This window comes from Aethalodelphis obliquidens, unplaced genomic scaffold (genome assembly GCF_003676395.1).
Source record: "Aethalodelphis obliquidens isolate GAN/ISIS:26980383/991018 unplaced genomic scaffold, ASM367639v1 scaffold11, whole genome shotgun sequence".
NCBI classification, from domain to species: domain Eukaryota; kingdom Metazoa; phylum Chordata; class Mammalia; order Artiodactyla; family Delphinidae; genus Aethalodelphis; species Aethalodelphis obliquidens.
This window is the reverse complement of record NW_020837955.1, coordinates 10,250,655-10,322,743: the sequence shown is the minus strand read 5'-3', so window position 1 is coordinate 10,322,743 and position 72,089 is coordinate 10,250,655. Positions and strand designations below refer to the sequence as shown.

The window sequence follows — 72,089 nt, the reverse complement described above, 5'->3', positions numbered from 1 at the left end:
TGTGCGGGCCCCTCACTGTGATGGCTTCTCTTGCTGCGGAGCACAGGCTCTAGGCGCGTGGGCTTCAGTAATTGTGGCTCGCAGGCTTAGTTGCTCCACGGCCTGTGGGATCTTCCCAGACCAGGACCAGGGCTCAAACCTGTGACTCCTGCCTTAGCAGGTGGATTTTTAACCACTGCGCCACCAGGGAAGTCCCTACGGTCCCTTTTTGTGTCTTGTTCTGTTGTTTTAACATCTCATCTTTGAGCCTCTACTGTAGTGATAACATATACTTGTTAAGCTCCTTCACAGTGAAAAGTATTTGTAGGAAAACGGCTTCTCTTCTGAGGGTTGTGTTTTCTTTTTGAACTTTGTTTTTCAACAGTCTTATGCATATTCAGTTGCTTCTTCCACCAGGGTTATTTTTGTAGCATGTTGGTATAGTTACTATATCATTTTTCCCCATCTTGCTCACTCATGGGTTATATAAAGCTTAATGTTTGTTCTGACATAGTGTGGTTGACTTCTTCTTGATATTCAGCCCTATTTGATATCAGTTCATTTTATTCTTTAGACTACCGTTTATTGTATCTACTTCTCCATAGCCTGAAGGTGCAGGGCTGGAGGAAGGGAAGGGAGTAGACGTCACTGCAGCTGAGTGTAGCCTTTAATGGAGGGCTGTTCTTTTTTCTGAATTCTCATTCAATGTCCTGTACCGGAGTACTTTCCACTGAGCTGAGGGTTACCCCTTGTGGACCTTGGTGTATCCCAGTTCAGCCCAGGGTCCTAAAAGAGAACAAATTCTGGTGGCCCTTCTTACCTTTGCTGAAATGGTATGTTGGGGCTTCTGTTCACCATGGTTTTTCATTACTTTTTTTCAGGCTGGCTTCTTACCACCTCAGTTTGCTTCTCTCCAAATAAGAGGGTACTAGTCCGAATTTTAAGGATTTTATTCACTTACCTTCTTTCTTCAGTACTGCTCCTGGGGGTGAGGTGGGATTAGAAGCCCCTTAGTACAATCATACAACAAAAATATATATATATAAAATATTTTTTTTTTTTTCCCTTCCTGTAATCTTTGAACTTTTTAGCTAAGCTTTTATGCCATTCCTTTGTGGGGTTTTTTTGCGGTACGCGGGCCTCTCACTGTTGTGGCCTCTCCCGTTGCGGAGCACAGGCTCCGGAAGCGCAGGCCCAGCAGCCATGGCTCACGGGCCCAGCCGTTCCGCGGCATGTGGGATCTTCCCGGACCCGGGCACGAACCCATGTCCCCTGCATCGGCAGGCGGACTCTCAACCACTGCGCCACCAGGGAAGCCCCATTCCTTTGTTTTATTGTTGTTGGTAAGTTTGGGGCTTACTCTTTGCCTTGCCATTTCTCTGTTTCTCTGAGTGGAAAAATTCTGTGGTGGGAAAATTCAGGGTCTGTTGTAAGTTCAGATACAACTGCAGTGATTAACACCAGGCATAATGTAGGGGTCACTAGTGATCTCCTATATTGTTCATTTTCATGACTTTCTGTAATTACCTAAAAACACTGCTTTGGTAGTTTTTAATAGACATAAAGAGTTTTACGTAATAGGTGACTAAAAACCAAATGGACAGTAAAAGGACCCTTATGTTTTTGCATTAAATGACAGAAAAATTCAGCAGAAAAACCATTGCTTTATGATAGAGTGTAGACAACATTAGTCTCACTGGAAGGCTTGTCTCAACTTGAGTAGGTAGCAAATAGGTCTTTGCTGAGCTCCCTTGGTGGGATATTTTCTGTCTCCTTAGCTTCTCTTATGACCAAGTGTCTGTGGTAGACAGAGTTCTAAGATGGCCCCGAGATTCCCCTTCCCAAGTATGCATGCTCTGTATACTTCCTTCCCCTTGAATGTCAGTGGGCCTGATCTAATCAGGTGAGTGCTTTTCAAAGAGGGTTTAAAGATCAGAGAGGTTGAGAACTGCAGCCGATGCTTGAAGGTGGTAACCTCTGTGAGTTCTGTAGCTACAGGAAAATGAATTCTGCCAACAAACACATGTGCTTGGAAGAGTACTCTGAACCTCATGTGACACCTCAGCCCTGGCCAACACCTTGATTTCAGCCTGGTGAGACCCTGAGTAGAGAACTCAGTTGTGCTGTGTCCAGACTTTTGACCTACAGAACTGTGAGGACACCTACAGGATTGGTGTCAAGTCACTAAATTGTGGTCATTAATTAGGTAGCAACAATATATGAATATTTTAAAAGCGATTTGCTTTATTTTAATTAATTCTGATTCTCTCCCTAAAGGGAAAAGCTCATTTCTTGTTTCATAATTTACTTTTTCAAAGAGGAAGCTTTTGTTCTGCTTTCCAAATTTTGTTGAATTTTGTTACTTTTTTGTCCCCGCTCCTCTGCCCACTTGTCTTCCTCAATACTGAGGTCAGAATAGGGATTTTAGATTGTTTACTGGTTTTAACTATAATTACAGCTTGGACACACTGATGAAAATGGTTTAAAAGTATAGTGGAACCCCATTTTGAAAATAGTTTTATGCCACTCGATCATGTTGTATGATCCTTTTAATGTGTTGTTGGGTTCCGTTTGCTAGCACTTTGTTGAGGATTTTTGCTTCAATGTTCATCAGTGATATTGACCTGTAATTTTCTTTTTTTGTGGTATCTTTGTCTGTTTTTGGTATCCGAGTGATGAAATAGATAACTTATAAGGACCTACTGTATAGCACGGGGAACTCTACTCAATACTCTGTAATGACCTATATGGAAAAATAATCTAAAAAAGAGTGGATATATGTATATGCATAACTGATTCACTTTACTGTGCAACTGAAACTAACACAACACTGTAAATCAGCTATACTCCAATAAAAATAAAAAGTTGTAGAGAACAGGTCAACATCCGGTTCAATGGCATATGTTAAGTCCATGGTGTTTTTTATTTTAAAAATTAACTTTACTTATATATATTCTGAACACTACATAAGTCCTAACTGCACAGCTCACTTAACTTCTACAAAGTGAACATACCTATGTACACACCCAGATAAAGAAATAGAACATTTCCAGAACATGCCCCCTCCCCTCAAGGCAACGACTCTTCTGGCTTCTATCACCATAGGTTAGTTTTGCCTGTTTGGGGACATTGAGTTCTCTTTTGGCTTTGGCTTCTTTAGCTCAGTGTTATGTTTGCGAGAGTCATCCATGATGATGCAGTAGTTGGTTCATTCTTGTTATTTTATAGAATTTGCTGTGTAAACGTACCACAATTTATGTACCCATTCAACCGTGGCAGAATTGTACTTATTTTATTCTTGTAGAATGGGTTGGTTTTATTTGGGGTTATTACCATTAGCACTGCTGTGAACATTCTTATACATGTATTCTGATGAATGTTCGTTGTATACGTAGAAGAATTGCTGGGTCACAGAAAAAAATATATATGTATTGTTGTTTTTTTTTTCAGCTTTAGTAGGTGTTAAGAAATGGTTTCCCAAAGTTACATCGGGTTACACTCCCACCAGCAGTGCATGACAATGACAGTTGCTACGTATCTTCACAAAACACTTGGCATTATAATTTATTATTCTTACTATTATTGTCACCATCATCATTATTTAAAATTTTAACCAGTCTGTTGTATGTTGGTATTATCTCAGTGTGTTTTTAATTTGCATTTCCCTCATGACTCACGATGTTTAATACCTTTCCATGTGTTTATTGAAGCCCAGTAATTTTCAAACTTTGGGTCATGCTCCATTATTGGGTCATGAAATCAAATTAGTGCATTAAGACCAGCATTTATAAAATCTGAAGTAGAATAGCAGGCAGTAGAAGAGAGTGAATTGCAAGTTGTCATGGTAAGTATGGTATATATTTATACATATGAAACTTTGTTTCAGTTTCATATGTATAAATATATGCGTCTGTATCTATATACCTTCATAGATGTACACCCATATGTATATCAATTTCTTATTTGTATACATAAATATGTATATTGCAACTGTGGGAATTGTATTTCTTGTTGTAAACATATTCTTATTTCTTATTGTCAGAAAGGTTTATGAAACCCTACTGTGTATTACACATTTAAACAAATCTACAACTTGATGAAGACAAAAACCATGCTTACCTCATTTGCATTTAGCACAGTTCTGAAAGATAGAACTCATAACTGAGATATTGGAAATACGATTTGTGACAATTTTTTAGGCCAAACTGGTAGCACACCATTAAGATGAAATATGAAAAGTAAAAGTAAAGTCCTTCATACAATAAGTGTAAAGTCTTTGTAATTGAATGAAGGAAAGTTACCCTAAAAGTGCATGGGGTAAAGAACCAGAATCATCAGTCCTAAATACAGAACCCTGAGTCCCCAGACCTCGAAAGAGAATCTGTGGATGGTGGCCCCAGAGCCTGTATGTTTCAGAAGATTCTTGGTGAGTCTGATAATCTGATAATTTCGGGAACCACTGATGTAGGCTGGAGCTTGCAGTGAATTTCACCTGCTGTAAGGGAGGAGGTCTCATGGAAGAGAGATTCTAAGTGTGCAAACCTTTTTTAAGCCTAACATTCCCCAAAACACTGTATTACAGAGTAATTCTACCCAGTTTCCTTTACCCTATAAAGTATTATTCTATAGCAACAAAACTCAGGAGAAGCCATTTAATTAAAGAACCATTATCTATAATTTCTATACAGTTAGGATAGAAGACAGGCAGCGAGTTAATCTGCTTTCCAATCCCTCTCCATGTGTATTTTAACTCCCTAATCCTCTTTTTCTCTAAACCCCCACCATAATGGAACCCCTAATGTGAGCTGCATACATTTTTCAATTATATAATACTTTGGTGCCTTTGTCTCTGAGATTTACTGTACTTTCACATTTGTATGCATTTTAAAGTAAAATTCTGAAGGCTTTATAAGCACAGCACTTTCTAATTAACAGTGAGCATAAAATGCTAGTGTGACAAATGTTAACCATGTATATTAGGGAATATTTAGAATCAATCTAGGTTGCTTCCCCCCACCCCGCCCCGAAAGGTCAGGTTTATACTATCCAAGATTAGGGAGAATGAATTTGTAATTTGGACAAACACTTCCCTGAATACCAATATTACTTTATGTAGTAATTATGGGATTTTAAATGCCAGTGAGTTCTGTTTTCTTTGTGTGAACTTGTGAATGTAATAAAACACTTTTGAAAAGCTAATCAAATAAAACTATCTAAGATTAATTATCAGCTTCTTACAGATTTTATGCACCAGATCATCTGTGTTGCCAAAATCACTTATGTGACTTAGGACTTAAGAATTCTCTTAAACCTTTCATTTTGTTCTTAGAATTCTTTTTAAAAATTATATAGTTAAAAAAATATGCATAAAAAAGCAAAGAGAAAAAATTTTAAACTAATCAAATCTCTACAACTCAGATAAAATTGCTATTAATATTTTGGTGGATATTTTCCAAGACATCTCAGTATATATACATGCACACACACCCATACAAACACCTAGTTTTACATAAACAGGTTAATAGAATATATGATACTCTGTTTCTTGTCCTTTAGGGCTAGTCATTGTTTTCTGTCTACTTTTGGTTGGGTTGTTTTCATATAAGTAAATAGATATATACGTCATAATTTTTAATGGTTACATGATATATACACACACACACTATACTTTAATCTGCTGATAGATATCTAGCTTGCATCTCTTTTCTCCTCTATTATATGTTTAGTTAACATCCTTCCTTGCACGTTAATCATTTTGCACCTGTACAATTATATTCCCAGGACAAATTCCTAGAAACCTGACTGAGCCAAAAAGCAAATGTTAATGTATATTAATTACCAAACTGCCCTCCAAAACTGTTATTTCAGTTGAAACTCCTGTCAGCAAAATGATAGAGCACTTGTCCTTATTTTAAAATTTGTATATGTTTAATTATTAATGAAGTTGTACATATTTCCGAGTGCTTACTGGATATTCTTATTTCTTTTTTGTTTAATTGCTTCACTATTTTTGTTGAGATGGTTGCCTTTTCTTACTGACTTGTAAGAGATCAGTGAATGTTGAGATATTGTTATTTGGACTGCAAGTTTGTCATTTGACTTAATTCTGTATGTAGTGATTTTTTAAAAATTAAACTAAATGTCATTTATTTATTTATTTATTTAATACAATTTTTGTCAAAAATTTATCGATGCATCATTTGATAGTTTCAAGCTTCTGTATCATGGTTAACAATGACCTTTGGCCGGATTGCAGAAATACCTATATTTCCTCATAGTAGTCTTAGGGTTTAATTTTTTTACATGATCATCTTTGATCCATCTGGGATTTATTTTTGAATAAGGAGAAAGATAATTCAGATTTATTTTTACCCCAATTGCTAGCCAGTTGTCAGACTTCATGAATATCTAATCTTTTACTCTGATTTAAAATGACTTGCTTTCTGATATTAAAATTCCCTTATATATTTGAATATACTTCTGGGATCTCTTTTGTTCTATTGATCTGTCTATTTTTGAATAATTATTATTGAATTTTTATTTCTGTGGCTTTATACTTTTTTTTATAAGCATCCCTTCATTTTTCATCTCTTTCAGATTTTGTCTGTTTTTGCTTATTTACTTGATGAACTTAAAAATCATTAGGTCGGACTAACAAAAGAAATGCTAAGATTTTCAGCTAGAGTTATATATTTTTATATTAATTAAGGGAAAATTGGCACTTTTGTAATACTAGATTTTCTTATTAAAAGTTTTTTTTTCTCATGGATTCAGGCATTCCCTTAGGTCTCTCGGTATCATTTTATGTTTTCTTCGTATAGGCCCTGGTCATTTAAAAAGATTTTTCTAGATATTTTAATTTTTTGATTGTTGCTGTGAATGAAATTATTTTCTTCCATGATATTTTCTGATTGTTAATCCTTTTTCAGAAAGTTGTTGACTTTTGTTTATTTATTTTATTTCCAGACACTTTAATGAGCACTCATTTTTTTTCTGATCATCTTTTGGTTGGTTTTAGCCTTTAAAAGTCCCAGGTGGTATCCAGGAGACTAAAGAAGAAAATATAATTCCCTTTACTGTAAGACATTACTTGAGGCTGTTAGAGAATGGAGCCTAAAATAGGGAAGTTTATGGAATATAATTTGTATATCCAGGAAAGACTGAGTCCTCATCACTGAAATGTAATGTAAGTCAGACTAAATATATTAGGATGAATAAGTATGTCATTCTTATGAGATTATTTAATACTCTGAGATGTCATTTGATACTCAATTAATTAATCTCTCAGGATTAATCTTTGTAGATTTGATATTACTTATGTGAGCAGGAGAGAGGCTAGATTTAAGTAAGCCTGAAGATATAAGTCCCTATTTAAGTAATGAAAATGTGAAGGATGGAAGGGAAAACGGAACTGACTTCCTCAAGAATTGGAGTTTACCAGGTTGTGAGTTCCAGGCTTGCTAATTTTTTGTATGACCCCCCCAAATACAATATAATTTATTTTCTTGTCATGAGTAATCCTCCTTCTTCCTCCTTCCAGCAAACACCTACAGTATTGCTCTACCTACCTACCATCCCAACCCCCCAGTAAGTAGATGTAAGATGGTCTGACAGTGCCATCTGGTGGCCACCTAGGAAACTATATGAACTAATCGCTGTCATTGGACCTCCAACCCGGGTTGGTACAATATCCTGGAAGCCAGGTCCAGGCTTGGGAACAAGCAGTTTATGCCTGTGACTACAGGCAAAGGGAGAAAATAATCAAAGTCCAAGCCCTGGCAAAGGCTGCCTGGGGAATCTGGGAAGGAGCCCAAAGGCTCCATTCACAGGAGTTGATAGAGAGTAAGGATTAGGTCCAAAAAGGGAGGTTTGCAAAGGAGTTCCAGCAGGAAAAACTTGGAGAGAGCTCCTGAACCAAAGCAAAGAAGGGGAGGTTTTGTTTTTTGTGTTTTTTTTGGTGGAAACTCTGCATTCAGCCTCAGGGCAGGGATGAGCTTAATTGTGAGCGTGCAATCAGTTCTAACACCTTTCTTCAGGGCTTTCCTCATCTACCTTTTTTTTTCTTTTCTTTTCCTTAAATTTTTTTTTTTCCCCATAGCTTAAAACTCAGATAATTTGGCAATTCCACATAAGGTCGAGGCTACTTCACACTTCCCTTCTCTCTATCTTTCCCCTCTTCTTCCCTTGCTCCCTCCTTCCCACTTCCTTTTCTCTTTTCCCTTCCTTTTCAGCTCTTATTTTTGAGTTCTCAGTAGAACCTTCCTCTTTCTCGTCCTTCATTCTATCCAGGAACCAAAACATAATCCTAGTTACAGCTGAAAAACCTAGAGATAGTGCTTGTGAGTCAGCTTTATCAAGGACAAGGGAAGGCAGAGGTGAAATGAAGAACTGGTACCACTAACCCCTGCATCCTTGGGAGAAGGGATCAGAAGTCCCTTCAACGTTACCACGAGGCTCAGTCCTCCCATTCACCCCCTGCATGATCTCCCCATGTGCCTGCATTCACGATTCTTGTTTCTTTTGTTCACTGCCATATTCCCAACATTTAAAATGGCATCTGGGCATATAGAAGGAACTCTATTGATACTTGTTGAAGGATGGAATGAATACTCGCACTGTATAAGCAAATCTGGCTTATTCATTTTTTACTGTATTTCAATTTTGCCTTGTAAGTGTTGCATTGATGCTAATTTTCATCGTGAAAGCATGATTTGCGACTTTTGTGAAATAATTCAAACGTAACATGTGAGGCTATTTCTATCACAAAAATAATTATTTTTTAAATTCCAAACCACCAAGTGACCTACTTTCAGAAAATAACTTTTCGTGTTTCACGTGTTTCTTTTATGTACATAAATGAAGTAGAAAACCAACAAAATGGCCAGCTTTTACCTATCTTAGCTTCTCACGTGCTCTGAATCCTCCCTCAAATAGAAGCTAAGACTATTAAATACAGAGGAGAAAACAAATTTGGAAAGCAGAAAAGTACCAAGCATTTGACAGAACATCTTGCCGACTGTGTTTTCTCTGTTTGCTGAGTCTCTTTTGCATTATAAATCCTTGATAACAGAGACAGAGAAATATCTATTCTCTATACAGAACTAAGCACAGAATTTGCCTAATATTTTTCAGAATTATGCCCTTCCTTGTGATCCTCCTTAGAACTGGAGAGACGAGGCAGGCTGCTTTCGTTTCATAGACTGTTCCTTGGACATAACTCTTGCGTGAGAATTTTCTGGGGATAAAAAAATGATCACTTGCTACTTTCCATTCCAAAACCCTAGGATTTCCTAAATATCTCACAGCTCTCTCTGATCTTAAAGAAGTGCTTTCATTTCAGTGCAAAGGGGAACTGAAAATGAATTCAGAGCTGGCCTGAATTAAGACAACAGAGGAGATCAGTGGGTGTGTAATATCCGAGTGTGGTAGAGCTTGGCTAACTCACGAGGATGCGTCACAACATCCCATCAGGCCTGACATTTTGTTCCTGGCTGATTTCAGTGGCAGTGATCATGGTGGGGGGGGAAGGCATATGTTGAATCTATAGTTCATTGACTGCACAGTCTGTGAGAAGCTACAAGGTATGAAAAGAGCATGGACATGCTGGCAGTGCCTTTGGCTGACTGTGTGACCTGGAAAAAAATAGGTAACCTCTCAGAGTCTTAGTTTACCTTTCTATGAAATGGGAATAATGATGCCTATCTGGAAGGGCTGTGTGAAGAAGAGAGCTACTAGGTACCCAGCCTAGTCCCTGGCTGGTGGTACTCCCCAGTGGATCTGCTGTGATCACGGCAGTCACGTGTTCTCTTTCCATTTCTCTCCCAGGTACCTTGGGATCACGAGGCCGCTGACGTACCCCGTGAGACAGAACGGGAAGTGCATGGCCAAGATGATCCTCTCTGTCTGGCTTCTGTCCGCCTCCATCACTTTACCACCGCTCTTCGGCTGGGCTCAGAACGTAAATGATGACAAGGTGTGCTTGATCAGCCAGGATTTTGGCTACACGATCTACTCCACCGCAGTGGCGTTTTACATCCCCATGTCCGTCATGCTTTTCATGTACTACCAGATTTACAAGGCCGCCAGGAAGAGCGCCGCCAAACACAAGTTCCCCGGCTTCCCGCGTCCCGTGGAGCCCGACAGCGTCGTCTCCCTGAACGGCATGGTGAAGCTCCAGAAGGAGGTGGAGGAGTGTGCAAACCTTTCGAGACTCCTCAAACATGAACGGAAAAACATCTCCATCTTTAAGAGGGAACAGAAAGCGGCCACCACCTTGGGGATCATCGTCGGGGCCTTCACTGTGTGCTGGCTGCCGTTTTTCCTCCTCTCGACGGCCAGACCCTTCATCTGTGGCACCGCGTGCAGTTGCATCCCGCTGTGGGTGGAGAGGACATTTCTGTGGCTGGGCTATGCAAACTCTCTCATTAACCCCTTTATATATGCCTTCTTCAACCGGGACCTGAGGACCACCTACCGCAGCCTGCTCCAGTGCCAGTACCGGAATATTAACCGGAAGCTCTCGGCTGCAGGCATGCACGAGGCCCTGAAGCTTGCCGAGAGGCCTGAGAGACCTGAGCTTGTGCTGTAAGGTCATTTATCACTGTTTTCCTTCTATCCCCCCAACCTTTATATGGGACTCCTTTTGGAAGCACATCGTAGAAAGCTTCCAGAATCAGTAGCAAGCTTATTTTCTACTAAGCGTATCAGATTTGAATTTAGAATACTGTAGACTCCAGTCTTCCACCCAGTAGAATTCCAAAAGCCAAAGATAGGTTTTTAGTTGGATTGGAAGAAGAGACTGATTCGCTGATGAATTGCAATTGATGTCAGTGCTGACAAGGAAGGTGATGTTTTTTATCCTTTCTCCGTAAATTGGATGTTATTTAGGTCCTTATAGCTCTGATTCTTGTAACATTATCATTTTAGTTGCTATTACTCTTAGATCCAGTAAAACTGTTTTGATGACCTCGTCCTTCACTGGTGGAAATCATGAAGGAGGTGATATTTGGGGTGGGTCTTGAATAGAGAGTAGGATTAAGGGATGGATGGCAGGAGTGGAGGTGGGTTTGGGGCTGCTCAAAGCAGAGGGGACAGCATGAACAGAGGGACACAAAAATGGATGGAGGTGCATAAAGAATCTGGGGTGTGTCTTCAGCAGGACCTAGAAGCTGGGTAGATTGGGGTCAGCTTGGAGGGCAGGTAGGCAAAGTGGGTGTGGGGAGAGCTGAAGGTTTTTGAACTGGAGTGAGACAAGGTATGCCGTGTAAGTAGAAGGGAAGTGGGTAGGAGACCAATGTAAAAGAGAGGTCTCCTGTCAGGAGGGCCTGCACGAGGAGGGTGGGAGAAGGGCCCGAGTAGTCTGGGGCAGTATGGAATGGTTCGTGTGGGGAGATGCCAGGATGGAGCAAAGTCTTGAAAACTACAGAGCTTTTAGAAAGTACTACCCATCTTTAGGAGTTGGGAATTGATAGAGAGTTGCTGAGTTTGTCTGGGAAGCACTAGTAGCTTTCCAAGAAGCAATTACAGTGGGCATTGGGATCCAAAAAAGGACCACAAAGGGCCAGTGGTGATAAGGAAATGGGTTTTACATGTAACACACATATGACTGAATTTGGCACTGTAAAGAAGGAAGGAGACAATATAGCAAAGTTGGCAGGTCCAGTGAAGACCTTGTTTTAAATTTGAGGTAGAGGAGATATCTTCATGTTTGAAAGCTGAGGGGAAGAAACTGGATTGTGGAAATAGAAGGTGCTGGTGAGAGAGAGAGCAGATCAGTGTTGAATGTGAGAGAAGAGTTATCCCTCTTCACTGAACATGGTTCTCTGGAATAGACCAGAGAACCATGGACGGTGGTAGCTTAGAGGGACCTCCTCAGTCATCTTGCCCAATCCCTTCATTTGACAGAAGAGGTAACTGAGTCCTGGCAAGTGAGATATCCCACAGTGATTAGCGTTACCACTGGGTCTACATCCCACAACATGTGAGTCTTGCCTCTATATACTCTCCATATACTAGCCTGCCTTTATCTGTGATCAAGATGGCCAGGGAGACCTCTGTGCTCTCAGCTGTCTCAGGGGAACAGGGTCCCAAAGTGCCCTCATGGATTACAGTAGACTCTAGGGGCTCCCAACCTAGGATACACCCCAAATGACTCTGAAAACCTCAAGGAACTCAGCTTGTTCTCTAACTCATCACCAGGATGAAGGAGGCAGAAACATCTCCTTAATATGGATAAGGGAAACCAGAGATCATCATTTCCTGTCCTAGGAACTCAAAGTTGTAAGACTACAGATATGCTAATTCTTGAGCTGTGAAATAGCTTCACAGGTATTTATTTTTACTTCTATTATATACACTCTTTGGTACATATGAAATTGTTCGCAGTAAAAAATTAGAGTTTTTTTTTTTTAAGAAAGAATACAATCTTAGGTTTCAGAATATATGCAATGAGCAACCTATATCCCCAGGGATATTTCCAGGCCTATAAGAGTCTTACTGAATTGACCACTAGTGTTTGTTCACCGGGACCAGATTCTAAATTCCTTCAGGGAAGGAGCTATGTCTTAGTCAAATTTCTGTTTGCAGAATCTAGTACAGTGCCTGACACTGTACTAGATAATAAAAGTAATAATTTCTAACAATTATTGAACACCTACTACATGCTCTCATGGTGTACGTCGTTCTACCTGTAAAGTAGGTGCTTCTGGCATCCCCAATTTTCAGAAGAATAACTGAGGCTCAGGGACGTAAAGTAACTTACCTCAGATCACATAGCCCCTAAGTGGTAGGTATGGTATGAATCACTCCAATGCATGTGCTCTTAGCTATTATGCAACACTACTTGTCAAATGACTTGAGTCTGTAGGAGTGAAGAGCTATGGAATGTTTTGAGCTGGGGATTTTAGCCATCAGCTCTCTAAGAAGACATTTAGAAAAAACTTGTTAGTAGAAGTAAGTTAAGTTTATTAGACTTACTGTAGCTTAGGAGGACACCTCCTTGACAGAGACTTGATAGCTTCTCAGATGGAGGGAATAAGCAAAGATATTGATAGAGTTTTAGAGCTTGGGCTGGGTCATGTTAAGGTAGGGAACTAGTAAGGACTGGGCAGAGGTTATGACATGATAGCTTTGGATTGGTGGGTGTAACTAAGTGAGGGCCTTTTTTTTTTTAAATTTTTTATTTTATATTGGAGTATAGCCGATTCACAATGCTGTGATAGTTTTGGGTGCACAGCAAAGGGACTCAGCCATACATATACATGTATCCATTCTCCCCCCAAACTCCCCTCCCATCCAGGCACCTCGATGCCAGTATTAATGAGCAAACTATCAGTAAGTCTAATAGTCTTACTATTGACGAGTAAGCTTGTTTGGTTGGTGCACAGTCTTATCTTTTGGAAACAACTATTTCCTGGAACAAGTACTGGGTGATTTTGCCTGGCCCCAGAGTTGTTTAGCACAGGAGCTGAAAAGCATGTTGGTTTCAGTTCCCAGGAGTAACATGCTGAAAGATGCGTTTGAAGAGAGTCTCCCCGGCAGCAGTGGGAAGGGTGGATAAAATAGAAAGACTGGTGGCCGGGGGTCCAGTTAAGTAGCCAATATAGAAACTAGGAAAGAACCATTGAAATCCTCAACTAGGAAACACCACTCTGTTAGTTTTCCTCCTGTACAGTCAAAGAACTTGAGAATAATTTTATTGATTATTTTAGCTAATAATTCACACATAATTCAGATAGTTTACAAAATGCTAATTTTCAGATGTCACACAAACAGGCTTTCCAGTTTGAAATAATAGTCACCCACATATATTGATGATTCACCCTCACGTATTACGCTGAGCACTCCATGTGAATTAGGTCACTTAATCCTTATGACTTTATGAGAGGTGGGTTCCTTCATCTCCATTCTGTTGGGGAGGTCAAATAATTTTTTCAGCCATCCATGTGGAGCTGAATTTGAGCACAGGACTGTGTTTAAATCTGTGTTTAAATGTACTTTTAACTTCCACACTACTGTGACTTTTATAAAAGTAAATCAGCCAACATAACATCCAAGGATATTTGCCTCTGTGTCTTTAGCTAATGCGGAGTCTTGGGTATTACTTTCCTGTTCATCTAAGACAGGGCTCAGCAAACTTTTACTGTGAAGGGCCAGATGGTAAATATTTTAGGCTTTGCTAGCCATACGTTCTCCACTGAAACTACTTATTTCTGGCTTTGTAGTGAGCAAGCAGTCCCAGACACAAGTAACCAAATGAGTATGGTGGTGTACCAATAAAACTTTATTTACAAAAACAAGTAGCCAGCTGGGTTTGGCCCACGGGTCATAGTTTGCTCTCCCCTGGCCTCAGAAAATGACTGTGTCCTCATTACATCTCTCTGTTTGAATTTATAATTATTGATCTTATTTATAATTATGGAATGTTAAAATCATTTGGGATGAATGGCCTAAATATTTATTAACTCTAGGAAGTTTCTAATTAGAGAGTTGGAATAGCTGCTATTTAAAAAATTCTATACCAGGCTGCTTTCTTTTCAGTTCCAATGTGGGGGGACTCCTTTTTAAATTCTTGTTTATAACTGTGTCAGGCATTGAGGAGGATACAGAAAACACATGATGTCTTTCCTGCCTTAGTGCATGTATTTCTATTGCACAGACTGCACATAAACACGCACATGCTCCTTCACTCTTTTTGTGTTGAGAACACAGGAAAAGTGGAGACAGGAAAAGCTATAGGATTCAAAAGAGAGGAAGGTAACTCAGTGATTTCCCTAACTGATCAGAGAAGACTTCCGGAAGGATATGGGCTCGAGTACATCTGTGAAAGTTAAAGCATTTATAACTAAAGGAGACTAGAGATGGCATTCCACATGAAGGAGACATTTGCTATAGAGGCGTCAGTGTGGGACCTTACGCAAAGGACGGGCTGCCCAAAGCTAAGCATTGTTGTAGGGGAGATTTAGAGATCATAATGGAAAGGTCGAATAAATTAAATTATGAAGGATCTTCCATTCCAGCCCCAGAAATTTGGGATTTTTAGTGTAGATAAGTGGTTCTCAACCTGGGGTGATTTTGCCCGCAGGGGACATTTGACAATGTCTGGAGACATTTTGGTTGTCACAACCGGGGGAGGGGAAGACCTCCTGGCATCTGGTGGGTAGAGGCTGAGGACGTTCCTAAACATCCTGGCTTACACAGGCAGCCCCCAGAGCAAAGAATCACCCAGCCCCAAACGTCCATAGTGCTAAGGTTGAGAAGCCCTAGTGTGGGCAGAAGGAAGCCATCAACTGAATCTCTGCAAGTAGGAAAATGGACTCACCAAAGCCATGGAGACTGATTTAGTGGCATCATGTGGAATGAATTAGAAGCTAGAGGCTGGAAGTAAGGCATCTCTTCATTGGCTTGTTTTCTCCAGAAACATTTGAGGGCTTGTTGTGTACAAGGCATGGCGCCAGGAATGTCTGGGATATAAGGATGAATAAGCGACAGTCCTTGCCTCTGGAAGCTCACAGTCCAGTGGGCTGGGTGGCTGTAGATGCGGTGGTAGCTGGTAAAAGACTAGTAACCAGAACTCCCACCATGGTCCATGCTCTGCACAGCTGCATTCAGGTAAACACCAGTTGGATAACCCCAAGCAGTCCTAACTCTACTGGAGTCTCTGGAAGAATAATGTGGCATCCAGTCCATAGCTCACAGCAAACCTTAGAACCCTTTGTCCCCCCACCCTCTCTCTCTAGCGCTCACACTTCTTGGCCAACCTGGAGACTCCGGGCTGCTCCCTCCAATCTCTCTAGCTCTTTTCTTCCCCTCTGGCTGCTTGGGTTCTAGTCTCTTTTACTTTTGTCCCTAATTCCACCTTCTTGGCTCTATTTTTTCTCCTATATAATAGTTGTCTTTCTTTCCTGTAAAAACAATCTACTGGATTGTGTATTGCTACTTCCAAATATTTCCCCATTTTCTTGATCAACGTAGTGAGAGGCTCAGGAGTCTGGCAGGCACTCAGGAGTCTTCCTTGGGTAGCGAGTGAATACAGGGAAAAGGCTATAAATACTTCACTGGTAATTGTAATTCACTAGTCTAAATTACAGTCTTTGTCACCTTTTCACAAGTATTCAAATACTGGTAATATAAAACCAAATGTGATCATGTGATAGAAGCAGGGATTTTTTTTTTAATTTGATGGCTTTATTTATGGATTTGCTTTGAATCACCATAAATGGCTTTTAAGTGTCACATTTAGATGACTTTTGTTCTTTGACACCATTACTGTGAACAATATTGAATAGCAGTTTCTAAAATACTTCCATATAAAAGAATTTCATGAAATGGTTTTGAAGTAGCTCTGCCTTCCCTTCTCCCTTCTTTTCGTCAATGAGCCTCTTATAATCCCTGTCAATTGCAATTCTAGTGGAATAACCTTGAGTTCCTGCCATGAATTCTGTCAATATGCTGCTCCCTGGTTTGTACTGAAGCTTTGAAGCTCAGGGTGATTCTACCTTTTCTTTACAGAAACCAGTGATTAAAAAAAAAAAGATGAAACGGGTCCCAGTGGAAATTAGGAAGAAGCTTCAAGCACCTGGATATCTGTGGTGGGATGTTGTCTTAAAGACAGAAACAAACAAAAATGTGGCTGTTTCATAGATTTTCTTTCCCCAGAGTAGTATTTTCCTCATCATTAACTAGCTGGAATTCAGCTCTTTATTTTTATTAAATCATCAATTAGTACTAATAATAGCTTGTTCGCTTCATGCTTTGTAGTTGCCTACGTTTTAACTTCGCAGTCTCTTTCAAGTAGGAAATGCAGGCAATTGACCTCTCTTGATTTTTCTAATATTTTTGTTTGTTTGTTTTCTTAGTAGACAGTAAATACACATAGCACAAAATAAGATGAAGCAATACAAACATACCTACAAGAAAAATAAGCCTCGGGGGCCTGTCTTAGAAAGAAGATATCCATGGTGGAAATCATGAAGGAGGTGATATTTGGGGTGGGTCTTCAATAAAGAGTAGGATTAAGGGATGGCAGGGGTGGAGGTGGGTTTGGGACTACTCAAAGCAGAGGGGACAGTAGGGACAGAGGGACACAGAAATGGATGGAGGTACATAAAGAACCTGGGGTGTGTCTTCAGCAGGACCTGGAAACTGAGTAAATTGGGGTCAGCTTGGAGGGCAGGTAGGCAAAGTGGGTGTGGGGAGAGAGGAAGGTTTTTGAGCTGGAGTGAGACAAGGTATGCAGTGTAAATAGGGGTTCACAGCAGGAGAAAGGAAATGGGTTGGAGACCAATGTAAAAGTGAGGTCTCCTGTTGGGAGGGCCTGCACGAGGAGGGTGGCATTGAGACTAGGAAAGAGGCCAAGGATGTCTGGACGTTTGGAAGTTGACTAGCAGGTGGGTGGTGAGGAAAGGGGGACTTCAGAGATGGTGCTGGAGCCGGGAGAGATTCAGTAAAGTTCAGGAGCCGTTGTGAGCTGCAGAGGAAGTGCAGCCTCCTCTATGGGAGAAGAGGCAGAGGCCCCAGGCTAAGAATAAGTGTGGAGCCCCACTGGGGACACAGCCTTTTTCCAGTGCCTGCACCTACACACCCAGCAGCCTGGAGCCACGGGTCCGAGCTGAAGCGCGGTGCTTCTCCTCAGGCACCATCACGTGGGGTAAGGCACAAAGCGAGAGATGGTGTCTTATGGAGGAACTGATCCTGTCACCAGGGAAACCCATCCGACAAGTCTTGACAGCCAAGTGAGAGGGGCACTTTCAATGGGATGGGAAGGCAGAGGCCCTGGACCCTCTAAGACCTGGCTCTCATGCACATGGATATGGTTCGGTAAGTTGAGTCCTGTGATGGTACAGAGGTAGGAGAGTGTGTATCTAGAGGGACTGTGGCTCTGCACTAAGGAGAGAGAGACTTCCTCAGCTGTTGGCCAAAACTTCTCCATGACTCATGGTACTTCTGTGAATCTAGGGAGGAAGGAAGTCAGGGAAGTGGGGTTTCCCGGTCTCTGCACACAGGGTTTACTATAGTGCCCCCTCCTAGGTTTGAGGGGGAGAATACTCGCACTGTAGTCAACATTATTATCTTCAAGTATGGCAAGTAGTATTTTGCAAGGATTATTGAGAGTAGAGCCATTTTGGCCTAAAGCTATATTATAAAAGTGAATTTCTAAAGGGTTATCTGGAGCTGATTTGCAAATATATTAAGGCCCTGGCAACTTACAGAAGCTATGAAATGTATGAAAAGAGCCATAGCACTGTTTCTTTCCCCTTAGATGCTCATAACCCCTTAGAAACCACAAATAATTCAAATGACTGAATGCAGTAAATATTAAATCCACCCACCACAAAATGAAAACTCACATTTACAGTTCTGCTAAATCATTTTCTTGCCTCCTTTCTCTCTCTCTCTCTCTCTCTCTTTCTCTTTATAGACAAAACTCTGACTACTGTAGAAAAAAAAGTCATGATTCATGATCAAAAACAGAATAATGGAGATGAAATAAACAAGGCAAGACAGAGGTGGAAACAGAACGAAATCAGTTGCTGAGACTTCGGAACGGAATGAGGCTTCTGTCCTTTCTTGGGATGGCTAAAATGTGACCAGCAAAGTATACCTGCTGTTCAAAGTATATTATGAGGGGGATGGTGACCTCTCCTTTCTTTCCTGTGGATCACTGCTATTGTGTGCAGATGAAAACAGCCCAATCAGCTCGGCAGTGAGCACTCGCACAGAACTGAGTTCCAGAAAGGAAACAGTTTCTGGTGCTTTGCTTCTGTCCAAGTCCGTGCAAGTGAAGAAAGTTCCCATGCACGCTTCCCATGCTTCTGAGTCTAGGCGTTGTGGTGAATATTCAGGAATCATGTATAAGACAGATGTGTTTTTGTTTCTGTTTTTGAGACAGATGTATTTTGTTGTGGGACAGAAGGGTGTTTTCCCCAGCAAACTGCGGTAAGCATAGTGATGAATACGTTGCATGTCCACGTTAGAAAACAGAACCCCGTCATCAGCTACCACAAATGATCTCCCAGAGCAGTGTCTGTTCCGCTTCTGTCAAACAGTTTGGCTTTTTTGCAGGGTCCCTGTGACGTCCCCACCAGTGTACTTTCTTTGTTAACTCGCTTCTCTCATTATGGTGTTAACTCAGGAACATCTCAGGATGGAGAGAATAGTGAAACCTGGATAAAGCTTTTTCTCACACTTGCTCTTCTTCTGGGGGATCCTGAGAGGTGAGGGCGGTTCCTCCTGTGAGGAGTTTTCCCTGGATGAAGAGCGGGGGCTACCTCACCACACCATATAGTAACATGATGGTTGGCACAGAACTTGTGACTGTTGTTTACACCTGGGTGCAGTGGGCCCACAGGCTGGTCCCTAACTGTGAGGATTGGGGGAGGAAGTATGGGAATAATGTGGTTTCCATGGAAGACTGTGACGCTTCTGGAGATGGAACATCCACATGTTAATTCTCATTGAGCAGCGTTTTATTAAACTGTGTGCATCGGAGGTCACCTGGGCCAGTGTTAGGAGCCCTCCAGAGTACCATTCTGCTCCTTCTGGAGGATTGGTTTTTGTGTTCTCTGTATCTTAAATCAAATGTGCACCTGGGCAATTCTGTTCTTCTCCTCTCCCTCTCCCCAAAGTGGTAGACATTCAGGGCAGGTCAGGAAACAGAAAAGATCCCTTTGTAGATAGTATATATTTTTAAAATGGTTCTGTGTAATATGTATGAGCTAGGGAGACAGAAAGACAGTAGATCAGAGAAGAGTACCTCCAAGGGGACAAAATGAATACCAACCTTCATTTGACAAAAGAGAACTGAAAGAGAATATTATTTTCCTATAATATATATAGCTGTTCTCTCACAGGATAATGTGGAATTCCAACGTGGATGGTGGATTTCTTCCAACTTTCACTGACATTGCTTCTTACAACACACGGGGAAGGGTCTGCCTTTCTGAAAGGGGAGGTGGGCACTATCCTTTCCAACAAAGCTTGTACAAATTCCTGAACCGCAGATTTGCTAAAGTAACTGTAAATAATTATATTCATAATTTAAATGATTATTTCTGGTCAGATAAATGTTGTTAAATTTGAAAATGTTTTATTACATTACATCAAATAAAGTTTATTTGTAGCTGTAATAAAGCAACTTAAATGACTTTTAATTGAAGGTCTGATGTTATAAATGTCGCTCTACATGGAATAACAGAAGGGCAAACTTTATATATCTGCTACCATCCTAACAGGTAGTTAAGACAGTTCTGTAATTAATTGCATCCATTTTGTAACTTTAAAAAAAAAAAAACAGTGACTCCTTGATTTGATTAATGAGCATTTATTGGGTTCCTGCTACATTCAGCACTGTGGACATCGAGGGAACCAGAATGCGTAAAGTCAGTCCTTCCTTTTGAGGAATTTGCCATCAGAAGGCAGACATTTCTCAGCTTGTCACCATATAGTATAGTACGTGCTGTAGCGGTTTGTAGGGAACGACATGTTTCTTTCCTGTAGTTTAAGACAGGACATTATGGTTAATTGGGTTGATGCAGGTTTTCATATGTGTTTAATTTTTTTTATTAGGACCTTAGATTTTCATATTGGCTCTTTATCCTGCCTGACTTGAACGCCTGATCCTTGAACTCTCTGCTTCATTCTGGCTACAGAGGCTGGACATTGGACACTGTGCTTTCCATGTATGGCAGCCAAAGGAAAGGAAAAGGTAGAAATTGAGAGAGAATGAGAAAAAATGTCAAACAATTTATACTATTTCACCTATGATATAATTTGTGCCAAAGGTACAGCTTTTGTTTTAACTAAGAATTGGGAAGATCACTGAGATAAACATTTTACATATATTTTTGGACTGTTCAGCAAGAATGACTATTCTAATCTCTCTTCTCACTCTAGGATATCAGCTGTCATCTTTTGGTAAGGCTGAATGTTGGGAAAGGATTACTGAGCAGTAATGTACTTGTAAGAGATAACATAGTGACTGTTGCCTTAGTTTGATTCTGTAAATATTAAACAAGAGGCACTCATAGAGCCTAGGTTTTCTGGAAATTGTTTCATAAATTCTTAAAGCGTTTACCATGATGTTATGTGCTTGAGATGCCTGTAAGTGGTTTTATTTTTTTCTGTTTTTCTTTTTTGTTTCTTTTTTGAATTATATTTTATTTATTTTTTTATACAGCAGGTTCTTATTAGTTATCCATTTTATATATATATTAGTGTATATATGTCAATTCCAATCTCCCAGTTCGTCACACCACCACCCCTACCCCCCACCGCTTTCCCACCTTGGTGTCCATAGGGTTGCTCTCTACATCTGTGTCTCAATTAGTGCCCTGCAAACCGGTTCATCTATACCATTTTTCTAGGTTCCACATATATGCGTTAATATACGATATTTGTTTTTCTCTTTCTGACTTACTTCACTCTATATGACAGTCTAGATTCATCCACGTCTCTACAAATGACCCAATTTCATTCCTTTTTATGTCTGAGTAATATTCCACTGTACATATGTACCACATCTTCTTTATCCATTCATCAGTCGATGGGCATTTAGGTTGCTTCCATGACCTGGCTATTGTAAATAGTGCTGCAGTGAACATTGGGATGCATGTCTTTTTGAATTATGGTTTTCTCTGGGTATATGCCCAGTAGTGGGATTGCTGGGTCATATGGTAACTCTATTTTTAGTTTGTTAAGGAACCTCCATACTGTTCTCCATAGTGGCTGTATCAATTTACATTCCCACCAACAGTGCAGGAGGGTTCCCTTTTCTCCACACCCTCTCCAGCATTTGTTGTTTGTAGATTTTCTGATGATGCCCATTCTAACTGGTGTGAGGTGATACCTCATTGTAGTTTTGATTTGCATTTCTCTAATAATTAGTGATGTTGAGCAGCTTTTCATGTACTTCTTGGCCATCTGTATGTCTTCTTTGGAGAAATGTCTATTTAGGTCTTCCACCCATTTTTGGATTAGGTTATTCATTTTTTAAAATATTGAGCTGCATAAGCTGTTTATATATTTTGGAGATTAATCCTTTGTCCATTGATTCGTTTGCAAATATTTTCTCCCATTCTGAGGGTTGTCTTCTTGTCTTGTTTGTAGTTTCCTTTGCTTTGCAAAAGCTTTTAAGTTTCATTAGGTCCCATTTGTTTATTTTTGTTTTTCTTTCCATTACTCTAGGAGGTGGATCAAAAAGATCTTGCTGTGGTTTATGTCAAAGAGTGTTCTTCCTATGTTTTCCTCTAAGAATTTTATAGTGTCTGATCTTACATTTAGGTCTTTAATCCATTTTGAGTTTGTTTTTGTGTATGGTGTTAGGGAGTGTTCTAATTTCATTCTTTTACATGTAGCTGTCCAGTTTTCCCAGCACCACTTATTGAAGAGACTGTCTTTTCTCCATTGTATATCCTTGCCTCCTTTGTCATAGATTAGTGGGCCATAGGTGCATGGGTTTAACACTGAGCCTTCTATCCTGTTTCGTTGATCTATATTTCTGTTTTTGTGCCAGTACCATGTTGTTTTGATGGCTGTAGCTTTGTAGTAGTATAGTCTGAAGTCTGGGAGCCTGATTCCTCCAGCTCCATTTTTCGTTCTCAAGATTGCTTTGGCTATTCGGGGTCTTTTGTGTTTCCATACAAATTGTGAAACTTTTTGTTCTAGTTCTGTGAAAAATGCCATTGGTAATTTGATAGGGATTGCATTGAATCTGTAGATTGTTTTGGGTAGTATAGTCATTTTCACAATATTGATTCTTCCAATCCAAGAACATGGTATATCTCTCCATCTGTTTGTATCATCTTTAATTTCTTTCATCAGTGACTTATAGTTTTCTGTATACAGGTCTTTTGTCTCCCTAGGTAGGTTTATTCCTAGGTATTTTATTATTTTTGTTGCAATGGTAAATGGGAGTGTTTCCTCTCTTTCAGATTTTTCATCATTAGTGTATAGGAATGCAAGGGATTTCTGTGCATTAATTTTGTATCCTTCAACTTTACCAAATTCATTGATTAGCTCTAGTAGTCTTCTGGTGGCATCGTTAGGATTCTCTATGTATAGTATCATGTCATCTGCAAACAGTGACAGTTTTACTTCTTCTTTTGCAATTTGTATTCCTTTTATTTCTTTTTCTTCTCTGATTGCTGGGGCTAGGACTTCCAAAACTATGTTGAATAATAGGGGTGAGAGTAGACATCCTTGTCTTGTTCCTGATCTTTGAGGAAATGCTTTCCATTTTTCACCATTGAGAATGATGTTTGCTGTTGGTTTGTCGTATATGGCCTTATTTATGTTGAGGTAGGTTCCCTCTTTGCCCACTTTCTGGAGAGTTTTTATCATAAATGGGTGTTGAATTTTGTCAACATCTGCATCTGTTGAGATGATCATATGGTTTTTCTTCTTCAATTTGTTAATATGGTGTATCACATTGATTTGCGTATATTGAAGAATCCTTGCATCTCTGGGAGAAATCCCACTTGATCATGGTATATAATGCTTTTAATGCTTTGTTGGATTCTGTTTGCTAGTATTTTCTTGAGCATTTTTTGCATCTATATTCATCAGTGATATTGGTCTGTAATTTTCTTTTTTTGTAGTATCTTTGTCTGATTTTGGTATCAGGGTGATGGTGGCCTCATAGAATGAGTTTGGTAGTGTTCCTTCCTCTGCAGTTTTTTGAAGAGTTTGAGAAGAATGGGAGCTAGCTCTTCTCTAAATGATTTATAGAATTCACCTATGAAACCATCTGGTCCTCGACTTCCGTTTGTTGGAAGATTTTTAATCACAGTTTCAATTTTCAGTGCTTGTGATTGGTCTGTTTATATTTTCTATTTCTTCCTGGTTCAGTCTCAGAAGGTTGTGTTTTCTAAGAATTGTCCATTTCTTCCAGGCTGTCCATTTTATTGGCATAGAGTTGCTTGTAGTAATCTCTTAGGATGCTTTATATTTCTGTGGTGTCTGTCGTAACTTCTCCTTTTTCATTTCTAATTTTATTGATTTGAGTCCTCTCCCTCTTTTTCTTGATGAGTCTTGTAAATTTTTTATCAATTTTGTTTTTCTTCTCAAAGAACCAGCTTTAAGTTTTATTGATCTTTGCTGTTGTTTTCTTTGTTTCTATTTCATTTATTTCTGCTCTGATATTCCTTCTGCTAGTTTTGGGTTTTGTTTGTTCTTCTTTCTCTAGTTCCTTTTGGTGTAAGGTTAGATTGTTTATTTGAGATTTTTCTTGTTTCTTGAGGTAGGCTTGTATTGCTATAAACTTCCCTCTTATATCTGCTTTTGCTGCGTCCCATAGGTTTTGGATCGTCATGTTTTCATTGTCATTTGTCTCTAGGTATCTTTTGATTTCCCTTTGATTTCTTCATTGATCTCTTGGTTATTTAGTAACGTATTGCTTAGCCTCCGTGTGTTTGTGTTTTCTACATTTTTTTCCCTGTAATTGATTTTTAATCTCATAGCATTGTGGTCAGAAAAGATGCTTGATATAATTTCGATTTTCTTAAATTTACTGAGGCTTTATTTGTGACCCAAGATGTGATCTATCCTGGAGAATGTTCCGTGCGCACTTGAGAAGAAAGTGTAATCTGCTGTTTTTGGATGGAATGTCCTATAAATATCCATTAAATCTATCTGGTCTATTGTGTCATTTAAAGCTTGTGTTTTCTTATTAATTTTCTTTTTGGATAGTCTGTCCATTGGTGTAGGTGAGGTGTTAAGGTCCCCCGCTATTATTGTGTTACTGTCGATTTCCTCTTTTATAGCTGTTAGCAGTTGCCTTATGTATTGAGGTGCTCCTATATTGGGTGCATATATATTTATAATTGTTACATCTTCTTCTTGGATCGATCCCTTGATCATTGTGTAGTGTCCTTCCTTGTCTCTTGTAACATTCTTTATTTTAAGGTCTATTTTATCTTATATGAGTATTGCTACTCCAGCTTTCTTTTGATTTTCATTTGCATGGAATATATTTTTCCATCCCCTCACTATCAGTCTGTATGTGTCCCTAGGTCTGAAGTGGGTCTCTTGTAGACAGCATATAGATGGGTCTTGTTTTCATATCCATTCAGCAAGCCTGTGTCTTTTGGTTGGAGCATTTAATCCATTCATGTTTAAGGTAATTATCGATATGTATGTTCCTATTCCCATTTTCTTAATTGTTTTGGGTTTGTTTTTGGAGGTCCTTTTCTTCTCTTGTGTTTCCCACTTAGAGAAGTTCCTTTAGCATTTGTTGTAGAGCTGGTTTGGTGGTGCTGAATTGTCTTAGCTTTTGCTTGTCTGTAAAGATTTTGATTTCTCCATTGAATCTTAATGAGATCCTTGCCGGTTAGAGTAATCTTGGTTGTAGGTCTTTCCTTTCATCACTTTAAATATGTCATGCCACTGCCTTCTGGCTTGTAGAGTTTTTGCTGAGAAATAAGCTGTTAACCTTATGGGAGTTCCCTTGTATGTTATTTGTCGTTTTTCCCTTGCTGCTTTCAATAATTTTTCTTGGTCTTTAATTTTCACCAGTTTGATTACTACGTGTCTCGGTGTGTTTCTCCTTGTGTTTATCCTTCCTGGGACTCTCTTCACTTCCTGGATTGGGTGGCTATTTCCTTTCCCATGTTAGGGAAGTTTTCGACTATAATGTCTTCAAATATTTTCTTGGCTCCTTTCTCTCTCTCCTCTCCTTCTGGGTCCCCTATAATGCGAATTTTGTTGAGTTTACTGTTGTCCCAGAGGTCTCTTAGGCTGTCTTCATTTCTTTTCATTCTGTTTTCTTTATTCTGTTCCACAGCAGTGAATTCCACCATTCTGTCGTCCAAGTCACTTATCCGTTCTTCTGCCTCAGTTATTCTGCTATTGATTCCCTCTAGTGTATTTTTCATTTCAGTTATTGTATTGTTCATCTCTGTTTGTTTGTTCTTTAATTCTTCTAGGTCCTTGTTAAACATTTCTTGCATCTTCCCTATCTTTGCCTCCATTGTTTTTCTGAGGTCCTGGATCATCTTCACTATCATTATTCTGAATTCTTTTTCTGGAAGGTTGCCTATCTCCACTTCATTTAGTTGTTATTCTGGGGTTTTATCTTGTTCCTCCATCTGGTACATAGCCCTTTGCCTTTTCATCTTGTCTATGTTTCTGTGAATGTGGCTGTTGTTCCACAGGCTGCAGGATTGTAGTTCTTCTTGCTTCTGCTGTCTGCCTTCTGGTGGATTAGGCTATCTAAGAGCCTTGTGCAGGTTTCCTGATGGGAGGGACTGGTGGTGGGTAGAGCTGGCTGTTGCTCTGGTAGGCAGAGCTCAGTAAAACTTTAATCCTCTCGCCTGATGATGGGTTGGGCTGGGTTCCCTCCCTTTTGGTTCTTTGGCCTGAGGCGACCCAACACTGGAGGCTACCTGGGCTCTTTGTTGGGGCTAATGGCAGACTCTGGGAGGGCTCACACCAAGGAGTACTTCCCAGAACTTCTCCTGCCAGTGTCCTTGTCCTCACGATGAGACACAGCCACCCCACACCTCTGCAGGAGACCCTCCAACACTAGCAGGTAGGTCTGGTTCAGTCTCCTATGGGGGTCACTGCTCGTTCCCCTGTGTCCTGATGCGCACACTACTTTGTGTGTGCCCTCCAAGGGTGGAGTCTCTGTTTCCCCCAGTCCTGTCGAAGTCCTGTAATCAAATCCCGCTAGCCTTCAAAGTCTGATTCTCTAGGAATTCCTCCTCCTGTTGCCGGACCCCCAGGTTGGGAAGCCTTACGTGGAGCTTAGAACCTTCACTCCAGTGGGTGGACTTCTGTGGTATAAGTTTTCTCCAGTTTGTGAGTCACCCACCCAGCAGTTATGGGATTTGATTTTATTGTGATTGCGCCCCTGCTACCATCTCATTATGGATTCTCCATTGTCTTTGGGTGTGGGATATCTTTTTGGTGAGTTCCAGTGTCTTCCTGTCTATGATTGTTCAGCAGTTAGCTGTGATTCCGGTGCTCTCGCAAAAGGGAGTGAGAGCACGTCCTTCTACTCTGCCATCTTGAACCAATCTCTGCAAATGGTATTATCTCATTCTTTTTTATGGCTGAGTAATATTCTAGTGTGTGTGGGTGTGTATCACATCTTTATGCATTCATCTGTTGGTGCAGACTTAGGTTGTTTCCATGTCTTGGCTATTTTAAATAGTGCTACTGTGAACATTGGGGTGGATGTATCTTTTCAAATTAGAGTTTTTGTCTTTTCCAGTTATGTGCTTAGGAGTGGGATTGGTGAGTCATATAGTAGCTCTATTTTTAGTTTGGTAGCTATATTTTTACTTTCCTAAGGAATCTCCATACTGTTTTCCATAGTGGTTATATCAATTTACATTTCCACCAGCAGTGTAGGAGAGTTTCCTTTTCTCCACACCCTCTCCAGCATTTATTCTTTGTAGACTTTTTTTAAAATTAATGTATTTTATTTATTTATTTTTGGCTGCATTGGGTCTTCGTTGCTGCACGTGGTCTTTCTCTAGTTGTGGCGAGTGGGGGCTACTCTTCATTGTGCACTGGCTTCTCATTGCGGTGGCTTCTCTTGTTGTGGAACATGGGCTCTAGGTTTCTGGGCTTCAGCAGTTGTGGCACACAGGCTCAGTAGTTGTGGCTCGCGGGCTCTAGAGCACAGGCTCAGTAATTGTGGCTCACGGGCTCAGTTACTCCATGGCATGTGGGATCTTCCTGGACCAGGGCTCGAACTCATGTCCCCTGCATTGGCAGGCGGATTCTTTTTTTTTTTTTTTTTTTGCAGTACATGGGCCTCTCACTGTTGTGGCCTCTCCCGTTGCAGAGCACAGGCTCCAGACACGCAGGCTCAGCGGCCATGGCTCACGGGCCCAGCCGCTCCATGGCATGTGGGATCTTCCCAGACCGGGACATGAACCTGTGTCCCCTGCATCAGCAGGCAGACTCTCAACCACTGCGCCACCAGGGAAGTCCCTCTTTGTAGACTTTTTGATGATGGCCATTCTGACCGGTGTGCGATGATACTTCATTGTGGTTTTGATTTGCATTTCTCTAATAATTAGTGATGTTGAGCATCTTTTCATGTGCTTGCTGGCCATCTGTATGTCTTCCTTGGAGAAATGTCTATTAGGTCTTCTGCCCATTTTTTGATTGGGTTGTTTGGGCTTTTTTTTTTTTTTACATTGAGTTGTGTAAGTTGTTAGTATATTTTGGAAATTAACCCCTTGTCAGTTGCATTGTTTGCAAATACTTTCTCCCATTCTGTAGGTTGTTTTTTCTTTTTGTTGATAGTTTTCTTTGCTGTGCAAAAGCTTTTAAGTTTGAATAGGTACCATGTACTTTTTTTTGTTTTTATTTCTTTTCCTTGGGAGACTGATCTATGAAAATATTGCTATGATTTATGTCCAAGAAACTTTTGCCTATATTCTCTTCTAGGAGTTTTATGGTATCATGTATTATATTTAGGTCTTTAAACCATTTTGAGTTTATTTTTGTGTATGGGGTGAGGATGTGCACTAACTTCATTGAGTTACATGTGGCTGTCCAGCTTTCCCAATACCACTTGCTGAAGAGACAGTCCTTTCTCTATTGTATATTCTTGCCTCCTTTGTCTAAGATTGATTGACCATAGGTTTATAGGTTTCTTTCTGGGCTCTCTATTCTGTTCTGTTGAATCTATATGTCTTTTTTTTGTGCCAATACCACACTTTTTTTTTTCTTTTTTTAATTGGGGTATAGTTGTTTTACAGTGTTGTGTTAGTTTCTGGTGTACAGTGAAATGAAGTAGAGTTCCCTGTGCTATACAGCAGGTTCTCATTAGTTATCTGTTTTATACATATTAGTGCATATATGTCAATTCCAATCTCCCAGTTCATCCCACCCCACCCTTTCCCCCCTTGGTGTCCATACATTTGTTCTCTATATCTGTGTCTCTATTTCTGCCTTGCAAACTGGTTCATCTGTACCATTTTTCTAGATTCCACATATATGTGTTAATATAGCATATTTGTTTTTCTCTTTCTGATTTACTTCATCTGTATGACAGTCTCTAGGTCCATCCACGTCTTTACAAATGACCCAATTTTGTTCCTTTTTATGGCTGAGTAATATTCCATTATATATATGTACCACATCTTCTTTATCCATTTGTCTGTCGATGGGCATTTAGGTTGCTTTCATGACCTGGCTATTGTAAATAGTGCTGCAATGAACATTGGGGTGCATGGATCTTTTTGAATTACTGTTTTCTCTAAGTATATGCCCAGTAGTACCACACTGCTTTGATTACTGTAGCTTTGTAGTATTACAAAAAAGGAAAATTACAGGCCAATACGTTTGATGAATATAGATGTAAATATCCTCAACAAAATTTTAGCAAATCGAATCCAACAATATATAAAAAGGATCATACACCATGATCAAGTTGGATTCATTCCAGGGCAGCAAGGATGGTTCAACATATATAGATCAATCAGTGTGATACATCACATTAATAAAAAAAAGACAAAACCACATGATCATTTCAATAGATGCAGAAAAAGCATTTGATAAAATTCAACATCTATTCATGACAAAAAGTCTCACCAAAGTAGGTATAGAGGGAACATATCTCAACATAATAAAAGCTATTTATGACAAACTCACAGGCAACATAATACTCAACAGTGAAAAGCTGAAAGCCTTCCTGCTAAAATCTGAAACAATACAAGGATGTCTACTCTTACCACTTCTATTCAACATAGTATTGGAAGTGCTAATGACAGCAGTAAGGCAAGAAAAAGAAATCAAAGGTATCCAAATTGGAAGGGAAGAGGTAACTTGTCATTATCTGCAGATGACATGATACTGTATAGAGAAAACCCTAAAGACTCCAGACAAAACTATTAGAAATAATAAATGAATTCTGCAAGGTAGTAGGATAAAAGATTAATATACAGAAATGTGTTGCATTTCTTTACACTAACAATGAAATATCAGAAAGAGAAAGTAAAAAACAATCTTGTTTAAAATCACTTCAAAAACAATAAAATACCTAGGAATAAACCTAAAAAAGGAGGTAAAAGACCCATGTGCTGAGAACTATAAAAGATCGATAAATATTTCTTAATAGGAAGGAAGGAAAAAAAGGAGAGAGGGAAAGAAGGAGGGAAAGAGAAGGAGGAAAGCCAACGTTGACCTGGTATTCTTTTTAATTTTCAGATGAGGAAATCCAGGAGACTTGGTATAATCAAGTGACATGTGCAGTGAGTGGGCGGGAAGGGGCTGGAATTAAGCTTTCCTATGTGCAACTTAGGGCGGGCCCTCCGCTACATGGTGCTGCATCTTTAGCATGAGTTTCTCATGTCAGGAGAGTGACCTTTTCTTAATTTTCTGCACTAGTGAAGCAGTGCCATGTATGTGTTACGGTCCATATGTTGAAACTTGTTTATCTACAGCTAAGCCAGATGGTCATTAACAGCTTACAAAGAAGCCATTTGGAAACTTTCAGCAAGTCAGCACATTTTGAAAGCACTGGGAGTAATGCATATTGTGATGTCATTTCTTACTCCAAGCAGAGTAAATCCAAAAAGGAAGGCCTTGTTAGTATTACATGTGAAGCATGCAGACCTTGGGATCTCATGCCCAGAGACAGAAGTTTATGTAATTGGGTGTCTCTTTCAGCTTGCTTTGTCTACACTTTCTCTGGAGAAAAAAAGTAATTTCTTAACTTAAAACACTTTGCTTTTTAAGCTCCTGCTGGCTAAATACATTAAAAAAAGAAGACAAAACCAAAATCCTGCTTATACAATGCAAGCAAGAGAGATGTGATGTGATCATCAATAAAAATCTAAAAGCAAAATTTATGATGTCTAATCCAAAACAGAAAGGGAGAGAGGTTGATAACTTATCAGAAGTAGACTTAACAGATAACAGTTATTCTGGGCATTTGACACTTTACAAAAACCTGAGAAGGAATTAAGACATCTTGTAACTATGGCTCCCTGAACAGACACATGAAATCTTAGATTCTATTCAAACTATATAATTTGTGCTCAGAGATTATGGAACAAAAGGAAGGCAGTGGACAAGAAATACTCAGGAGACAATAAAGAAATGAAAGACTAATCCATCCATGTTTCTTCCTCTAAGAAATTCATTTATTCATCCATTCACTCATTCAATCACATAAGTATTTATTAATACGTCAGAGGTTATCTAAACAGTAGAACTAAGTGGTAAGACAGAAATGCATTCCATTCTTGTGAAGCTAAATGTTTAGCGAGGAAGCTGAAACGTTACACAAATGATTATAATAAATTATGATGTCTACTGTGATAAGGCACATGCAGGGAGTTCAAAAAGAAATGCATACTTCAATACATTTATATAAATATTTAAATCTCAGTGGAGGAGAGAAGTGGTAATTCAAAATAGCAGATGGCAAGAACTTTCTAGAATTCATTTTTGTTATGTATTATATATTTTTAGTGCCAAATTACCTTTCTTAATTACATTTTGATTGGGCTATTATTAAAATGTTCTTTAGACCTACACAGTCTCACAGTGGGAGAGATGGTGCAGAGCTATGAGGAGAGGCAGGAAAACATCAGTGGAGATATAAAAGTTTGTCATGGATGATTCACAAGTGAATAATCCACCCATAGGTAAACGAGATATACTGTATACACAGAGAATTACAGACCTAGAGAAGCTCATGGCTGATCTAATACAACCCCCTCCTGGTTAGCAAGTGAGAACATGGTAAACTAGAGCTGTTTTGTCTGAAGTTGTTTACAAAATGTGATATAGAGCAGTGCTTTGCAAACTTTGGTGAAGGAGTGTTTTTTAAATCTGTGACACAGCTATGCATTTAAAAATATAATAAAAATGATTATTACGAGAAAAATGAAGTGAAAAAACCTACAAAATATAAGTTCAATTTTTTTCCTTATTAAGTTCAATAGATGTAAAACTGCATTTCAAGAAATATGGTCAGAGCAAACATCACGTGGAGGAAAAGAAATGAATCACAGAACTGACCATCATCCACTGAGAGTGTGCAGTTACTCAGTTAGGGAAAGCCTAGCACTTCCCCAGCTGAGAAATGACTGCAGCATAACCAGGACATGTGCAGAACACCAAGCGTGCAAGGCACGTATGCAAGGCAGGACGCAACACATGTGATGAGCGTGATATAGGGAGAGTGTACTGATGGGGCGGGGGAGGAACAGCTCACCCCTGAGAACTATCCCTGGGGTAGTAGAAGTGCAGAGAAGTTACCCACGGTCACAAATCACAGCCTTTAAACAACTGAACTTCCCCCCTTCTGTGTTTCTGCTCTTTAATTATCTACAATTGAATTGAATACAGAATGCTGACCCAAAGGCACGGAAAACTGTTTAATTTTTTGAATGATTCTGTTAACTGAATTGTTCTTAAATAAGGCAAAGAAAGAGACTGAATTTTGATAGAATGTCAGCCACAGAGTTTGAAGGCGAAGGGCTCTGATATTAGAAATGTTAATTCTAACATTAGCCATACCACCTTATATCTTAAACCCAGTGTTTTCTGAACTTCACTCTGAATAAGAATGATCCAGGGAGCTTATTAAACATAAAGATTGCTGGGCCCCATTTACAGAAATTCTGATTCATTATGCCCTGGGGGGCAGTGGAGGGTGCCTAACAGGTGATTCTGGTACAGCTCATCCGGGTTCCAAATGTTGAGAATCGCTGTTCCCACAGATGCCGGAAAACTGAATCATCTAGCTGATTCTGTGTGCAATTAGTATGGAAAGCATGATGAGTGTGAAATAATATTTAAATCATTTGTATATGGTTACAGAGTCTTGTCAGAGGAATACACAAGATTCTCACAAACTCTCTTGTAAGTACCCTTTAGGATTCCATGCTACTGTTGGTACCAAAAATCCAGCAAGCTTGTGGAAGGAAATAACCCACAGGCCATCTTAGATAGTTTTCAGTTATATTTAAAGACATATGGGTTTTAAGTTTAAGTGCAGACCTGGCTAATTCCTACATTATTGAGGAATTCCTGGCGTAAAGTAATTAATATCGGTGCTAGCACAGGGTCGGCTAAGAATCAGTGCATCATATTTCTGTCCCCATGGCCAAGCAGCTGATCAGAATGTTGTCAACAAAACAAAGAGTTGATCTTTGTCAAATATGTGTTGAATATTAGCCATTGAGAATGAGATGTTGACCTTGGCCAAGATCCAGGCTTTCACCATCGTGTGTGTGTGTGTGTGTGTGTGTGTGTGTGTGTGTGTGTTATGGCAGCGATTGATACAGCTTACATTAATTGAGTGTTTTTTACTCACCAGTCATTCTGCTAATCCTCAAAACAACCCTAAAAGGTCTTATCTCCATTTTTTGGGTAAGGGGACTGAGGTTTACGGAGCTCAAGGACATTAACTTGTAAGTAATAAATGTGAGCTTTCCAGCTGATGTGTACTTTTCCTTACATTCTCCCTTCCACAAAATGCATCTCACTGGTTACTGACTGTTTTTGTGGGCCTGGAAATATGCATCTGAACTCAGAGGGGACTCACTCTTGCTTCTCCAAATACTTCGTCTTACACTGAATACCCAGAAGCAGTTGTTCAAGGTTAAATCCCAGATCATGGTGAAGGGAACAAAGGTTGTGATTCCTGCTTCCAAATCCTTTTCTTGGATTCCTGCATTTCTAGGTACCTAGTATCTCAGTGCTTTCTTCTGGTTATCCCTTTCTATTGCAGCCTGCCTGCGATGGTTAATTTTGTGTATTAATTTGACTGGATCATGGGGTGTCCATATATTGGGCTGAATGTTTTTTCAGGGTGTTTCTGTAAGGGTGTTTCTGGATGAGATTTGAAGCCATAGGTTGAGTAAAGCAGATTGCCCTCCCCAATGTGGGTGGGCTTCATCCAATCCGTTGAGGGCCTAAATAGAACAAAATGATAGCAGGTGGGAAAATTCACGCTATGCCTGACTACTTGAGCTGAGACATCAGTCTTCTCCTGCATTTGAAATGGGACCATCAGCCCTCTGGTTTTCAGGCCTTTGGACTCAGACTGAACTGCATCACCAGCTTTTCTGGGTTTCCAGCTTGCAGATGGTAGCTCGAGGGACTTCTCCACCTCCATAATCACGTGAGCAATTCCTTATGATAAATCTCTTTATATATGTATGTGTATAAAACTCTCTGTCTCTATATATGTATAGATATTGACATAGATATCTATATATATATCTCAATAGAATATTGGTTGATATGTATGTAAATATATATATATATGATGTATGTATATTAAAAACCTATATATAATATATATAAAATAACACTGGTTCTGTTTCTCTGGAGAACCCTAATACACTGCCCTAACTGCTATTGCCCTTTAATGTGTGCCTTTCTATAGTCTCCTTATTAAAACTTAACTCACCTGTGTCCCATTCTCTCATCTTTTGCTGTCTCTTTATGGTCAGCCAGTTGGTCAAATAGACTAATCCATTATTCAGAGGCAATGTCCCCTTCTTACAAGATACATTCCTTGGATCGATGTCTGAACCTGAGAGAGTGTTTATAGAAATTTCAGACAGTGTTGGCAATAGTAGCTCAAATCAGACCTTTTTCAGTTACTTACAGACCCCCCACGGTCCCTTGCAGCTGAAAGCAAGCTGTTAACCAAATCCATCTACGCCATGGGCCAGGTCTCTCTCCCGCTCCATTGGAGCTGAGAACTGAGAGAATTCCCTAGCTTTTTAAAGCAAAGACAAATGAGGGTAATTAGGTAATAGCTGAGGTTTGTCAGGAAGATTTGGCCAGTTGCCCCCAGTCCTGGTCTTTGGGAGATCTGCACCTGTGAGACAGCTTTGACTGCTTTTTCTGGCTCAAGAGAGCAATTCTATTGAGGAATGTTGCCTCTCATCCCCGTCACTCCATCGACTTTCTCATCAATGGCTCTGAATGGAATGTTAGAATATATTTTAGACGTGGAGATAAAATTAACACCTGAAACTATTTCTGGGTGCATAGTCAAAGATGACTCTTTATACTTGTTTGCTTGGCTCTTAGAAATTTAATTGTAGCAAGCTTTTAAATATTGGCTTATAACTTATCTGCAAAAATAAAAAAATTTAGTAAATTAAATCAATTAAGGGAACATTTGGCCTAATTCCCAATCATCCATTTGGATCATGCAAAGCACAGATCTTTGGGATGTAAACTATCTCTTCAACATTATAACATGAACTGTAGTGGAGCGTGAGCTTTTATAGCAACACTACCTAATATAGGCTGAGGTAAAATGTTTTCATTTCCATTTCACCACAGCAAAGATAAAAAAGGGCACTCATTTATTTAATTTATCTACCATTGGTGAGGAAAGCTGAGAAAAAGACATGTTTTCTTGAAAAATATCTTAACCAGAGTTTTAGAACGATCTTATTAGACAAGTTTGAGTTTCTGAAAGAAGTTAGTTTGAATTGGGTTTCTGACATGAGCACCTAGGAGAATCCTGACTTATAGAGAAGCTCTGCTGAAAGAATACTGCAGAGGCTCTCCCAGTCTATTTCTAGGGTCTCAAAGTTCAGATTTTTGAAAGCGAACATTTTGCCTCACCAGCCACATTGTATAATACTTTATATTTCTCTACCTACTAATTATGACATAAAATGTATGTATCAAACATGGCATATGTGGACAATTGGAATTCCTGGGACTATTTGCCCAGGGTTACTGTTGCAGGTAGGTTTTCTAGACCTGAATGATCTTAAGTCGGGGCCAAATTATATAAAGATAAACCTATTTTTTAATCTTCTATGTTTATTAATCCATTCACAAATGAAAGTAGACAGCCCTCAGAATGGGATTGTTTTACAGATAATTCTCATTTTCAGTACATTTTCTTTTTAACTCTGAAATGTTAAAGAATTATCTTGCTGGAGGAGGTTTTTTTTTTTTTTTAGATGTTGGGGTAGGAGTTTATTATTTAATCAATTTATTTTTGCTGTGTTGGGTCTTAGTTTCTGTGCGAGGGCTTTCTGTAGTTGTGGCAAGTGGGGGCCACTCTTCATCGCGGTGCGCGGGCCTCTCACTACCGCGGCCTCTCTTGTTGCAGAGCACAGGCTCCAGACGCACAGGCTCAGTAGTTGTGGCTCACGGGCCCAGTTGCTCCGCGGCATGTGGGATCCTCCCAGACCAGGGCTCGAACTCGTGTCCCCTGCATTGGCAGGCAGATTCTCAACCACTGTGCCACCAGGGAAGCCCCTGGAGGAGGTCTTGTTCAAGGGAGGTGGGCACCTTTGGCAAAATGGAACATCACAGCTAATCTTTAGGAGACACTATAAATACCCTGAGGGAAGAAAGTTAAGTAACAACTGCTGCAGTTGTGGAAACAGAGATCTTTGCACATAGAGGATTCTTATAATATGGGAAAAAGACAAGTTAGTGGAGAAAGAGGGAGTCGCAAGAGCTCTTTCAGTATAAACAGTACACAGTGCGCCAAAGCTCTGGCTCTCCTAATGATCTTTTTAATCCCTTTTTTGGGAATATAATCTATTTTTCCTTGACATTTCAATAATTAGAATTATTGAAAAAACAGGATTCATAATTGTTGAAATTAACTTGACAGTCACCTTTGAAATAATGTTTTACTCAAAAAAGTGTTAACTGCATTTTTATAAGGCAGTTTCCACAACCAATTAGAGTCTGCATGCTCTATTTTGGTAAGTTTCAGAAGCATCAGTAACGTGTCAGATGAAAGCAAGAACATGTCCCTTTACCCATTTCTCCTTGCAAAGAATATGCCTAGTTTTCAGTGCCGTGTACCACTGGTGTATCTGGCAGAATTGAAATGGCTAAAATTTTTAAGCAGATTTCAAGGTGATTAGGAGGTTCTGGCTTGCTTCCCACCAGTAAGACACAGAGAGATGGCTAAGAGTGGGCTCATGCCTAAAAGTGTTCAACGAATAGGCTCACCTAAGTAGGTTTAAAACTATGAAACCTAGGTGTCCCCAGACTTCAGGGAGCTCCCCTCTCCTTTGAGACCCCGAGTCACATACGGCAGCAGAGATTCCCCAGGTATCTGAGACTCCATGAAGAAATCGTCCATGTCCTATCCATTCTGATTCTTACTTATCCCTCCAGTCAGCTGTTTCTGTGTGAGCATTCTCCATCCTGCTTAGGTCGTTTCTTGCTCTGGCAACAGTCTCTCCTTCCTGCTGCTCTTGTATTTCTGCTACACAACAAGGGTAGGTTTGGGCCTTGCCTATGTTATAGAGGAGATCAGGCTGTAACACCAAGCAGACATAACTGAAAGTGTGTTTGTAGCACAAGGGCATTACAACAGAAAATATTACAGTGGATCACGCCCATAGAGCCCAGTGGCCGTGCCTCTCTACAGGAGGGAATTTGCCTGATGTCTCCCCGCTTAGGTTCCAGCTTCACCAGCCTACCTCCCCACAGTGGGAAGGCCTTGGACAGGCCAGTCTCTGTTCATCCTGTTAACGTGTAAAGTGAAGTCACTTCTAAAGCTGTGTTTAATCTATTCTAAGATGCCATTAGTTGTAAAATGCAGCATTATTCTATATACCTCTTGACCAGTCAGGGACTTATTTACAAAGGCACTAATTACAAAGGTGTAGGGCAACCAGAAAGGAAAGTGTAGAAACCTAGGGCTAACATCTGAGGAACTGTCACTACCTTAGTATAAAAGAAAGAGGGATGCGGGATGTTACATAAACCTGGAAGGGGAGCGAATTGTAGAGCGACAGCCTGAGTCAGGAGCTCACAGGCAGAGAACAGGTAAGTGAATGCTCCGTCCGCCTGCCTGCCCTCCCTCCCTCCCACCCTCCCACCCATCTCCTGCCGGGCCTCTCCACTGGTCCAACCCAACCTGAAGCCAGTGGGCACAGGAGCACGTCCATCCGCTTCACAAGGAGAAGTGTGGGAAGTGGACCCGAATGGGAGAATGGAAGACATCTCTGCAATAGACACCAAGACAGAATAAATTCTGCCAATTAAACTATGAGACACCGCTCCCTTATCACTTGAAAGTTTTATTTTACACCTATTGAAAGAGTTCTGTTAGACATAAAGAAAGGGATTTGTTTTTATCATGTAGTACTTTTCTGGATTTAAGATAACTTTACTTTTTTTTTTTTTTTTTTTCGGTACACGGGCCTTGTCACTGCTGTGGCCTCTCCCGTTGTGGAGCACAGGCTCTGGACGCACAGGCTCAGCGGCCATGGCTCACGGGCCCAGCCGCTCCATGGCATGTGGGATCCTCCTGGACCGGGGCACGAACCCGTGTCCCCTGCATCGGCAGGCGGACTCTCAACCACTGCGCCACCAGGGAAGCCCGATAACTTTACATTTTAATGCTAAACGCAAGTATAATCTTTTTGAGAACATTTTGTGGCAGATATTTTTTTCCCCAAAGGTGATCACAGTACTAACTCTTGTCCCACATGTGCTTCTAGAAGCTTACTACTGGCGCATTAAGAGGGGAAGTTTAGTTTCTCATTCCTTGAATCTAGGCTAGTTTGTGACTTGCGTGTAACCAGTGGAAAGCATCCGATGTGGCACTGCATGACTCCTGAAGCCAGGTCTGAAAAAGATGATACAAATTCCACCTCGTTTGCTGGAATATTTGCTCTAGAGCCCAGAGCTTCCATGTCAGCAGTCTGGCTGGTCTGTGGCCGCCATGCTGCAAGGAAGCCCAAACTATTCTAACTCAGAAGGATCACATGGAGAAGCCCCGAGACTAGCAAAGAGAGAAAGATGCTTTGTCAGTTTCCAGGTGCTCCTGCACCCTCCGCCTCTGCTGTTCTGATTCCAGCCGCTATGGGACTGCAGTCTCATGAGAGATTTCTTAACCAGAAGCATCCGATCAAGCTCTTCCTGAATTCCTGGCCCACAGAAGCTGTGAGAGATAATAAAATGATGGTTGTTTTAAGCCATTAAGTCTTGAGGTGATTAGTTATGTAGCAACAGTAACCAAAGCAATTTTAAATGCCAGTTATACTCAACAGATGTAGTACCAGTGATGTCTGCAATTAACTGAAGTGATGACAATATGAATAACTATAACCACGTTTGCACATACACAGGCACTGACAGCTATGTCATGTCAGCCTCCTGGCCAACAGCAATTGTGAGATGCCATATATTTTAAGATGGCTCCTAGTGAGAAAAAAATGTGCAGTTTAGTATTGAAGAAATGTGGTACTGTTGGTGTAGAGGGAGGGACAGAACCAAAAGGGTTGGGGAACTGGTTGGCAAGGTGACTTATTTTGGAAAAGCTTAATATTTTATAGTTAAGGGGGTACATGCTCATTTAGCAAGTAAATAAATAAATAAAAATCGAATGAGAAAAAAACCATTAAGACCATAAAATCACCATCCAGAGATAAACTTCCAGATTTCTAAATGTACATGGACACATGTATAGATATGTGGACATATGCTTTATAAATGAATTCATCCTTTACTGCAGCCTACGTTTTTCCCCACTCAGAAGTGTGCTGATTCGTGTTTCCACCTCAAAAGATAAAAAACTACAGCCTTAAATTTTAATGGTAGCCAAGTGTCTCATTTACTTGACCGATCACCTAGTGACGGACATTTTGTTGTGTTTTGTTTTTTCAGTTTTGCTTTTATCATTATTAAAACAACGGGCATGTTTACGCATTTTCCCCCTATGCTGTAACTATGTCTTTGTGGAGAATTTCTACATATGAGATCTTGGATTGAATGAGTTGTGCCATTATACTTGCGGTATGGATTGATAAAAACGCCTTCCAGAAAGATATCCATTCATACCCCTATCAGAAGTTTTGGAAAAATGCCAGTTTTTTTTTCCCCTTTGCCAGTGAAGGAGTTCAGAGCATGTCACCCCAAAATACGCAGATATGGCATATTGCTTATTTTGCATTAAAGGCACGTGAGAAACAGCAGAGGCAAGATGGGCATTCAGACCCTCCTTTTTATTCCTGAAAGCAGGAGATAAAACTCCCATGGGAAAGGTGTGATCTCTGTGCCAGGAAAGAGGAAGACGTTCTTATCACCAGAGACATGGAACTGAGACAGAAAGAACTCTGTACAAACAGACCTTGTTCAAATAATTCTTACCTTCCTTTACCCTCTCTACAGTGTTGTTACTTTTCCACAATTGCTTCTTTTTTTCAACCTAATATAAAAGCATGTAGGTTCTGCCATTTCTTTGGGTCTTCATTCCTTATGGGGGTTCCTGTGTCATGTAAAACTTAATTTAAATGTGTATACTTTTCTCCTGTTAATCTGTCTATGTCAGTTTAATTATCAGGCCCAGCCAACAATAGTAAGAGGGTGGAGGTAAAAATTTGCCTCCTCTAGACCAACCTTTGATTCACCTGATGCCAATCTTATGGTTTAAAAAGATTTGTTTTTTGTTGTTCTTTTTTTATTTTAGAAAATAATGAAACTGAACATCTTTTCATACTTTTCATCCATTTTAATTTGTTCTTTCATGAATTGATTATTCATAGTCTTTGACCATTTTTCTTTTTATAGTTGATTTGTAAGAGCTCTTCATCCTGTAGTAGTAATTCTTTGTCCATCCTGTGTGTTACTAGTTTTTTCTAAGTTTTTTCCACTTCTATAATTGTGTTATTTTGTTTTTGTTTTTGCTGCCAGGAAGTACTTAATTTCTATGTAAGTGCATTTTCTTTTATGGTTTCTGGCTTTGGTGTCAAGTTAGGAAAGACTTGTTGCACTTTATTGTTATTAAAAATGTGTACTCAGACTTCTGTTTCACTTTTGACATTTATTAAAAATTTTAATCTACCTGGAATTGAATTCATGAGATGTAATTTCTCCCTTAAGTTGCCAGTTGCCCCAAATTATTTAGTGAATAGCAAATCTTTCCCCTGTGATTTGAAATGCCACATTTATCATACACTTGTTGGAGGAGGTCATGGTGAGGACGTGACTACTAGTTGACCTGCAAGCTGGACCCCAGGCAATCAGAGACTTCTTGCCCCCTCCCCTATCCTCAGAATGTATGTACCACCTACTCTGCCCACCTAGAAGCCCTTCAAGGATACAGCTTTGAGAGAGTATTGTGTTGTTGAGACCATCTGGACTGTATGCATGACTGAACCCAGTTAAGGCTTCTGTATAAACTTTTAAGATTCTGGGGGGCAGGTGCAGAGAGCTACTCATCTTGCAGCCACCCATGGCAAGCATCGTTAAGTTCCCTTCCTTATTAAACCTGCCACCCACCAATAGGGAGTGGCTTGCCTCCTCATGGAGGGGTGGGGGGGACAGTTTCAAATGTCACCCAGGAAGCTCCTGAGTTTGCAAACCAACAACACTAAGCTTTCATAATACTTGAGTCTGTTTCTGTGATTTTCTATTCCCTCACTGCCCCGCTTCACAGTCTGTCTTTTCCTATGCCAATACCATCCATGTTGTTGCTGTTGTTGTTATTACTATTACTGCTAAATACAAGATGTTACTATCTAATAGGGAAAGTGCATGTCCCCTCCCTACCTCTCCTTTGTTATGGTCTTTGCAGATGAACTTGAAAGTGATTTTTGTCATGTTGGATTTTTATTGAAATTTCATATAATTTGTAGTCTATTTTAAAGAGAAGTGACATCTTTACAACACCAAATCTTTCTGTCCAGAAGCAAGGTATGTCTTTAAATTCATTTTTATTGAGGTATAATTGATAAAGCATTATATTAGTTTCAGGTGTACAACATAATGATTTGATATTTGTATACACTGTGAAATGATCACCACAGTTGTATGAATTCTTTATATATTTTGGATATTAAACCCTTACCAGATGTGTGATTTGCAAATATTTTCTCTTATGCAGTATGTTGCCTTTTAATTTTGTTGATTGCTGCATTTGTTGTGCAGAAGCTTTGTAATTTGATGTAGTCCCACTTTATTTTTGCTTTTGTTACTCTTGCTTTTAGTATGAGATTTAAAAATCATTGCCAAGACCTATGTATTTCAAGAAGCTTACTGACTATGTTTTATTCTAGAAGCTTTATGGTTTCAGGTCTTATGTTCAAGTCTTTAATCCATTTTGAGTTAATTTTTGTGCATTGGTAGAGTTTTATAACCTGTATTACTGTATATTTCTTTTCAGTTATTTGATTTTCTTTGTTTTTAGTTGTTGTAAACATGGTAGTTTTCTCACTAGTTATCACTGGTAAACGAAAAGACTGACTGCATTTTTGTATATTTATTTTAAAACTAGCTACCTTACTGATACTCTTAATAGTTCCAAAAGTTTTACAGTTTGTTTTCCTGGCGTTTATGAGTATAAAATTATATTAGCTGGAAATTATGATAATTTTGCATCCTCCCTTCAAGGATGGATACCTCTTATTTCACTTCCTTGATTAATTGCATTGTCTCAAATGTTCAGAATAGTACTAAATAATTGCGACGATCTAAGAAATCCTTATTTCTGACTCTAATGGAAACATTTCCATTATTTATCCACTAAATACTGGCCTTAAATTTTCAATATGTATTTATCTTATACATTCAGGCAATATCCATTCCATCCAACTTCACAAATTTTTTAAAAAATCAGGAAAAGATTTGGAATTAAATGTTTTTGGCAGCTAAAAGAGTATGTTAACTTATTTACTTATATCAAATTATCCTTGCAATCTAGAATGAATGACACTTATTCATGATCTACTATCCTTTCAGTGTCTTATCCAATTCTATTTACTAACATTTTGTTTAGGATGTTTTTTTGTTGACATTCATAAGTAAGATTGGTCAGTAGCTTTCTTTTAGTTTAGTAAGATTTGGCAATAGTGTAATGTTGTTTGTACCATGTATTTGGAATATTTCCTTTTCCTTTAAACTGTTCCAGGGCTCAGTAACAAAATTTATTCTGTATAGATGTTTAAAATTTGCTCACAAAATTATTCTATGAGGACTTTTTGATAAGTGGCTTTTAAAAGCTTTTTCATTTTCTTCTTTCTTTCAAGTTAAGAAAGACTTGTTTCAGTCTAATTTTATTAAAAGTGTTCACTCCTACTTTTGTATTGCTTTGTTAAAATTTTCTATTGTTAATTAATTTTGTGCCTGTTTTTCTTTAAATATATATATTATATTATATTTTGGGTTAAATACTAATTAAACATTTTATGCTAACATTTTGATAAAGAATGTATTTCAAGCAACACAAGTTGGACAACAATAACAAAATACTTGCCTGAGTTGGCCACAGCTGAGGTAAATTTTACCCAATGACAGTTATTCCAATTTCACAGTTGCATATTATTGTATAAGAATTGCCCAAGGAAGGGAAAAACAACAAATAACACACAAGGGAATCCCCATAAGGTTAACAGCTCATCTTTCAGCAGAAACTCTGCAAGCCAGAAGGGAGTGGCAGGACATATTTAAAGTGATGAAGGAGAAAAACCTACAACCAAGATTATCTACCCAGCAAGGATCTCATTTAGATTTGATGGAGAAATTAAAACCTTTACAGACAAGCAAAAGCTAAGAGAATTCAGCACCAACAAACCAACTTTACAACAAATGCTGAAGGAACTTCTCTAGGCAGGAAACACAAGAGAAGGAAAAGACCTACAATAACAAACCCAAAACAATTAAGAAAATGGGAATAGGAACATACATATCGATAATTACCTTAAATGTAAATGGATTAAATGCTTCAACCAAAAGACGTAGACTGGCTGAATGGATACAGAAACAAGACCTGTATATATGCTGTCTACAAGAGACCCACTTCAGACCTAGGGACACATACAGACTGAAAAGTGAGGGGATGGAAAAAGATATTCCATGAAAATGGAAATCAAAAGAAAGCTGGAATAGCAATTCTCATATCAGATAAAACAGACTTTAAAATAAAGACTATTAGAAGAGACAAGGACACTACATAATGATCAAGGGCTCGATCCAAGAAGAAGATATAACAATTGTAAATATTTATGCACCCAGCATAGGAGAACCTCAATACATAAAGTAAATGCTAACAGCCATAAAAGGGGAAATCAACAGTAACACAATCATAGTAGGGGACTTTAACACCCCACTTTCACCAATGGACAGATCATCCAAAATGAAAATAAATAAGGAAACACAAGCTTTAAATGACACATTAAACAAGATGGACTTAATTGATATTTATAGGACATTCCATCCAAAAACAACAGAATATACATTCTTCTCAAGTGCTCATGGAACATTCTCCAGGATAGATCATTTCTTGGGTCACAAATGAAGCCTTGGTAAATTTAAGAAAATTGAAATCGTATCAAGTATCTTTTCCGTCCACAACGCTATGAGACGAGGTTCCTTAAAAAACTAAAAATAGAACTACCATATGACCCAGCAATCCCACTACTGGTCATATACCCTGAGAAAACCATAATTAAAAAGAGTCATGTACCACAATGTTCATTGCAGCACTATTTACAATAGCCAGGACATGGAAGCAACCTAAGTGCCCATTGACAGATGATGAATAAAGAAGATGTGGCACATATATACAATGGAATATTACTCAGCCATAAAAAGAAACGAAATTGAGTTATTTGTAGTGAGGTGGATGGACCTAGAGTCTGTCATACAGAGTGAAGTAAGTCAAAAAGAGAAAAACAAATACCGTATGCTAACACATATATATGGAATCTAAGATAAAAAAAAAAAGGTCATGGAGAACCTAGGGGTAAGATGGGAATAAAGACACAGACCTACTAGAGAATGGACTTGAGGACATGGGGAGGGGGAAGGGTAAGCTGTGACAAAGTGAGAGAGTGGCATGGACATATATACACTACCAAACGTAAAATCGACAGCTAGTGAGAAGCAGCTGCATAGCACAGGGAGATCAGCTCGGTGCTTTGTGACCACCTAGAAGGATGGGATAGGGAGGGTGGGAGGGAGGGAGACGCAAGAGGGAAGAGATACGGGAACATATATATATATGTATAACTGATTCCCATTGTTATAAAGCAGAAACGAACCCACCATTGTAAAGCAATTATACTCCAATAAAGATGTTAAAAAAAAAGGGCAAGATCTTTACAACGATAAAGTGTTATTAAAAGTTGGTTATTGTATGTCAATAAAGTGTAATGCTGTAGATGAAAAAAAAAAAAAAGAATTGCCCAAGGTATGCAGGGCTCAAAAAAGCTTTTCCTCTTTTTGGAAATTAAAAAGAAAAATTCTCTTTATCTTTCTTTTTGGGATACATGAATATCTGTATGCCAGATTTTCCTATTTTCTTTCCTAAACCAAGAAGACAAACCAACCCTCTATGAAAGAATTTGTCTTCATGCAACAGCAAAACCTCATGGGCAATTTCATAAAGACCTGACTGACTTATGTGGGCAGACCTTAATGGCCTGGTGCTTCACGGAGGTTAAGAGATGTCCCAGTGTGGAGGAAAAGAGACACGAATAAAAGAGAGAGGACCAAGAATGGCTTCCACTGAAACTGAGATCTGAATTGACCATGACCAAAAGCAAATAAGCGACTGAAGGCTCACTAAGGATATGACACAAGTTTTCTTGCCATCCTATTGCAACTGAGGACACAGCGTTCTAGAAAACTCACACTGTATCTAAAGTTTCTGGAAGGATTTCCTCACTTATGATTAGATTCATCACCTAACTTTAACACTAGGCTGTGTGATGAGTGCTTTCTTGTGTTTGCTATTACTTATAATGTTGAAAACACAATTTCTGAAGCTGAAATGGAATGTTTATGATGTGAAAAGATTTTGTATCGGTCTTTAAATGACTGAAATACATAATTAGGGTTAAAATGCTTTTTAAAAATATATTTGGTCTAGGCATTTGGTTTAGGAAAATTATTGGAAATAAGGTAAAGATTTATGTACACATCAGTTTATCTCAACATTATTTCTGTAACATTTATAAAACCATCATCCAAAAGTGGTGCTATAAGTGAAGAAACACAGATGAGTAATAATAACAAAGGAACATAATTCAAAGAGAGTTCAAATTCTGTTTTAGGGTCCTTTGATTATAAGCAACAAAAAATAACTGTAGCTAACTTAGGCAGCAAAGGAATTTGTTGTAAGGATGTGGGTAGATTATGGATATGAAGGAAAAGTCGAATATCTAGTTCTTGTAAAAGACAGTTCCCAGGCTACGGTGGTCCCCCTCGCAGGAAGGAATGGTTCCTGCATTCCTTGGAAGGAAGGGTTATTACAGGGCACTGTCATCAGAATGAACCAGCCCCAAATGTTTTCCATCTTTTTGTCACTCTACTCAAGATTCAAATAATTGGGAAGGAAGGAGATTCCGAATAGCCTTACTTGGGCCCCGTCTACCATTTGGCCAAGAGAACACAGATACCTTGAGTAACAGTTTTATCAGGACTTCAGAGAATAGGAAGTGATAACAGAGACTAGCCATCTCTGGGACACAATAAACTACATTCTCAATTTCCCTTGCAGCTAGATGGGGGCTACCTGACTGAATTCTGGAAAACAGAACGGAGCAAAAGCGATGTACTCCACCTCCAGGTCTGGCCCATTAAACCTCCTGCCGAGCCCTTGGTGCTCTCTCTGCTTCCTTACCTCCAGGCAGGATGTAGAAGGACCAGTGCAAGTCTCGGAGACCCTGTGGGATGTCAGATCCACCATATGGAAGGAGTTGAGTTCCTGTGTCACCACCTGAAGTTCACCCACTGAACACCCCAAAGGACAGTGACATGAGCGAGTCCTAAACTTTAATGATGTTAAACCACTGAGATTTGGGGGCTGTTTGTTTCAGAAGCTAGGATTCCCTAATCCTAAAGGATGAATGTTGGGCAGGCAAAGAAACCCACCTGATTCACTTCAATTTCTGTACTTACATTTTAAGAACACAGTGAAGAGGCTACACAGACCACTGCAATACTTTTTACCTCCCACATCTCTTGTCCTCCAAAATTCTCAGAAAATCCCTCTTGCACTCCTAGCGCCCACACACCTCTTGTTCTTCAACTTCAGCTTCACCTCTTTCCTTCTCAATCTGCATCACAAAAGCTCAAAGACTCAACAGGCAAAATAGAGCTCCCCTCTGAGGGTGGGAGAGAGAGAGAAACAAAACAGCTGTCAAGTAATGGGGAAAGACTGGGAAAAGTCATACATTAAGAATACTGTAGGGCTTCCCTGGTGGCGCAGTGGTTGAGAGTCTGCCTGCCGATGCAGGGGACACGGGTTCGTGCCCCGGTCCAGGAAGATCCCACGTGCCGCGAAGCGGCTGGGCCCGTGAGCCATGGCCGCTGCGCCTGTGCGTCCGGAGCCTGTGCTCCGCAACGGGAGAGGCCACAACAGTGAGAGGCCCGCGTACCGCAAAAAAAAAAAAAAAAAAAGAATACTGTAATATTTATGACAGTGAAAATTTGGAAACCACCTAAATGTCAAACAATAGGAAAATGGTTAAATAAATTATGTCATACTTGTTACTGGTTATACAAACAAGATAGTCCCTATGCTCATGGAACTTATAGTCTAACAGCCATTAACAATAAACACGTTTTGGAAATATAGTTAATAATATGTTGGGCTGCACCCCGCAGGCCTACGAGGCCTGTGCTTGCCCAGCTTCAAGAACAAAGAAAGAGCTCGGAGTCAGCAACAGAGACATCAGTGATTTAATGGAGGGGGGAGCTTACACGTCTGAAGCAAGGTCCTGGAGCAACACCACCACGTGCAGCGAATGATGGGCAGGACGCGGCGGCAGTCTTTGCTGGGGGTTGGTGGGGGAGAGGTTACCAGTTATAAGGAGAATTGATGTCAGGTGGGCTCATTAGTTACCAGGGAAACTAGCAGAAGGGCACGCCCCTCCCGGCCCCTTTGATAAGAACAATCACCAGCTGGGGCCTGGGGCAAGTACATAGGAAGGTCAGTCAGGTGAGTAAGATATAGGAGAAGCAGGCCACTGGTCGGGCAGAGGATGTTCTGAGAGCGAGAGAACAGCCATCTTGAGTGGCCTGACCGTACATAATACAAAAAGAAAATTAATGGCACAATTTCAAGTGAAAACTTCCAGGTAAGAAGCTGCATTTGCATATATAGTAGTAAAATCCCAATTGAAGAAAAGCTTATATGTGTAAGTCCTTGTGTATGTATGTATACGTGTGTATACCAGACTGTTAAAGTGGTTATTACTGAATATTGACATTATAGATGATTTTTATTTCCTTTTTTATACTATTCTGTATTTTCAAAATGTTAATGATAAGTATTTTTTAATAGTAAGTGCGATTTACAGCCTATTCTTTTCCCTTTCCTTATAACTTTCTGCATAGAATGTATAACTGGAAAAAAGCATCAATTAATTCACAGTATTGATATCACTGTGTACTGAGAGACTGTCTGCAGAAGTGGCTTCCTAATTTAGTAGACTTTTGCCTCCAATAGATCTGTAGACCTGAATACATGTGTCTGTGTGTATGTGTGTGTGTGTATGTATTTATATCATAAATGGATTTTTACAACAAAATGGATTATTCCCGAAGTGCAGTTTGAATATGCTTTCCCAGACTGTCACCATGGACTCTAATGAGATTGAGCTTACCTGCCCTTCAAAATACAGGCACTAGAATTTCATCAGATGGCTTTTAAGCGAGCAAATTCATGTCCTTAAAGTATGGAGATGTAGTAACACTAGGCCATCCCGTTCAAATTTATTTAGTAAATTTGCTTTGCTTTCTTCTTGTCAATATGGAAATCTGTAGAGATATTAAAATGTAATTCATGTTATGCTTAAAGAAAATAACTGTTGCTCAATACAATACAAAGCCATTGAATGCTAACACCATGCCCCTCCTTGAACTACCAAACACCATTGAGAGGAGTGTGTGAATTATCAGAGGTGATTTTAATTTAGATTACTAAAAGATTTCCATAGATATAGAAGTTTGAGTTGATTAAACTTTAAACTTATCTGATTATAGCACTTATTATATTATGGTTGAAATTACAGGAAAGTACTTCAATTCATTGGATAATTATGAATGAATAGGGAAAGTACTTCAATTCATTGGATAATTATAAATGAATAGGGAAGGATATGACCTAGAAAATTTGTTCCAATTATTTAAGTGATAACTATATGAAGGAAATTAAGAAACTGAAGTTGTCTCAACGTATCAAATTGCCAGGCAGCAGCTTTGAAGATGAATGGCTTCATGGTGCCTATGATGCCTAATTATCTTCTGAGACGTTGTTTCCTTAGTTTAAGAGATAAAAAGATAAAGATAAAAACATGCAAATTCAACTAATAGAAAGGCTGACCTATTGAATATTATGTGTCTCTAGCTTATTTCCTTAGCTGTTTTTAGAGAAGTCCCCCAGCAAAAGTGTCATTAGGTGTCCTAAACAGATCTTCCTCACAGAGCTTTTCTTTGCAGCTATTCTGTAGTTAGCCTCCCTGATTAATGAGCATGATTAGTGGGCAGTTACACATTTAAAGCACTGACATCCACAGAGAGTGTTTAATAGTGATCCCTGTTTTCAACTTAAACTCAATCTGGGAGTTATGTTTCTTTCCCCAAAGCTAAGAAATGAAACTTCCTTTATGCTGTAAAATGAATCAGCACAGGGACGTGGACTAACGTGGGTAGAAGAGCTAGGGAGAGAGCATCTTTTGGGGGAAAACCCATTTAAATATTTTCTGCCTGTCCATGTGCTTAAGTTAACTGTATTGTAAAACTGTACATGGGTCTTGTTACAAATTGGGATTAGTCATTCTCATAAAATCGTTGGCATCTCCATAAAGGCATGTCTTAAAGAACTGTTCCATCTATTGTAACAGACAAATATCTGCTCTGTATGCTCACCCACTGTCTATAGACAGAGGAGAAGACAGTTTTAAAGCTCTTTCTTTAATTCACAATCACTGCTTCCCTAGCCAGTCTCCCATCAGTGAAGCAATGCTCAGCTCCCAGTGATAGCCTGATATTGAGCAATTTGTATGCTTACATTCCTAATATCTCTTGCTGTCATCTCTTCAGGCTTCATCCTTTTCTCAGATACCAGGGGGAAGTGAAGTTAGAAATCAATTGATAATGTCAAGCATGACTATAAGTTGGTTTCACAGAGATAGTAGGAAATAAAATTCTTAAATAATACAGGTCAGTGAGAGTATAAGATTGGCAACTTATATTCTTAGGGCAGAAGTAGCCTTCTTTCCTTCCTTCCTTCCTTCCTTTTCTTCCTTCTGTACCTTACCTTATTCTATATAGGACTTGAGAAAATTTCTATTCACTCATTCTAAGCCTTCCTAAACTGCATGGCTATAAAGAGGAGAGGTGTGCCACCTCTGTCTATTTTGGTATTTTATTTTCTCCAACACCTGTGGGAGGAAGAAGATGACTTATGTTCCTTCTGCACCTTAGTAGGGTCTATCCAGATTTAGGCTTGGCAAATCAACCAATACTTCATTGTTTCTTTAAACTGGCACTTTTAAGGCAAATTTATAATAACAGTTAAGTAGGATTTTTTTGGTTCCCCTCCTATTCGCTCAGAGTTTAAAATGAGTTATTTTAGGGCTTCCCTGGTGGCGCAGTGGTTGAGAGTCCGCCTGCCGATGCAGGGGACGCGGGTTCGTGACCCGTTCTGGGAAGATCCCACATGCCGCGGAGCGGCTGGGCCCGTGAGCCATGGCCGCTGAGCCTGCGCGTCCGGAGCCTGTGCTCCGCAGCGGGAGAGGCCACAACAGTGAGAGGCCCGTGTACCAAAAAAAAAAAAAACCCCACAAAAACAAAGTGAGGAATGAGGGCTTCCCTGGTGGCACAGTGGTTGAGAGTCTGCCTGCCGGTGCAGGGGACGCGGGTTCGTGCCCCGGTCCGGGAAGAACTCACATGCCGCGGAGTGGCTGGGCCCGTGAGCCATGGCCGCTGAGACTGTGCGTCCGGAGCCTGTGCTCCGCAGCGGGAGAGGCCACAGCAGTGAGAGGCCCGCGTATCGCAAAAAAAAAAAAAGAGTTATTTTATTTAAGCCCCCAAATAATCTTATCATTAAGATTTTATTATCTCCATTTTTCTCCTGTGGAGACACAGAGGCATAGAGAGATTAAGTCACTGGTCCAAGATCTCAGGAGTGATGGGAGCAGTGTTTAAACTGACTTGAAACTCAATGCTGTAAACCCCCAAACTCCCTCTGCACATACACTGTGAATTGTAATCAAAATGTGCTAAATATTTAAGCCAAACTTAGGGAGTTTCTGGTTAAATACTTGTAAAAGCATTTTTACTCCTCTTTCCTCCCTTAAAACTCACCTAAAAAAAAAAAACAAAAAAAACACACCTCACCTAAAGTGGCAAAAAGAATGAAAAACAGGGGGGAAAACCCCTTATATTCAATGAAACAATAAAATGGCCCCAACTGCAACCTGCCCCAAACTGCCCCAGATCTCTCTCAAATGTCCCAAACCTAAAGACTCATCCTATAATTCTTTAGATTCCCAGGATATCTTCTATGCTATGACAGGACACAGGTCCCTAAGTGAGGAATGCCCTATGGAGACCCAGGTTAATAGTTCTCACTGGCAGTGATGCCATCTGTAAAAGAAAAGTCTCACTGACATTCCTTTTTTTTTTTTTTTTTTTGCGAGTTTAATTCTCTTTTTTATTGAGATACAGTTGCTTTACAATATTATATAAATTTCAGGTGTACAAGATAGTGATTCACAATTTTTAAAGATTATACTCCATTTATAGTTATTATAAAATATTGGCCATATTCCCTGTACAGTATATCCTCGTAGCCTATTTATTTTAAACACAGTGGACTGTACCTCTCACATATGAGGAAACTCAGGTCCAGAGAGGTTAAAGTGTCGAAGTTTACCCTGGGAGTAAGGAAGTAAAAGGTAGAGCGGAGATCAGAGTCTAGGATATTCCTCTTGTCTAAATCCATCCAAACAGCAGCAGGATAAAGGAGAGCGGGGAAGCTGTTTTTCACCTACTCATAACCTAGAAAGGACTTGATGGACAGCGGCACTAACCCTCAGAGACAAAGGGGAGACATCCTCCCAGGGCAAAGCATTAGGTCTCCCACCTCTGGACCTGCCCTCTGGCAGATTTCAGCAACCACACCCTCCTCCTTCCACCTTGATGTCCCCGTCCGCACCGTCCCCCTCCCCACCGCTTCTCAGCTCCTGGTCTGAATCAGTTGGGGCTTCTGAATTCCTAGGAATGGCAAGAGGAAGCACTTGGGAAGGAGCAGAGCAGTCAGGGCTGTGATTTGAATCCTTCTTCAGCTTTTGGCTTTTCCATGTAGGTACTAGAAGTATGAGTCAGGAGGATAAATGTGCGTAATCAGAGCTTAATTGATTGTCTAACCAGTGGCACAGATCAGTTCTGAAATTCTGCAGTACTCAAGCTCTAAATCCCAATACTAGAGTTTCTTATACACTTAACTCTGCCTCCTACATAATTCTGAGTATGAGTCATCCCCTTTCTCCCTCTCCCAAGCATCCCTTTCAGTTACACATCTTTTGGTTCTAACTCATTTTGCCCCTGCCTATCCCTGGGTTTATTATTTACCAGCAGTTTTCATTACCATTTCAGTATTTCACTGGGGATGAGAAAATATTCCACTGTGATGCTGAACAACACTGAGCAGAAGTGTCAACCTCCATGAATTTTCACTCCACACGAAGGCTGGAGAAAGATAGAGGGGTCTGCCTGTAGCTGAAAGTGATGGGTCCACAGCAGGGGCTCTATATATTCCAATCTCTTTGGTAATCTGTATGTTTCATCAGCCAGGAATGTTGGCGATGAGCACCCTTTCAAAGTGGATGAAGGTGTCCAGATGGCTGTTTCCTTTCATTCTGATTAAAACTGTTAGCTTAACATATGCACCAGAGCTCCCAGCCCACCATATAAATTGAGATAGACTCAGTGAGACTGTGTCCACAGCCATGAACCTGAATTGACTCTGTGGATTGCTCTAGATCGCTCTCCCCTGTCCACATTATTCCTTAGCTAATAGTTGGCTCCATTTAAAGAAGACTCACTATTTCCATTTTAAAGGGTAGACAAAAATACATCACAAAAAGAATCAACCCCCAAAAATTACCAACAGAAAGGAAGAGTTCAGACAAATAAGTGTACATATTTTTAAAGAAATTACATTATGTTTTCCAAAAGAGAGCTCAAAGGGTTCTGTGAAGAGACTATAATACATCAAGCAGGAAATGAATAGTGTGTCAGTAGAATTTAGGGAAGAACTGCAAGGAAACAAAATCATTACAGAGATGAAGCACACTTCAGAAGTGACAAGAGTAAAGGACACAGTGCTGCAAACACAGCCAGAGGTAAAAGTGGTGAATAGGCTTGAGGAATCACAAAGACAAAAAGGAAAAGACAGAGATATTAAAAAGGGTATATGGGAATTCCCTGGTGGTCCAGTGGTTAGGACTCAGTGCTTTTACTGCTGAGGGCCCAGGTTCAGTTCCTGGTAGAAGAACTGAGATCCTACAGTGTGGTCAAAGAAAAAAAAGAAAAGAAAGGTATGAAAAAAAGAAAAGAAAGGTATAAAAAAAGTGGTCAGATTGGAAGACAGAGAAAGCATAATCAACAAAAGTAGAATTGATTTTCTGAAGAAGAGAACAATAAATGGAAGAGAAAAAGTATTCCAGCATATCATTTATGCATTCAAGGAGTATTGATTGCATACTTCCATAACTCTAGACATAAAGGAAAAATTATCGAGTAAAAATATAATAGAAGACAACTTTTTTGAACTAAATAAAAACATGAAGTTACAGATAAAAAAGACACAGTTTATCCTAGGAAGAGAAAAATAACAACCTTGATAGTTAAGGCACATCTAGGAGAAATTACTATATTTTAGGAATAAAGGAAATTCAGTGGTCAGAAAATTTAGATCTTATACAAGGGAAAAATACGTTTGATCCCAGCTTTCTTAACGGGACCAGTCAGTGTCTGAAGACAATGGAACAGTATCTACCAATATCAAGTGGCTTGGTTATGCAAGTGGAAAGGTGTAAAACAGACATTCTAAATCATGTGGTATCTGTGATCCAATGTTGAAAAATCTACAGGATGACAAAATGTAGTACATCAAGAGATAGATGATGATGTCATGATTTGTGGAGTAGTGGTTAAACTCATGGAATTAGAGACCAAACAGCTATGAGGAATATGACCACAGAACAGACTGTAATATTATAAACTTTGACAATGTAAAATAATTATGTAACTAATAAAAAGTGGGAATTGAGGGAGGGATGGTGGGAGAAAGTATGGTGTTAATTTCCATATCTTTCAAGAAGGGAACGACTAGGCATTAACTAAACTTAAAATAAGTAATTAAGAAAGAATCTTAGCATAGTTTAAAAAAATAACTCTATGTCTTTTTGTTTGGGTTCCTTTTTATAAATTAACTCTCAGAAATATTGATTTGAGATTTAGTAATTTTTCAGTTCTTTGGTAACTTCCGGCAAATTTCAAGAACACTGAATTTATAGTGAAAAATTTTATCTTGCTTAAGAGATAGGTTTTAACATGATCCCAGAATGTGAATAGTACATGTAATCAAAATTTTCTTTGAAAATCTCAGAAAGTGTGTGGCAGTGAAGGCCACTTTTGCTTAGTAAGTTCAGCACGGCCAATTTAATCTCCAGCTTTGGAAGAAATCATTGTTTCCTCATTAGAGTACTAGGTAAGGTAGTAAGTTTGTGTCTGAAGGCATATTATGCGAACAGTATGTCCTCTTGAATGCCAAAGCTCGTATTCAGTTCAGCGAGATACTTGCACTACGGAGGTACATTGTCCTTGACTGTGAATGAGGAACAGATAGAAATGTCTCTCATGCTCCTTAAGTGAAAGGGAAGGTAAGTTGAAATGTCTGTACTATGTAAATTTTTAATTTTCCTCTCTGTCTCTTTCTCTCTCTTTATATAAGTGTATGGTTGTATATGTGTAAGTTAAAGAAATGCTTAGTGTTGACTTTAAAAAAAAGCGTTAAGATCTGTGAGTTTAAGTTTTATTCAGGGTCTTGCTGAGGACTAGAGCCTGAGAGTCAGCTACTCAGTAGCTCTGAGGAAACTGCTCCAAGAAGGTAGGGGAGGAACAAGTTTCTACATGAGTTTTGGTTAGGAAATTCATGCAGTCAAGCATACATCTTAGTAAAAGATTGCTGCTGATCGTGAGGAACAGATATCTCAGATGAATGATTTTAGTGCTTTTCTGTGTATGGGAAGATGTGAGAATCTGGGGTCATTGAAATTCTTCCTGAAGTATGCATCTAACTATTGAAGGGCTTGCTTCTCAGGAAGCACAGAGTGCCTCGTCGTGTTTTTCATCCTGAATTCCTTTCTGGGTTTGCTGTCGGTGGTCAGCTGCAGTGGGTTCTGACTTAGCCCTTGTAGAACTGAGTGGTGAGTAATGTTCTCTGTCTTAGCAATCTTAATTTTTGCTGTATCCACATTAGATAATGTGACTCCATGGAAATATTTTAATGAAAACAGCAGGTAGAGTAAGTTCATTTTGCAAAAGTTTTCTTTCTTTCACTCTCTCTTCCTCCCCTCCCTCCCTCCCTTCTTTCCTTCCTTCCTTCCTTTGTCTTTTATTTTTGCTTGCTTGCTTGCTTGCTTCCTCTTTCTATCTTTTATCTATTTGTTTTGTATCTGTGTACATCCTTCTGTTCATCCAACCATGCATGCAGTTATGTGTGTGACATATATGTGTATGTGTGTGTGTGTACTTAGATGTGTGTGCTTGTATATATATATATATATGTTTATATATATATGTGTATATATAGATAGATATAGATATAGACATATCTGATTTACCTGAAATGATGTCTACAATGTGGTAGCAATGCTAATCTCCAGTAGGTGGGATTTGGGTACTTTTTTATCGTCTTTTTTTCTACCATTCAGTATTTCTAGAATTCTTTCATGAGAATGTATACATTTATGGAACTATTAGTCATTCTTTTCTACTCTCTATACATAAAGAATTATACAAAATTGACTCCTAACGTGTTATGCCATTATATCTACAGGTAGACCTGCACAAACGCTGCATTTTGTACTTAGATCCATAGGGAGCTGGCAAAAGCTGATGAGCCAAAGAACAGGGTCTTGGTGTCTCTCCGTACTCCATCTCTTCACCTGTTAGCCATTTCTGCTGGTTTCTCCTTTGGAGCAATCAGTTCGCAAAGATTTACTGATTGTGCTGCTCCTTGGGCTGTCATCTTGGAGGCAACCTGCTCTCACTGGGGACCATTCGCTGTCTGCTTGTCGTTATCAGCTTTCTAATCTTCTCTTTGTTCCCTCACTTTCTTCTTTCACTTTGCTTTTATGCTGCTCTCTGCTTCTTTCCTCCCTGCTTTCCTTCCTTTTCTCCCTACTCTTTCTATGATGCCATGCATTCTGTGCTATGGCCTCGATTTATTTCATTTGGACTTTCTTTTCTATTTTCTCACTCATGGGGTGGGGCTCTTCATGGCACTCCTAAGGGTAGTTTGTTATTTTGCCCAGGAGGAACTGATATAGTGGACTCTGCCATCAGTCTATCTCTTTCCAAAAAAGCACTCTCTATCCTGGTTCTCAGGAACAACTGAAAGCGTCTTTAGTAGAAGCTACAGGACATGGGATCAAGGAAGAAAGGCAAATCGATTCCCTGGAATGCCGCCAAACATTCTTATCCCAGGTGCAGGCATTGCCCAGGGAAAAGAGAATCAGATTTGAGAACATTATGCTGTAGTCCTATTTCCTTCATCTTTCTTCTTAGGCATATACATGTGTATCTGACTCACTTTACACCTAAAACTAACACAACATTGTAAATCAACTATACTCCAATATAAAATAAAAATTCAAAACACTAAACAAAACAAAACATTGTATCTTAAACATATTGTTTCTCCCTTCTTATCTCTGCTCTCTCTTCCATGAATTCCCAACAGACATTTTTGGAACTCATGTAATTTTTCTTGCCTCTTTACTTTTTCATGTTTTTATCTCTTTATTTCTTTGTGCTGTTTTTTTTTAATTATTATTTTGCGGTACGCGGGCCCCTCACCGCCGCGGAGCACAGGCCCTGGACGCGCAGGCCCAGCGGCCATGGCCCACGGGCCCAGCCGTTCCGCGGCATGTGGGATCCCCCTGGACCGGGGCACGAACCCATGTCCCCTGCATCGGCAGGCGGACTCCCAACCACTGCGCCACCAGGGCCCTCTGTGTGCTGTTTTATGTGAGACTCATCTGGGGAAGCATCAGCATTCAAGCTAATGTGGTTTTTGGGAGTGTTCATTTCCTCGCAGGCTGTCGGGCTGAGGGCCTCAATTTCTTTTCAGCTTTGGCCAGAGGCTACCTTCAGCTCCTTCTTGCCTGGCCCTTTCCATATGGCAGCTCACAATATGGCAGATTTCTTCTTCAAAGAAAGCAACAGAGAGAGAGACTCCTGGTAAGATGGGATAGTTTTATGTACACACCGTCACCTACATTCTGTTACCTTTGGCATGTTCTCTTGATTAAAATCAAGTCACAGGACCCACCCACAGAAAGCATGGGAATCATGGGCTCACCCTAGATTCTGTCTGTCACAGTGTACACACTAAAGTGCATACCTCTATAATTTAATGCAAGATGAACCCACATAACCACTAAAAATAGAATGTTGCCTGTACCCTTTAAGTTCTTTTGTACCCCTTCCCAATCATTTTTTCCCTTCTCCCTAACGATAACTACTCTGTAAAACTACCTCATTTTTTCAAAGAAAACATATTTATTTATATTCCACCTAGGAGTGCATCCCTAAACAGTATGGATCAGTATGGGCTATTTTATTTATTATTTTGTTCGACTTCTGATTTATTTTAAGGATACAGAAAAAGAACTTAAAACTTTTATTCCCACTAGTCCCCTACTGCCAGGCATAACATCTTCCAGACACAACATGAGGGAATTCACTCATGCATAATAACTTTTTTTCATTATGACCACTGCATCTTCCTGACCCCAGCAGCTCTACGTGGCACATGATACTGCAGCATGAGCAGTGTAATTTATTTCTTCCCCATATTACATTGAGGTATATACACTCTTTTTTTTTTTTTTTTTTATTCGGTACGCGGGCCTCTCACTGTTGTGGCCTCTCCCGTTGTGGAGCACAGGCTCCGGACGCGCAGGCTCAGCAGCCATGGCTCACGGGCCCAGCCACTTCGCGACATGTGGGATCTTCCCAGACCGGGGCACGAACCCGCATCCCCTGCATCGGCAGGCGGACTCTCAACCACTGTGCCACCAGGGAAGCCCGAGGTATATACACTCTTATCGGTCAGTTTGTCCTGTTGGTTTGTGTAGATGTTAAAGTTCTCTATGCTTTGTTCTCTTACAAGTGTTAACTAGAACACTTTTGATAGGGTCAGAACTCAATCTTTTTTTTTTTTCTTTATTGAAGTATAGTTGATTTACAATGTTGTGTTAGTTTCAGGTGTACAGCAAAGTGATTCAGTTATATGTATGTATATATTCTTTTTCAGATTCTTTTGCATTATGGGTTATTACAAGGTATTGGATATAGTTCCCTGTGCTATTCAGTAGGTTCTTGTTATTTATCTGTTTTACATATAGTAGTGTGTATCTGCTAATCCCAAACTCCTAATATACCCCCTCCCTCGTTTTCCCCTTTGGTAACTGTAAGATTTTTTTCTATGTCTGTGAGTCTGTTTCTGTTTTGTAAATAAGTTCATTTGTATCATTTTTAAGATTCCAAAGAAGTGATATCATATGATATTTATCTTTCTCCCTCTGACTTACTTCACTTAGCATGATATTATTCAGCCATAAAAAAGAATGAAATAATGCCATTTGCAGCAGTATGGATGGACCTAGAAATTATCACACTGAAAATCAGCTATTTTAAATGCAACCATCTTTTTTAAAGTGTTCCAGGTTTGCTTTATCTAGCTCAACATTAGGTCTGTGAGATTCACCTAGGTTCAGTGTGTAGCTTTATCTTGTTCGTTTTTATTGTGTTATAATAGTTCATTGTATGAACACATCACACTTTGTCAAGTTTACTATTGATGGACATTGGCTTATTCCAGTTTGAAGCAACTGTAAATAATGGTGCAAGGAACATTCTTGCACTATGTGTACGCTTACACTCATTTATGTGAGATATCTATCTAGAAATGGAATTCCTGGGTCATAAGGTCTGCATATTTTCAATTTTAGTAGTTATGTTGAACTGTTTTCCAGAGTGGTTCTTCCAATTTATACCCTCCACCAGTAGTGGGTGAGAATTCCTTTTGCTTCCCATCCTGACCCATAGCTTGTATTGTCAAGTTTTTTTAAAAAATTGTTTTTACTTTTAGCCCTTCTAGTAGGTATATAGTAGTACCTCATGTGACTTTAATTTGCATTTCTCTGATCATCAATGAGGTTTCATGTGTTTGTATATGGTTATCAGCATTTTGGATAGACTTTTCATATAGCACCCGTTCAAATTTCTTGTTCATTTTTCCGTTGAGTCATCTGACGTTTTCTCATTCATTTGTAGGGATAATTTTCTTTTTAAATGTCCATTAGACATGAGCACTTTGTCAGTTATAAATAATATTAAGAACTTCTCCCACTCCATGGGTTATCTTCTTACTATCTTAAAGGTGTCTTGATTTTAATTTATTCAAATTTGTCAGAGTTTTCCTTGATAGTTACCATTTTGTGTGTCAGGTTTAAGAAGTCTTTCCTTTTCCTTAAACCATGAAAATACTCTCTTCATTACCTTCTAGGAGCTTTATTTTTGGCCTTTGCATTTAGATCTACAATTTACCTCGAAATCATTTTTCTGTATGGTGTGAATTAGGGGGTTATGTTTCTTTTATTATAAATGGATTTACAATTGTGCTGGGACCATTTATTGTAAGTAATATCCTTTCCCCACTACTCTGCCATGTTATCTTTGTCATAAATCAAATCTCCATAAGTGTATGGGTCTGTTTCTGGGCTCTCTATACTTATACTTTCTGCTCTTTCTATCTTTTCATCAATACTGCAGTCTAATTTTTTAAAATAAGCTTTATTTTTTAGAGCAGTTTTAGGTTCTTAGCACAACTGAGTGGAAAGAACAGAGATTTCCCATATACCCCTTGGCCCTCACACATGCATAGCCTCCCCTATTATCAACATCTCCTACTACAGTGGTACATTTGTTACAATTGATGAACCTACACTGATACATTATTATTAACTAAAGTCCATAGTTTACATTAAGGTTCATTCTATGTGTTGTATAGGTCTATGGATTTTGACAAATGCATAAAGTTATGTATCTACCCTATAGTATCATACAGAATAGTTTCACTGACCTAAAAATTCCCTGTGCTCCACCAATTCATCCTTTTTTCCTTCCCACCCCAAGCCCTAGGAAACCACTGATCCTTTTGCTGTCTCCATAGTTTTACCTTTTCCAGAATATCATATGGTATGGAATCCCACAGTACGTTTATTGCAGGGCCAAGAAAGGAGAATGGGTGGCTCATGCTCAAAAGACCTGAACGCCCCAGTGGGTTTCAGGGAAGAAGGTTTTATAGGCAAATTTTGGGTTGCAGGGAGTCTAACTCTCCTCTGACTGGTTGGTCGTGAGGTAACAGGGTGGTGTTCCAGGAATCTCAATCATTAGCCTTCTAGTTCCAACCAGTTTGGGGTCCATGTTCTTGTGTTTAGCCTGTAGTTACCAACCTCCACCTGGGTGGGGGCCATAGTTCCTGTAAAAGAACTCAGAGGTATGTATCACATTGCTATGAACACCTGCCAAAGAGAAACTAGGACCCCGCCCCACCGCTGCATTATCATTTCTCTGTGTTCCCTCACTCCTCTAGTTGCTAACTGTTTGAACCTGCCCTTTGTAACTCAGAGAAGGTCTAGGAGGCTGAAGCCTTTTCCCTACAAACAAGAAATGGGGAGCACAGAAAGGCCTTCATATATACTTGGGAGGGCCCCATAGGGTCCTACATGGTTTCAGAATCATAAAATGAATTGGGTCGTGTTCACACTTTGTGTATATTCTTTGATAATATTTTCCTGTGAGCCAACTTTCTGTGAGCCTTGTGGGGTTACAAGGTTTTTAATTACAGAGTCAGACTTTTAAATTGTTAGTAGACTGCAAATTTACTATACCTTCTGTATCAGTTTTTGTAAGTCTTATTTTATAGGAATTTATTTAATTCATCTCTTAAAAAAAATTTTTTTTTAATTTCTTTATTTTTTGGCTGTGTTGGGTTTTCATTGCTTGCTCTAGTTGTGGTGAGTGGGGACTACTCTTCACTGCAGTGCACGGGCTTCTCATTGTGGTAGCTTCTCTTGTTGCAGAGCAAGGGCTGTAGGTGTGCGGGCTTCAGTAGTTGTGGCTCGCGGGCTCTAGAGTGCAGGCTCAGTAGTTGTGGCGTATGGGCTTAGCTGCTCCGCGGCATGTGGGATCTTCCCAGACCAGGGCTTGAACCCGTGTCCCCTGCATTGGCAGGCAGACTCCTAACCACTGCACCACCAGGGAAGTCCCTATCTCTTTTTTTTTTTTTTTTAGTTGACTAATATCTCCAAGAGTTGATAAGTTTATTCCTTTTTTTAAAGCACACACATTTTGGCTTGGTTGATATTTTCTATTGTATGTATTATTTCTAGTTCATTAATTTTGTTATCTTCTATCTTCTATTTATCTTCATTTGGTAGGTTTTTGTAATTTCTTGAGATGGATGTTAGGATGTTTATCTCATTGATTTTCAGTCTTTCCTCTTTTCTAATGCATGCTTTAAAATTATAAATTTGCCTCTAGTTGTTTTTCATAAGTTTTGATATGTCATTTAAAAAACAATTTACATACCTTCAAATTTCCATTTGAATTTTTTTTCTTTGACTCCGAGGTTACTGAAAAGTGGTATTTCTGAAGTTGCAAACAAATGAGGATTCTCTCTTATCTTTTTGTTATGGATTTCTTTGTGGAAATAATTGTTTGCAAAAATAACATTAGGTGATAGTATCTTCCTCCAGTGAAGATCTAAGTTTGTTTTTGCTAGGCATCTGGGGACGTAGGAATCCAGGATAAGCTTCAGAGGTTGATATGATTCGAAGCTGAGCTGCAGGCTCTGTGAAAGCCTATTGATTTCTAGGAAACTCCTACTCCTTGAGTGTAGCTCCTCAGGCCCTAGAACAAAGCTAGGGGCATTCACCGGTCTTCACCTTTGGCATGCCCTGGACTTAACTACCTAGCTCTTTTAGACCATTTTGCTCCCACCTCTCAGTTTTCTCCTGGAATGGGCAAACACTCATAGCAGAACAGCATCCTCCAACACTCTTGGACCACCAATTATCCCAGAATCTTTGCATCACACTCCTCAATATCCTGTGAGCTCTCCAGTGTTCCTAAGCAGATGTGTTTGACATTCCACCCTGCTTCTCTAATTGTCCCTGGTGGAAAGGTTTGTCTGTTTTCCTTAGTCTGTAATTATTGAAAGTGGAAATTTTATTTAGTTCTATTTATGTCAGGTCAATTTTGATAGTAACTTGTTCTTGTCTTATACTTAAGAAGAAGCCTCTTCTATTTCTTTAAATATATTAAACATACTTATTTTGTATTCTGTATCTGATAATTCCAATACCTGAAGTTTTGTGGATTTGATTCTATAGGGTTTTTTTTTTTCCCCCAGTTGTTGAATTTTTACTATAGTGTCTTCTTACCTCATAAGATTAGGGATTTTTTTCATTGTGTGCTCAATTTCCTGGGAACTTTATCTTAAATTCTTTGAGTCCTCTGCCTAAAATATGTTAATACAGAAAGGATTTTCTTTTGCTAATGCCATGTTCCTGGGGGCATAACAAACCTAAACCACTTTAAACTAAAATTTTAGTTTAGGCTTTCCTGGGCCACACAGGCTACTTGAGTTTTAGCCCCAATTTGCCTGGTTATGAACTTATGATTAAGAATTCTAAGGAGCCTTTTCCCCAACTATTTCCACGGCCAAGGCCAAGGGAGTCAGGCATTCCTGTCCTCTCCTTCAAGGGTGAAAATCCTTGGTGGGGGGAGCGGTTCCAGGTCTCTGACTGACCTCTTATCTTATTCTCATAGGTTTGTTTCCAGCCTCCTTATGCCTGTTAAATCCCAGCTCTAGACCTCCCAGGATTAATGGTAGATTGGTGCTTACTTTTGACCTGTATTTCTTCTTTCCCCACAAGCTCAGCTATAAATTTTTAAAGGTTTTAAAAGATTTCATCCAGAATTTTAAGTTTTAGGGCTGTTTCAGGAGCAGTGTCCATAAAAATCTGCCCACTGATCAGAAGTCTCTCCCCTTGTCATTCTATACTTTGTGATTCTAAAATGACTTTGTTACTGATTATTACATTATGGTTATGCTTGTTACACAACACTCCTTCCCTATCTACATTTGCCTGGGGTCTATAGGAGTCCAATACATTTTGACCAAAAGGAGGGGGGTACAGCCATTAGTCTGGATGTTTATATATCACACAGGTCACACATTTAGGTGACTGATTAGATCCTTCATCACTAAAATGTGCAGTGCTGTTTAGATACATCAGTAGTTTGCATGTCCTGATTTGCTGCTATCATTTTAGATATATCAATAAATATGAATAATTCATTTATTTTGATTTTGGTGCATCTTGTCATCTCACTGCTGCTCTTTCTTTTCTGTAAATATGCCAAGAGGGGAGGCATTATTTTAGAACTAGATGTTAGTATAAGAGTATGGCTAAGCTACCGTGGCATGAAATTCTGATTATAATCAATTCCTTTCTTGGCATATTCTCCTGAGGATGGGATTACATAGCAGAGGACATTAGCATCACCACTTACACTGATTCATCTATTTTGGAGCATTAAGAAAAATGCAGAATCCAAAGAATAATTTGGAATTGTTAAGGAGTTTACTTACTGGGTGATTTCTGTTACAATGTTTTAATCCCATTTTATCCACAAGGAATCTCATACTAGTAATCAAATGACTTACTGATTTATTGAGAAGTACCATAAACTAGGAGAAAATAGAAGCAAACCCATTAGTTCTTAGGGATCAACCAAGCTTCTTCCTAGAATTTTGTTCATATAGTTTCTAAATAATGAGAGATGTGCTCAGTTCACAGCAGCGAGGCCCATGACGTGTATTTCTCTGTTTGTTCTACACGTTGAAATAAAATGGAGGACTTACCTGGTAGCGCAGTGGTTAAGAATCCACCTGCCAATGCAGAGGACACGGGTTCGAGCCCTGGTCTGGGAAGATCCCACATGCTGCAGAGCAACACAGCCCGTGCGCCACAGCTACTGGCCCGTGAGCCACAACTACTGAGCCTACATGCCACAACTACTGAAGCCCGCGTGCCTAGGGCTCGTGCTCCGCAACAAGAGAAGCCACGACAATGAGAAGCCCGTACACCACAATGAAGAGTTGCCCCCGCTCGCCGCAACTAGAGAAAGCCCTCATGCAGCAAAGAAGACCCAATGCAGCCAAAAATAAAATATAAATAAATAAATAAAATGGAAACATATTCAGTAACATCCATCTGAGGTCAACAAAGCACAATGAGCAGAAGACCTAAATAGACATTTCTCCAAGGAAGATATACAGACTGCCAAGAAACACATGAAATGATGCTCAACATCACGAATCATTAGAGAAATGCAAATCAAAACCACAATGAGGTATCACCTCACACCAGTCAGAATGGCCATCATCAAAAAATCTACAAACAATAAATGCTGGAGAGGGTGTGGAGAAAAGGGAACCCTCTTGCACTGTTGGTGGGAATGTAAATTGATACAGCCACTATGGAGAACAGTATGGAGGTTCCTCAAAAAACTAAAAATAGAACTACCATATGACCCAGAAATCCCACTACTGGGCATATACCCTGAGAAAACCATAATTCAAAAAGACACATGCACCCAAATGTTCATTGCAGCACTATTTACAATAGCCAGGACATGGAAGCAACCTAAGTGTCCATCGACAGATGAATGGATAAAGAAGATGTGGCACATATATACAATGGAATATTACTCAGCCATAAAAAGAAACGAAATTGAGTTATTTGTAGTGAGGTGGATGGATTTAGAGTCTGTCACACAGAGTGAAGTAAGTCAGAAAGAGAAAAACAAATACTGTATGCTAACACATAGATATGGAATCTAAAAAAAGATTCTGATGAACCTAGGGGCAGGACAGAAATAAAGACACAGACGTAGAGAATGGACTTGAGGACATGGGAGGGGGAAGGGTAAGCTGGGACGAAGTGAGAGAGTAGAACTGACATATATACACTACCAAACGTAAAATAGCTAGTGGGAAGCAGCCATATAGCACAGGGAGATCAGCTTGGTGCTTTGTGACCACCTAGAGGGGTGGGATAGAGAGGGTGGGAGGGAGACGCAAGAAGGAGGAGATATGGGGATATATGTATATGTATAGCTGATTCACTTTGTTATAAAGCAGAAATTAACACACCATTGTAAAGCAACTATACTCCAATAAAGATGTTTTTAAAAAAGTAAACATTTAAAATAAAATTTGAAAAAGGAAAAAAAAAGCACAATGAGCACTAGAACAAATTTGTTATTGTTCTGAGCTCACTAGTTTCCACAAATATTATCCTCCTTATATGAAAATGAGACCATAGTAATTCACCTTAAGAAGGAGGTGAGGGATTGGGGATTATATTCAGGAATGAAGATAGATTTGGCTCAGACCACCCACGCTCTGCTGGTTGAACTAGCCCACACTTCCTCTGATGATGATAATAAGAAGAGTAACAATTAAACAGACTTACGTTACTGTAGCATTTTGTAATGTGCAAAGAGGTTTTTTTTTTTTTTTTTGCCGTACGCGGGCCTCTCACTGTTGTGGCCTCTCCCGTTGCAGAGCACAGGCTCCGGACGCGCAGGCTCAGCGGCCATGGCTCACGGGCTCAACCGCTCCGCGGCATGTGGGATCTTCCCGGACCGGGGCACGAACCCGCATCCCCTGCATCGGCAGGCGGACTCTCAAACACTGCGCCACCAGGGAAGCCCACAAAGGGATTTTTATTTACCTTCTCTTAATCTGATCCTACCAAGAGCCCCTTGAAGTTGAAGAGGCAAGGATTATGAATTCCTCCTTTTACAAAGGAGGAAACCAAGGCTTAGGGAGATTCCATGACACACCTGAGACTGAAATCCAAATATCCTGATTCTCAGCAGAGTGTCCTGTCCCTCCACCAGTCTAGTGATTTGGCAGGACTCTTGCTGCTGCAGGAGTAGAATGCAAACAAAACTAAGGGAGCGTTTTGGCCACATGACCTTGACGTGGTCTGTGACATGATTCCCTGACACTCTTATGTTATGAACTTCCTGGGGATTCTCATGTTATAACCTCTCTGTGCTTCACCAATACCTTGAGCCTTAATTATTTTGGAATAAAACAAACACATCAACAACTTTTCCTAGAAGGTATTTGGTGAATGCAATGAGTGGAGGGTTTGGAAAAGTGAGAGGGAGGGATGCTTTGGAAGATTTTTCTTTTATCTTTTGTTTATTTCTGTTATTAATCCAGTTAATCTTGTTTCCTTGCTTCTCAATGGTATGAAGTTCTCTGGAATATTCCTCCTGTTTCTTGTCTCTCTCTCTCTTTTTTTTTTATCCTGCTGTTGGTTGACAGTGGATGGAGGTGGCCGACATCCTGGAGCACAGTGAAGTGACAAATAGTATTTCCTGAAGAAACTTTAGCCACGTGATGTGAGGGTTTGACATCTTTTCCTTCTCTTGTATGAAGATATAAGCTCTCCCGTCATTGACTTTTCTAAGCCCTTTTCGGGTTTTGCCTTACTTGTCTATGTCCAAGAGGAGATTAGCTTCCTGACACATTAACTTAGGAATTGTCCATTAGAGGGATTCAGAGTGGCAACAGAAGACAGCACCCAGACACTCATCAGACTATTGATTTAGCATGTTTGAACCAAATGTTTCCAGTTCTCATTGAATTTGTTTTCTTTTTTTCTTTTATTTTCTTTTCTCTTTCTTCCTTTTTTTTTTTTTTTTTTTAAATAATAGTGGGTTCTTCTCTTTTTCAACTACCATATCCAACCTGTATGGCCCATCTTTTCAAGGATGTATTTCCATTCCCGTCTCTGGAGCCCACTGCCTTTGCCCTGGTTCAGGCTTGTGCAGTTCTCAAATGCATCAGTCCATCAACGTTCTAACGGGTCTCTTTGCCTTCATTTTGGCTCCTCTCCCACCTGCCCTTCCTTGTGCTCTCCAAGAGGGATTGTTATAAAATGCAGTTCTTATCATGGTATTCCCTATTCAGACTCTTTCACCATCGTCTCCTTATAATTTTCACTAGTTTAGCACAGAAGACTTTCCAGATGTTGGCTCTTACTTCCTTTAGAGCTTCATTTCTCACTCAGGTACCCTGTGTCCAGACAAACTAAATCACTTGCAGTTGCCTGAAGATGCCATGGTATTTGCTGCCTGTGACCTTCATATCTGTGCAGTTCCATGTCCCTTACGTCCTTGTCCACCTCATGCACCTGGCTGGCTTTCTCACATCCTCGCAACTCCAGAGAAGCCTGGTTTTCTCTGGCTAGCTTCCCCTGCCTCTTCTCTCCCCCAGCCAGCTTAGATGCCACCACTTTCACCTGCCGTCCAGCCTCACTTGTCCCACAGCACATGTCGCCTAGGACTCTAGTCACCTGTGAACTTGTCTGTCTTTCCCACGAACCTGTAGATTCTTTTTTTTAAAATATATTTTATTATTTATTTATTTATTTAATTTATTTATTTTTGGCTGTATTGGCTCTTTGTTGTTGGGTCTTCGTTGCTGTGCACGGGCTTTCTCTAGTTGCGGTGAGTGGGGGCTATCCTTTGTTGTGGTGCACGGGCTTCACATTAAGGTTGCTTCTCTTGTGGCGGAGCACGGGCTCTAAGTGCACGGGCTTCAGTAGTTGTGGCTCGCGGGCTCTAGAGCTCAGGCTCAGTAGTTGTGGCTTGCAAGCTTAGTTGCTCCGTGGCATGTGGGATCTTCCCGGACCAGGGCTCGAACCCGTGTCCCCTGCATTGGCAGGCAGATTCTTAACCACTGCGCCACCAGGGAAGTCCTGAACCTGTAGATTCTTGAAGGAAGGAGCTGTGTCTTATTTGACTTGGCATCTGTAGTAACTCTCTAGGTTCTTTTACATGATAGGCACTTAAAGATTGAGAATGAGCAAAAAATGACCCCAGAGATATCCTGGAGAAGTTACGTTAATTGTGCCATGTCAGGGGTAACCCTGCTGCACACCCAGGTGCTGGACTGATTCTAGAACTTTCACAGTCAAGGATGATGTGGCAGTGTGGGCATGAGAACTAGTTCAGCTCCTGCCTGTTTATGCCAAGTGGCTGCCCACGTGTTATGACTCAGGGACAAGCAGGGTCTCTCTCCCTCCTGCTAGCTCCAGATGCCTGGAACTGTGCTGTGAATGCAATATTTCCCCAGGAGAGTCATTGCCCCATTAAGATTTCATCTTTAAATGTCAAATACAACCTAAGTATGAGTGGCCATAAAGGTGTTCATACCGATTCTTTAGACAACTGAACTAGAGAGAGACTCCTTGAAAAAGTAATCCCTAATGCCACACAACTAACAGTGACATCTGGGCTAGAACCTCAGTGTCTTGGCCTTCTGTTCGGGTGTTCCCTATGATATGATTCTGCTGTCCTTCTCAGTTCTATGTGTGGAAGTATGACCTAGCATGGTGACTGCAGTGGGCTCCGTACTTCTGAGTCAGAAGGTCTGTGCAGATTTGGGAATCTCCATTCAGCATCACGCTCTGGGAAATTTTGATGCAGGTTGGAGGTGTAAAACTAAGCTTATGAGAGGGAAGAAGTTCCCTCCCAGGATTAATCCCCTCTCAGGTAGTTTGTGCATCTATTGGGTAACTTATGTCTGCCAGGTAGGCTTATAGGGGTAGAAATATGTGAGAAGGGCAAGGATTATCATCTGCTGCCTTGTGCTTTTTATGTAAAATGTTATTTATTTACTTTTTTTTTAAAAAGAGCAGAATTGGGCTCTACCATCTACTTGGAAACAGTAGAAGTAAGTAAGTGGAATAGCAGTGCCCTCAGGGCTTGACTCCCGGATGTTCTCTTGGATGTTCTCTCCGGCCAGCCCCAGCCCGTGGAGTCTTGGGGAGCAGAAGTTGATCACTTTCCCAGCCTCTGTGCTTGGGGCTATTTTCAGCTTGCCTCTGGGTTTCCTGTGTTTTATCCACACGTGAATCACAGAAGGGAGTGGTACCTTATCACTTGCCACAGGATTTCTAACCTTACTTCAGAGTTTCCCAATATTGTTGAAAATGGTTCCTCTTTCTTCTAACTAGAAGATTTTCTTTTAAAAAAGGAGTCTGGACTGGTTTCTTCTGAACATATGAAACTTTCAAATTAAGTAGAAAGCTGTTTAAGACGTCTTGCTTAGGGCTTCCCTGGTGGCACAGTGGTTGAGAGTCCGCCTGCCGATGCAGGGGACATGGGTTCGTGCCCCGGTCCAGGAAGGTCCCACATGCCGCGGAGCGGCTGGACCCGTGAGCCATGGCCACTGAGCCTGCGCGTCCGGAGCCTGCGCTCCATAACGGGAGAGGCCACAACAGTGAGAAGCTGCATACTGCAAAAAAAAAAAAAAAAAGTCTTGCTTATAGACCAGAGGGAGCTCTTTTGAGCTGCACTCAGTATTGGTGTTGAGTGCAGTCCTTACAGGGTGATCATTTTGTTCTAACACTGAAGAGTGCATGAATGTATCACTTCAAGCTTCAGGGACCTTAATGAAAATCTGATCCAACCGTTATATTTTACAAGTGAGGAAATGAAGGCCAAGCAGCAGAGGATAGAATAAGAGGGTGCCTATGAATAAAGGGTGCCCTGAATGGGAAGAAAGGCATCACGTTTTAAAAGGCATTTGTGATTCTCTGATTGACCCATTTCACAGGCTTTCCTCCATCAGGGTTGCAGCCCACAAGACAGTGACACGTCACTGGACAAGTTGGTTCTGAGATTCTCCAGGGTTTTAAATCCAGGCGCTCTCTCGATGGCTCTCTGAGCATTTTAATTTGATCTTGTCTTTGTTCATAAACACGTGATATAGAGAAAGGGAGGGGCTGTGATTTAGAAGGGCAGCAATTCTGGGCACATTCATAATTCACTTCTTCTGAGGGGAGGAGTTTGGGGTTTCAGCTAGTAGTGGAATCATTTATCTTTGTCAGAGAAGGGAAGCCTTGTTTCAATTTACCCTGGGTCTCAGTGTTAGATATATGTATATATGTATATATATTCACACACACTATATGTATGATGTATGTATATATATACTACATGTATGCATACATATTAGTATATATATGCATACACATTAGCACATATATATATATGTTTACACACACACACACACACACACACTGTCTTTCTGGCCCTGAGGTTGTGCATGTTGCCTGATTTTATGGTGTCAGTGTCTCTTGTCATCTCAGTTGAGGACACCCCACTCTAAATTTCAATCCAGTGGAAACTACACTCTCTCTCTGCCTCTCCGTGACTTTTTAGGAAAGGACCATGCTAAGGGAGCTAAATTAGACACCAGGGGCACTCAGACATTGATCTCTTATTAAGTCTCCCAAAAGGATCATTTTGATAGCCCACCCTTAGTGGGGATAACATTTTATCTCCTTACCAAAAGAACAGGAATTTTAAAAACATTTCATCAACCATGTCTTTAAAGGTGATAGTAAAAAAAAAAAAAAAGCTTTCAGTGTAAACTAAATCTACAATAGCCTTTAATGCTTTCCTCTTTCCCCTTCCTTTGCTTTTGCTTCTTTTAACATCTTTATTGGAGTATAATTGCTTCACAATGTTCTGTTAGTTTCTGCTGTAAAACAAAGTGAATCAGCTGTATGTATACATCTATCCCCATATCCCCTCCCTCTTGCATCTCCCTCCCACCCTCCCTATCCCACCCCTCTGGGTGGTCACAAAGCACCAAGCTGATCTCCCTGTGCTATGCGGCTGCTTCCCACTAGCTATCTGTTTTATATTTGGTAGTGTATATATGTCCATGCCACTCTCCCACTTCATTCCAGCTTACCCTTCCCCCTCCCCATGTCCTGAAGTGCATTCTCTACATCTTTATTCCTGTCCTGCCCCTAGGTTCTTCAGAACCATTGTTTTTTTAGATTCCGTATATATGTGTTAGCATATGGTATTTGTGTTTCTCTTTCTGACTTACTTCACTCTGTAGGACAGACTCTAGGTCCATCCAACTCACTACAAATGACTCAGTTTCATTTCTTTTTAGGGCTGAGTAATAGTCCATTGTATATATTTGCCACATCTTCTTTATTCATTCATCTATTGATGGACATTTAGGTTGCTTCCATGTCCTGGCTATTGTAAATAATGCTGCAATGAACATTGTGGTACATGTCCCTTATTGAATTACAGTTTTCTCAGGGCATATGCCCAGTAGTGGGATTTCTGGGTCGTATGGTAGTTCTATTTTTAGTTTTTTAAGAAACGTACATACTGTTCTCCATAGTGGCTGTATCAATTTACATTCCCTCCAACAGTGCAAGAGGGTTCCCCTTTCTCCACACCCTCTCCAACATTTATTGTTTGTAGATTTTTTGATGATGACCTATCTGACTGGTGTGAGGTGATACCTCATTGTGGTTTTGATTTGCATTTCTCTAATGATTCGTGATGTTGAGCATCCTTTCATGTGTTTGTTGGCAATCTGTATATCTTCTTTGGAGAAATGTGTATTTAGATCTTCTGCCCATTTTTAGATTGGGTTGTTTGTTTTTTTGATATTGAGCTGCATGACTGCTTGTATATTTTGGAGATTAATCCCTTGTCAGTTTCTTCATTTGCAAATATTTTCTCCCATTCTGAGGGTTGTTTTTATATCTTATTTGTGGTTTCCTTTGCTGTGCAAAAGATTTTAAGTTTTATTAGGTCCCATTTGTTTATTTTTGACTTTATTTCTATTTCTCTAGGAGGTGGGTCAAAAATAATCTTGCTGTGATTTATGTCACAGTTGGTTCTGCCTATGTTTTCCTCTAATAGTTTGACAGTGTCTGGCCTTACATTTAGGTCTTTAATCC

At 39.8% G+C, this 72,089-nt stretch overlaps 1 protein-coding gene and 1 long non-coding RNA gene across 6 annotated transcripts in view; both read left to right on the top strand.

Moving 5' to 3' along the window:
* HTR7 (5-hydroxytryptamine receptor 7) overlaps positions 1-20,101 on the top strand; it is a 93,352-nt gene extending 73,251 nt beyond the window's left edge. Inside the window, exons 2-4 of one of the 5 annotated variants that reach the window (XR_003433824.1) lie at positions 9,805-10,563; positions 12,178-12,306; positions 18,398-18,506. Coding sequence is in view for 4 of the 5 variants with exons in the window: in XM_027112017.1 (XP_026967818.1) it covers positions 9,805-10,563; positions 17,681-17,796; positions 18,398-18,513 (991 nt within the window). In the remaining variant the exon portion in view is untranslated. Of the gene's footprint in view, positions 1-9,804; positions 10,569-12,177; positions 12,307-17,680; positions 17,797-18,397 lie in introns of those variants that run through there. The other 4 variants (XM_027112017.1, XM_027112018.1, XM_027112019.1 and 1 more) reach the window with 4 other exon arrangements.
* Positions 20,102-25,846: 5,745 nt separating this feature from the next.
* On the top strand, positions 25,847-43,014 carry LOC113623189 (uncharacterized). The gene is made up of 3 exons (XR_003433822.1): positions 25,847-25,857; positions 26,770-26,772; positions 42,068-43,014. It is a non-coding gene; the product is annotated as an uncharacterized LOC113623189 (long non-coding RNA).
* Positions 43,015-72,089: the final 29,075 nt, after the last annotated feature.